The sequence below is a fragment of the Apodemus sylvaticus genome, chromosome 12 (assembly GCF_947179515.1).
Source record: "Apodemus sylvaticus chromosome 12, mApoSyl1.1, whole genome shotgun sequence".
NCBI classification, from domain to species: domain Eukaryota; kingdom Metazoa; phylum Chordata; class Mammalia; order Rodentia; family Muridae; genus Apodemus; species Apodemus sylvaticus.
In genome coordinates this window covers 36951464-37023552 of record NC_067483.1, presented here as the reverse complement: position 1 = coordinate 37023552, position 72089 = coordinate 36951464, and the positions used below count along the sequence as shown (strand labels likewise).

The 72089-nt window shown below is 41.6% G+C and overlaps 1 protein-coding gene across 11 annotated transcripts; it reads left to right on the top strand.

Annotated features, from left to right (window-relative positions):
* Nucleotides 1–38566: 38566 nt before the first annotated feature.
* Cd55 (CD55 molecule (Cromer blood group)) lies at nucleotides 38567–63099 on the top strand. Of its 11 annotated transcripts, XM_052199973.1 has the most exons (10): nucleotides 38567–38757; nucleotides 39336–39521; nucleotides 41515–41706; nucleotides 43054–43153; nucleotides 44555–44640; nucleotides 48689–48880; nucleotides 51382–51534; nucleotides 52741–52821; nucleotides 53560–53580; nucleotides 61788–63099. In XM_052199973.1, the coding sequence occupies exons 1-10, from the start codon at nucleotides 38646–38648 to the stop codon at nucleotides 61844–61846; spliced, it is 1182 nt and encodes a 393-aa protein (XP_052055933.1). In that variant the 5' UTR covers nucleotides 38567–38645; the 3' UTR covers nucleotides 61847–63099. The 11 variants fall into 11 exon arrangements, with proteins under 11 accessions (XP_052055933.1, XP_052055942.1, XP_052055941.1 ...); XM_052199982.1 differs by lacking the exons at nucleotides 38567–38757; nucleotides 39336–39521; nucleotides 41515–41706; ... (2 more) ...; nucleotides 48689–48880; nucleotides 51382–51534 and adding an exon at nucleotides 51541–51756 and having other exon boundaries at nucleotides 52048–52821; XM_052199981.1 differs by lacking the exons at nucleotides 38567–38757; nucleotides 39336–39521; nucleotides 41515–41706; ... (2 more) ...; nucleotides 48689–48880; nucleotides 51382–51534 and adding an exon at nucleotides 51541–51807 and having other exon boundaries at nucleotides 52048–52821.
* The last annotated feature ends 8990 nt before the right edge of the window (nucleotides 63100–72089 follow it).

The window sequence follows — 72089 nt, the reverse complement described above, 5'->3', positions numbered from 1 at the left end:
GGAAGCAGGGTTTAATTTTGGCTCCTGGTCAGGGGAATGAAGTCTATCAATCTGCAGGCAGGCGTAGTGTTGGGAGCAGCTCCATCTAACCAGGAAACAGAGGAAGGAGAAGAGTGTATCTTCAAGGACTTTCTCCCCTCCCTCATTTTGGTCATTCCAGGGCCTCAGATGATCTAATGGTGCCACCCACATTCAAGGGTGGGGGTTTCCTTCCTCAGTTAAAGTTTCTTAAAAGACACTCATAGACACACCCAAAGGTGTGTCCCATGGATTTTTATGTGATTTTTTTTAACCCCAAAAATTGACAATGGAAATTAACTATCATATTAAAAATCTAAACCAATACCTTCCCATACGCACCAGGTTAACCATAAATGGAATATTGCAGTCTTGGGTTAAGACCTACCTTACATGCTCACTCTCTGCCACGCCGTTGTTTTCTTCCGAATTGCTATAGAATTTTTGTACCTGTTTCATGAAGCCATTTTGCCTTGAGTTAACACCTTTATAGCTGGGTCTTAACCAAATGCTACTTCAGGATACCAAATGGGTTTTTCTTGGCCCTAGAACCTATACCAAGGCTTCTGTTCAAGGTCACACTTTGATTAACCCATTAACATTAACTCAGTCAAATATCACTGAGTTCGACTATGTGGATTATCTTCCAGTGCTGAGGATGTAAAGCAAATAAAGTAGATAAAACTTCTACTCTTCATAGAGCTAAAATTCTCAGAGGGGGTGGTTAGACAATAAATAGAACAGTAAAGACTTTTGCTTTGATGAGGAGATGTACAAATTTTGACATACTTAACCCGATTCAAAATAATCAAAGGTGACTGCTACATGGAAGTGATAACTCCCACTTAAAAGCATCATCATCATCATCATCATCATCATCCACAACAACAACAAACCAAAAAATAGATACTGGTATATTTAAGGAGCTGAAAGAACTTCAGAAGTACAAATTGACTGAAAAAGAATGCTTTAAACATATATCATCTTTGTCTCTCTAGAGGGAAATTTGAATCCACAGGGACAAGACACAAAAAGGAGAAACCTTAACTCTCTCTCATTGAATTTAAGAGACACTCCACAGGAGGAATGCTATGCCTGGTACTACTGTAATGTAGTCCTCATTAAAAACTTACATCCAGGGAGATCATAGGCCCTAGGGGGAGCTAAGTGCTGTTGTTTAGCTAACAGAACTTCAAGATAAATTTTGAATATTTATGTCCAACCCAGTGGTCACACAGATGGCCTTGACTATGTGTCACAAAATGAGAGAGAAACCAGGAGTCCTGTAAAAGGGGTTGAGGGTATAGAAGAGGTTGATCAGGATGCAGGGAGGTCACAGAAGTGGGAACATAGGGAGGATCAAATACATCATCTAAACAGAAGGGAAAATGCCCTAATTATGGCAAGAAGACATTTGGAAACTGGAGATACTAAGGGAAAATAAGACCTATAGTCCTTCTGTTTATAACTGCATAAGCTTAGCATAGTTATATAAGATAATCTTTAGAGGTTCCATAGCCTCTTGCCCTTCTTCCCTATTCCCTCTTCCTTGTTAAAAACCTCTAGATCACATTCCTAAAGCTAGCCTCCAAGGTCTATCCTTTATTTGTCCACTTCCTCCTTCTGAGGCTGACTACCAAGGTCCAGCTATTAAAGCCCAGCACTCAAAAGCCCATTTTGGGTCACCTAATTAACACGACCAATCAAAATATACCACTACATCCTAGTCCATTCTAACACAAACTTCTCCTTTTTCTCTTATTAAAAACTACACCTGCAGGCTGAGTATTGACTGTTCTTCCAGAGGTCCTAAGTTCAATTCCCAGCAATCACATGGTGGCTCACAACCATCTGTAATGGGATCCAATACCCTCCTCTGGTGTGTCTGAGGACAGCAACAGTGTACTCACATACATAAAATAAAAATCTTTAAAAAAAACAAACCCAAGAAAACAAAATTTATGCCTGCAAGGTCTTTGCCTGAGTCAGAAAGCAGTCACTTTAACCTTTCTTCCCTGCTTAATAAAAGATTGTTCTGTGAAGCAGGTGTGTGGGTGCAGTTTGTGCCTAATCCTGTGTCTAGGAGGAAACCCTCTCTCTCTGTGTGTGGGGTTATCCTTCATGTCTATACTTATAAAAATGTATAGACTGTGTGCAACTTCACACCCTGTTTTCAGGATCCTGTATAAGAACATCACAATGGTCCTGAGCCACTTGGCTACCCAACACCAGATAAATCCTGTCCAATAGACCTTGCCGTGATGTCAATCCTGTCCACGCTCTTTACTCTGTAGTCACCATATAGATTACTCTGCAGTTGAAGCATGACAAACGCAAATGAGGAACTGAATTTTAAACCTGAACTTTCATTGATTTTAAAGTTAATTTATACAGCTATATATTGCCAGCAGTTAACATTCAGGCTCTAGATTGTGACAAATGAATATTGCCAAAACAAAGCCAGAATATCTTTTCATTTCTGTTTTGTTTTGTGACTATATATGGCTTGGATCCTAGTAGGTTGAAGCCTTCTGTTTGACTCTACTTTAAGGATCTATTTTTACTGAATCAGTACGGAATGTATTGGTTTCAGAGGAATGGTAAATAGAATCAGACGACTTCTTCCCACTGCATAGCTGCCTTTCCCATCCCTTCTAAAGGAAGCCCTGCCTATGCCAAATCCCCCTATAAAGAGATCTTCAGTCTCCAGAGTTTAAGGTTTCATTCCAAGCACTTTATTTTTCTTAATGCAAGGACAAACCTCAAGGCAACCAATACTAGATATCTCCATTAGATCAAATGCTTTCTTCTATGTGGTCCTCTTATTAACTCTGTCTCTTTTATCTCTCTTCTCTCTTCGTTGTATTATTTATGTAACTGATAAAGAAGAGCAGGAAGTGAATACTCTGGAAGACAAATGGACTATACCTCTTCTACTGAGGAGACAAACTGAAGCACAGGCTGTATTTTCTACAACACCCAGCATGGTTCTTCCTATGATGTACTTTGTACTCTGGGGTGGCTCAGGAAATACTAGTTTATTTGAAAATATCTTATAGAGATTCCTTAGATACCTTAAAAGTTAAGTTTGTAATTAAAAAAAAATGGAGTGAAGCAAATTCTTACCCAATAAACCCACTGTCAGAAAGTTATAGGGGACTCAGGAGTAAGACCCGATTGTATTAATCATAGATCAGTAAAACAGACATGGTGGTTGGATTTCTATATCTCATCCATCTTGTGTTGGTATTCCTACTAATCCTTCCACCTGAAACTTTGTGTCCATTGACCAATACCTCCATTTCCCCTAGCCTGGGTATTTGACTATTAACATCCTAGAATGTTTCATGGTATCCACTACATTTTATTTATCAGTTTGCACATCAATAAACATTCTGTGTATTTCCATGTCTTAGTTATTGTCAGTGATACACTCATCAATGACCGTGAGATAATGGGTAGCTCTTAGAGATACTGATTATAATTCCTTTAAAGAAACACCCCCAAGTGGGTAAGTCTGATTACATGGAAATTCTAATTTTAATTTTTGAAGGACTTTTATTGGTTTCCTTACTGGTTGTATCAATTCATGTTTCCAGTAATAGTGTTCAGAGGGTATTTTTTTCCTCCATCTTTAGCAACATTTATCATTTGGTTTTATGCTCTAAAACCAGTCTTTTGATCCAAGTGAGGTTTTAATCTTATGATGGTTTTTATTTGCTCTTCTCTTATGACCCATGCTCTCCAGGTCCGCCCCATATACCTCTCCATTTGCATATCTTCTTTGGGGAAATGTTTATTTCTTCTGTGGTGTCTGAAATAAGAATGAGCGCCCATAGGCTCATGTACTTGAGTGCTCAGTCACCAGGGAGTGGCTGTTTGAGAAAGATTGAGAGGTCAAAGTTGTCCCTCCATGGAGGCCCAGAGAGGCTAGTTTGTGAAGCTGTGGAGGTGAAGCCTTGGTTGTGTTAGAGACTCCAAGATGTCAGAGGTGCTAGAGTCACCTCACAGCTCACAGAGTGCTGGGACACCTGCTGAGGAGAGTTTCAAACCCAGTGTGAAACCAGCCCAAGAAAGAAGTATGTTGAGGTCAAAAAGTTGAAAGGAGTTGTAGGACTGAAGAGCCAACATTTGACATGGAGATGCAGAATTTAGAGTTTTCCCTGCTGGGAAATGATCCGCACAGGCTCATATTCAAGAATGCGTAGTCCCCAGGGAGTGGCACTGTTTGGGAAAGGTTAGGAGGCTTGGCCTTGTTGGGGGAGATGTGTTCTTGTTGGTGGAATTGTGTCACTGGGGGTGAGCTTAGAGTTTTCAAAAGCTCATGCCATGGCTCTCTCTCTCTCTCTCTCTCTCTCTCTCTCTCTCTCTCTCTGTCACACACACACACACACACACACACACACACACTCTGCCTGCAGGATGTAGCTCTCAGCCATTTATAGTGCCATGTGTGCCACCGCGCTACCTCCACGATGATAATTGGCTAAATCTGTCAAACTTTAAATAAGCGTTGCTTTGGCCATGGTGTCTCTTCACAGCAATAGAATGGTAACAAAGAATTCCCTTTGCAATTTTTTAACTGGATTATTAATCTAATGTTTTGTTTTGCTGCACGGATCTGTGGCAGTTCCTTCGAGACTTTGGATATGCGCATCTCATTAAATAAATGTTTTGCTGATATTAGTAGTTTCTCCCACTTTATAGGCTGTTTTGTGTTTTGTTGCTGTTGCTATCTTAAAATATGCATTGGATTTTACATATTTGAAGTCTCGGCTGCCTATTTTTCTTCATCACTTGTGCTTTTGGAATCGTGTGCAGGAAATCATGGTGAATGCTCTAGACCTTCCTCAGTGATTTCTCTAATCCATTTTGTTGATTTTTTTCTTATGTGAGGTAAGATAAAGATCGCACAATTAAATAATTCAAATATTGGGGAAGTGCACATGACATTTATCTTTTCTTTATTTACAGTAGTGACAAACAAAACAACCCAACTGTTCAACTATAGAAAGATACAGGTACCACTGACCAGAAAGATATAGACAATTTTATGACTAAGTTAAAACTTTTCATGTGTTAGAAAATTCACAGTATAATATTGAGTAAAAGGGAAAGGAAAAACATTGAGAGAGAAGACAGCAGAACACTGAGTATTAATTAAAAGTGATTTTCAAACCCTCTACTATCCTTACCTATTTATGGGATCTCATAAAATTACAAAGATTCTGTAAGGCAAAGGACACCGTTAAAAGGACAAAACGGCAACAAACAAATTGGGAAAAGATCTTAACCAACCCTACATCCGATAGAGGGCTAATATCCAATATATACAAAAAACTCAAGAAGTTAGACCCCAGGGAAACCAAATAACCTTATTAAAAAATGGGGTACAGACCTAAACAAAGAATTTCCACCTGAAGAAATTCAGATGGCTGAGAAGCACCTTAAGAAATGCTCAACATCATTAGCCATTAGGGAAATGCAGATCAAAACAACCCTGAGATTTCACCTCACACCAGTCAGAATGGCTAAGGTTAAAAACTCAGGAGACAGCGGGTGTTGGCGAGGATGTGGAGAAAGAGGAACACTCCTTCACTGCTGGTGGGATTGTAAGATGGTACAACTACTATGGAAATTAGTCTGGCGGTTCCTAAGAAAACTGGGCATGACACTTCCGGAGGACCCAGCTATACCTCTTCAGGGCATATAGCCAGAGGACTCCCCAGCATGCAATAAGGACACATGCTCCACTCTGTTCATAGCAGCCTTATTTATAATAGCCAGAAGCTGGAAAGAACCCAGATATCCCTCAGTGGAGGAATGGATACAGAAAATGTGGTATATATACACAGTGGAGTACTATTCAGCAATTAAAAACAATGAATTCATGAGTTTTTTAGGCAAATGGATGGAACTGGAAAATATCATCGTAAGTGAGGTAACCCAATCACAAAAGAATACACATGGAATGCAGTCATTGATAAGTGGATATTAATTAGCCCTGAAGCTCTGAATACTGAAGATACAATTAGCATATCAAATGATTCCCATGAAGAAGGAAGAAGAGGGCCCTAATCCTGGAAAGGTTTGATCCAGCATAGTAGGGGAGTACCAGGACAGAGAAAAGGGAGGGGGAAAGACAGGAGAATGGATGGAGAGAAGAGGACTTATGGAACATATGGGGGAGGGGACTGGGAAAGGGGAAGGCTTCTAGAATGTAAACAAAGAATATAGAAAATAAATTTAAAAAATTAAAAAATTTATTTGTTTAATAAAAAATAAAATTAAATATATTTAATACCAGGAGTATGATATCCAGACTATTATATAATATATGTAATTTTGAGTTTACCCCTTGATTGAATGTAATTCTCAAGGAGACTGATAGGTATTCCCCATGTATGAAATGAGACAGTTCAGAACAAATTAAAGTTTAAAGGCAGGTTTATTGCAGGCAGCTCTTGGGTGAGCTCACCAATCATGCAGCAGGAGGGGGTCAGAGAAGTTACCAGGCAGAGGGAGACAGAGGGGAAGAGAAAAAGAAAGTGCATGCACTGAGAGAGATGAAGGAGATAGATAGATAGATAGATAGATAGATAGATAGATAGAGACAGACAGAGAGAGAACTAAAATGTCTGAATTATATAATGAAGAGCTCGTGGGTGACAGGAAGCCCAGGCCCTGGGTTGGAGAGTTCAGCACAGAGGACTGGTATATCAGCCATGCCCTGAAACAGGTAGGAACTGAGGGATGCTGGGAGAACCTGGAGGCCAGGTCCACTTTGGGATGTTAAATAGACACCTCAGCCATTTGTCCCAGGTCTGAAACCCAATAGAAGACATAGGACACAGGATAAAAATCAAACTTCTAGAATGCCAAGCACTTGTAGATTAATTTGGTTTTACTCCCTGCCCCCCGCCCTTTTAAATCCAAGCATCTTGGTTTTGATGAAGTAGCTGAAACATCAATATTTGGGGCCACTCGAGTGAAAATCAGGCGGGCCAGGTTCCAGAGGGAAGAGTGCCCAAAGAGATCTCATAAAAATCTATCTTAGCTTTATAAGCATAAAAAAAGGTTTGCAAAAGAATTGTTATTTGCACTCAGGAAAATTAGAGGTACTATAAATAATGGAACTGGGCTATGAATCAGTTTACGTCATGACAAGAACATCTGTAAGTCATGGGTTTTCATGCGGAGCTATGCGAAGACAGGATTGTTTATCTGCCCAGATGTTAAACACGGTCAGTATTTGTGTCAGAGAAAAAAAGAACATCACATGGTAGAAAATGGGGTTTGGGAGGCCCAGATGCAGGGCCGTATGAGGTGCTGTAGAGTTTGGGGGTGTTCAGATGCAACGATTCAATATGTGTTGCCCCAGCACTCTGACCACGCCTTTGGAACCTGAATGGGAGAAAGCCTAAACTTCATGGCACAAAGCTTTGCCCAGAACAGACAATCAGCAGGCACTAAGGGGCTTAAAGGCTTAGGGGGCTTGTATTTCACCAGGCCCAGAGTTCTTTAGGATGTCATTTCCAGCTGCCTTTGCCTTTCCTAACAAGCTGCAGTGTAACCAAGAGTGGCTCAGAAGAAGTTAAAAAGTATAGAAAAATCTGAGAAAGGTATAAACAGTCTTTTCCTAGAGGATTTGGCATTTAAAACTGAGGCTGCGTTTAATGCCAGGTATCCTTGGTGGCCAGTGACTGCGAACCCTTGGTAGATGCAGAGAGCTGGGTTCAAGGGCTCCCCAAGGGCACGGCCTGTAGGTTTCCATTCATTAAGGAATCAAGCCTTGGGAACCAGTCCCCTGCCTGCATTGCCCGAGAGAGAGAGAGAGAGAGAGAGGAGAGAGAGAGAGAGAGAGAGAGAGAGAAGAGGCAGAAGATGGGCAAAGAAGATATTTGCACAGTTTGTTGCATTTAAGGGACCTAACTTAAAAAACACAAAACAAAAATGAAATCTCTTTGGTGCGTTAAGTGAGGAGTCTGAGAACATAATTAAGGTTTGTCAGAGGAACAGGAGTTAAGATGGAATGAAATTCTGTGCAGTGTTCTTAGTGTGAACCGCAGTTTCTCAGCTCTCTGGGCTTTTTTTTGGGGGGGGGGCTCTTCCTGCATCCATCTCTGGTGTCTCTTAGGTTACTATCAGGAGTAACATTTCAAAATCACTTTTACATGGAAAAACAAGAGTTTAGATGCCAGAGCAAGGTGAACATGATCTCCACTGTGTCATAGAATTCTTGCTGGGAGGCAGCTGTCTGTCCTCTGGGCCTGGGTTTCCCTAGATGGACCAGTATTGCTCACTGCTGAGGACCTTTGAGCATGAGAGCCCAGTAGCTGGTCTATAGGAGCCACGTAAGGTGTTTGAGCTATCATGCACCTCACAAACGGTTACGCTTCCACTTTTCAATAGCTACTTAACACAGACCCTTACCTTCACAATCAAATTAAGACTGAAGGTAGAGAAACAGTGAAAACGGAAACATGTGGGCCATTCAAGAGCAAAACAAAGACAGGCAGAAATATTGATAAATAGCATTGTGATAAATCAATAAATGAAGTGGTCACAGGTGGAAGATACTCTGCTCTAACCCACCCTTACCACAGGTCTGTGATGGAGGCACAGACTGGGGGTGAGGGGTGCATGCCATTGGCCCCAGCACTGGGGAGGCAGAGGCAGATGTGTCTCTATGAGTTCAAGGCCATTCTTGTCTACAGAGCTACTTCTAGGCCAGCCAAAGAAACCCCGTCTCGAACAACCCAAATAAACTAACAAGTAAATGAAAGAATGAATCAATGAATGAACAAGAAGGAAACTTCCAGGTCTTCCAGGCTGTATTTATATGTGAAGGGGGCTTAAGCAAAACCCACGGTGTTTCTCATCTGAAGTCACGGCACCAAATGAAGGGTCTTAAAAAGAGAGGATGGGGGTTAAGGGAGTGTGGCAGGGCAGTGTGGGGGAAGGGGGTGCCCAGGCAGGCCCTTGTCCAGGCACCTCTTCTCCCTGAGGGACCACATGCACACAGACATGGTATAGAATAGAGTTTATTCAGGGTAGGGGATGGGAGTTAGTGGTAGAGAAACGCAGAGAGAAAGGCAGAGAGAGAGAGAGAGAGAGAGAGAGTAGTGGAGGCCAGCCATGACCACGTGGAGAGAGGGGGGAGGAGAGCCCAAGGGGCAGAGAGGTGAAAGTGAGATGAGAGAGAGAGAGAGAGAGAGAGGGAGGGGAGGGGCAAGTAGCACCTTTTATAGTGGGCCAGATCTATGGGGCGGGGCATACCTGGCTATTGCCAGGTAGTCATGGGGGTGGAGCTTAGACGGAATACCAACAATATGTTTTTTGGTTCTCCTAAAGCCAGGAGAGTGAAAAATACGAAATCTGATTTTACAACTCCAACTCTTTGATTCTGCAAGGATTTTGTATAGGTTAGTGCTTTGAAGCAAAGAGAATCTTGCTTCAAGGCAAAAGGGCATTTTAGATGTAGGGACACACCCTCCTTCCTTTCCCATAAAACTGCAGCGCCCCAGCTCTGGTGGTACTTGTTAAATCTTGCTCACATCTTAATGAATCCCACATTCACAGGCCCGGGTTCTCCCACTCCGTTATCCATGAACCTGGCCCCTCCATCCTTGTTGACTATTTTATTTTAGTTGTTTACTCTTAAAACAAAATATTTCTTTATTTAACAGGTAAATATTTCACCTTGGCACTCCACATTATGTCAAAGACAAATTAGACACACAAGAAGTGCAAATTCCTGGCGGGTTGCCAGGTTTCTATATTTGTAGGCACGCCAGTGTGAACTCTATGGTTGAATTCTTTACGCTCCAGTTTGAGCTGAAGTCCAAAGTGGCCTGGATCCCCAGAGACCTCGGGCCTTAATTTGTTCCAGGAGATAATACCATAGCAGTAACATGTTTGCCTGGTTACAAGGACTTCCTGAGAGGCCAGCAAGGTTTTGCAGGCACTGAATTTAAAATAACCTAGTATCTCTGCAATTTGATGGCTTTTAAAAAAAATGCATGTAGTAATCTTCTATTATGTAGATAAGAAGAAATATCTATTTGACCTCCTTTTCAATCTCCCAGATAAATTATATTTGGGCCAAAAATAAAGTAATTGCTTTCAGGATACAAAGTCATTGTTTAAAATTTACTGGCTAATTATACTTTATTATAAACATGTGGCAAGTATAGTTTATTCATATTGTTCTCACTTGGCACTCAAAATATAGTTTTATAAAGAAGGAATGCCACATGATGCATTCCTCTGGATGATGGGAACATTATAAATTATAATAGGTCCAGAAACATAAGAGAGAGAGAGAGAGAGAGAGAGAGAGAGAGAGAGAGAGAGAGAGAGAGAGAGAAGCTTTGAAGATGTGTTTGAGAGCTGTTTTTTTAATTTAAAAACCTTGAAATCTGACCAAGCAACTGTAACTTCATATGTCAAATACAGATATTATAACACACTGGAAGCATTATTGTGAATGCTTATTGTAAATGTCAGGCAGAATTGCACATGAATATGCCAAAAACAGTACTTGCCACATGCTAGGTACTCGATGTGTTTGAAGATGGTTAAAACCAACCTTACTAGATTTACAAAAGCGTGTGGAGGAATGCCCAGGTGGGTGTCTTGGAGAACGAAAGTGTCAAAAATAAAAAAAAAAGAAACAAAAACCCCCCAAATCCAAAAAACAGCAACAAACAACAGCAACAAACCCAAAAAGCAGCGATCACAAAGATCTGCAGTGGAGGTAAAGGAAGCTACAAACAGTTCAGGAAAATGAAGTCTGGAAGAGAAAAGCACTTGTAGGTGTGGTGGTGGGGAGTGAATCCTAATGAGGTATTCTAAGGAGTCTGTAAATCTATTATTGGTACAAACAAATAAACTGCCACTTATAAAAGGACACCTGTGTGATCCTGGATGCAAGCCTCTCTTCATAGAGATTCGGTGTCTGCCTCTTAGACGGGTGGACTTGAGTCGCTCCTCCCAGCTGCCCTGCACTGCTTGTCTGCACAGATCTTAGAAGGACACACTGGGAGTTTCTGATGTTAAAGTTGGGGCAGGCAGTTGAAGATCAACATCTTTAAGTCCCATCATTATGTTCGATACTAGTGCTGAGTCCTATCCCTTCTAAGTAGACATGGAAAAGAATTGTCTCTCAACAATGGTATGCTTCTTAAATATGATGAGTTTATGTGTTGGCAGCACATACAGAATGGGGATATCGGTATAAATTTGATTCCTGTGGTTAAAATCGATATTAATATGGTATTAACTTTGAAGTTTGGGATAAACGTCGAAGAACATAGCCCTCTATGGGAATGATAGATACGAACGACGGGCCCTATTTATTCCGAAAATCAGTGGTCCAAGAACTTCAGGACCAGAATAAATGGACGTTGCAGAAGCCTGTCCTTGAACTCCATAAGGAACAAAGAAGCTAAAGGAGATGGAGTCAGGAACTGTCTGCCCTTTTAAGGAAAGAGGAGCACATTTGACACCTGACACGGACAAAGGTGTCACTTTGAGGCTGTCTGCATTTCACTTTTCTCCAGTGTCTCAAGGAACCCTGACATTTTATGATTTCTCAACCTTTGCACTAGATCTTGAGCTAGAAAAACACAAAATATAAACAGGGTCTCATCCCTGTTGAACCTCATCCCATGATCCCTCCCTCCCCCTTTCTGGCCTTGCTTCTCTATCATTGGTCATTTTTCTCCCCTGTCGTTTTTCTTCATGTTCGTACTACCCGTGAACCTGGCCTTCATCACACGGCCAGAACAACCACAAAGGTGGAACGGGGCTCTCTTCAGTTGATGTGAATCTTTACACTGCACAGGTTTGAAAAAGCAGGGCTCTGATATATCAGGATGGATTTGCATGATAACATTCCCCATAGAAAGCTCCGTGTGCCCTATATTTCAACTCATCTTCGAAAAGCTCCTCAAAGGTAATGTCTTTATGAGGAGGAGGAGCCAGTAGAGGCGTGGCCTCCTTGGAGCAGGCTCTAAAGAAGGATGGGCAGCCAGGGGTGGGGGTTGAGGGAAGGATATACAGAAGCAGCTTTTGGGTGTTGAGGGAAAAAAATCCCTCCTTCTCTTAAAATAACAGAGAACTGAACCTCTAGAGGTTTGTGTGTGTTGGAGGGCGGATACTTGCCTTACACCTGACCATCAGAACTAAAAGTCCCCTACCGAGGGGTCAGGGAAGGTGTTTAGATGAATTGTGGAGCATTTATTTGATCTTATTCTTTTCTCCACCAAATCATCCGAAGATTTTGAAGTGGGAACCATGAGGCTCATCCAGTGCTGTGTGCAGTCAGGAAGGTATAGTGGAAGGACAAGACGGGGCAGTTGTGGGCATTAAGAATGAGGAAGGAGAAACAAGACTTGATGTCAATCAAGAAAGGAAGGCAGACAGGAAGAGCGGCGATCTAAAGTAGGCAGCCTTGAATTAATTGCAGGTCTTAGCAAAGGCAACCAATAAGGAACTAGAGTAATTGGTTAAAGGTTGTCTGGAACTAATGTTATCAGGTCTGAAACCAGTTTGGATGATGACCAGTTCCAGGGTGTGTCACAGGAATGAGTGGAGGGATGGGGACAAGAAACGACGTCACTGGTGGTGACTCAGACAAGGGCAAATAATGTCTAAAACATCAAACATGGATATGAGCCATTCTGCAGACATGAGTGGACGGTGGATAAAAATGAATGCTGAGGGAGTTTCACATTCTTCAGTGAAGAGCAGTGGTGTGGAGATCAGGCGTTGACAAAGGTTGTAGGATGTTAGTTATTGCTTAATGTTGCTCTAGGAGAGCAAGAAATGTTTTATGAGAGGGTGGAGGGGGGATGATTTTAAATCGATAGGGAACAAACATGAAGGTTTTATGTACTAACAGATCATAGAATTAGTGAAGCCGGGTTGTTATTCTTAATTATTTAAATAAAAATTTTAAGTGGAAAATGAGTTTGCATTGTATAAAATGGTAGGTAGATTTTTCTCTCATTTCACATGTTTTTTTTAAAAGACATTCTTTCTGCCCTTGAATTTATATTAATTGTAGGTTTTCAATTGTTCTGCTGTGTGCCTGTATAGGAATATAATATATTTACTATTATAATGCCTCTTATATAATACCCAGACCTTGTGACTCAGAGTTCCTAGGAAAGTTGAGAGCCATTTAATCATTGATTTAAAGCTATGATTGATGGTAATTAACACGAGTGTTAATTGTCCAAGGTGCAGAGAGTGAGAGACCGTGGAGTTCACTTCCCTCAAGGCTCAGGGATCTAAGCAGAAGAGGAAGCAGGAAGACTGTAAAATCCAAGATGACTCCAAGGAAATGAAGTCCTCTAGATACAGCAGGACTGTTGCTCATCTGAGCTCACAGATCCTGTGACAGCTTGGACAACCTTCGTGGGTTTAAACCAGACAAAATCCCAGCAGCGAGAGGATCAAGGGAGAGCAAAGTCCTTCCCTAACCAGGAAGTGAGCTCTGTGCAGTTGATGGACAGTAGGAGAGGGAGGAGCAGGGTTCTTCAGTGGAGTGACACTGAGTATGTTAGCCACACTCCAAGGCAGGCGCCATGCCCAGCAATAGTGGCCAACCCCGAAAAAGAACTCCATGTTTTTGTTTATATGTGCTTGCTTTGTTTCTAAGACAAAGAAGAGACATGAAGTTGGGTGCATAGGGATGAGGGAGGATTTGGGAGGAGTCAGGGGAGGAGGTGCATAGGGATGAGGGGGGATCTGGGAGGAGTCAGGGGAGGAGAAAGAATATGATAAAAAAAAAAGTATGAAATAGTACCAAAAAAAAGGCCTTGTGCTTTTTTGTTTTGTGACGTTATTATTATAGAGCCATGAGTACATGTCCCCAAGGTCAAGGCTGGGAAGGAAAGAGCGTCTTTAAGCTAAATCTCTGTCTAGGCAGCTTTTAATCTGCCCATTCTTGTGTTTATTGAGTATGTCTTGTATGTCATACATTACATTAGCTTTAGGGATTTAAAAACAATGAATCCGTAATCTTTGTACTTGAAAGGCTATGGACCAATGGCAAAATCAAATACAACCCATTGTTGGACACTGTAATAGAACACTGGGCATTGCACGGAAGGCCCAGAAGCTGTCATTGTTAGTTCTAGTCAGCTTGGCACAAACCTAGACATATCTGGGAAGAAAGAATTTAAGTTCAGGAAGGGCCTCCATAAGATTGGCCTGTGGGCACATCTGTGGGGTATCTTATTAATTTCTTATTAATTTCTAATTGATGGAGGAGGCCCCAGTCCATGGTGGGCGATACTATCTCTGAGAAGGTGGATCTTGGCTGTATTAGAAAAATACTTGACCCTGAGCCTGGATGCAAGCCAGTAAGCAGCGTTCCTCTTTGGTCTTTGCTTTAGTTCTCATCTCTAGGTCCTCGAGTTCCTGCTGTCCTTAACCTAGAAGCTAAAATAAATCCTTTCCACCCACAAGAAACTTTTGTTTAGCTTTTTTTTTTTTTTTTTAATCACAGTAACAAGGCAGCTTTGCTGTGATGCCAGGACATATCAGGACAAAGATAATTCAGGACAGAAGACTTCACGGAAATGACAATGGCTAATTTACTTATAAGAGAAGTCAAGCAGCTATATGTCAGAAAGGCAGTGTGGATACGGGGCAAAGGAACTGAGGGGAAGAAAGTAAAGAAATTTTTTTTTTGTTTTTTTGTTTTTTTTTCTGGAGACAGCATATATGACAGGGACTGTCTGCGGCAGGCTGGGATGGAGACATCTCAGGAGCCTGCAGGCAGCTCTTTGTAAAAAAGTTGTTCCCATTTCTGGACAATGGCTGTATAGATTTCATTTGTGGGTGACTGCTTTTCAGTTGGCGTTGGTGTACATAATTATTCTATTGTATCTGGCTTTCCTGTTTCTTTTTCCTTCTGCTCTGGTGAATTCTGTGAAACTAGATGTTCCCTGATGTAATGATTCTTTTTTTTTCTTAGTTAAGATTTCTTTTTGTTCTTTTTTAAAAAAAAATTTTAAGACACATATGAACTCTAACTCAGTAATAGTAAGTGATTTCAATACCCTACTTTCTCCAATAAGCAGGTCATCTAGGGAAAAAAGTAATAAACAGAGAAACATCATAGTGAAATGATGTCACACATCAAATGATCCCAACTATATAATATTCCACCGAAACATCAAAAACATTCGTTCTTAGAATGTAAACATGAATGTATGTATGTAGAATGAATACAAGCCCAGGCTTTTGTCAAGAGAATAGAATGTTCCTCAAAACTGACAGCAAGACCCCATTGCTGAAGACAACACCCACCCAACTCACATAACACGGAGAGGGCAAGCTGCTACCTACATAGAACCTTCATTCCTATGTGTAGTGTCTTTGGTATGGGTAGGTACTCTGCAAACTACCAAAAAGGAACCTTAAGCACCAACCCAGCCATAAAACCTTTGAGCTACAATCTGTTCTGCATGAAAAATTTGCTAGGACAATGGTGGTGAAAAACTTGTGGGAGTAACCAACGTCTGACTTGATGGAACCCATATCTGACAGTATCTGGGTGACTGCCTTAGTTAGGGTTTTACTGTTGTGAGCAGACACCATGACCAAGGCAAATCTTACAAAGGACAACATTTAATTGGGGCTGGTTTACAAGTTCAGAGGTTCGGTCCATTATCATCAAGGCAGGAACATGGCAGCATCCAGGCAGTCATGGTGCAGGAGGAGCTGAGAGTTCTACAGCTTCATCAGAATTAATTATTAGCAAAGAAAATAAATCAAAAATATATTTGAGTATTTCTCCTACTATTTCAGCAAAGCCACGCAAGCTGTGGTTACCAGGTAGTGAATTAGTAAAGTTAAATAAAATATGCCTTCAAAACTAACAAATAAAATAGAGAAGCCCATGTAACATTTTGTAAAACAGAGCATGTACTTAGACACAAAAAAAATCTCAAAGAATAAATAATAATTGAAATAACTGTGCTGCTTATCTGACAATGCAATAAAGCCTGAAATCAACAGAAAAGACTCTCTAGAAATTATATGTACATTTGGAGAATAAACACCAGACTACTGAACGGTGGGTTAGACCAAAAAAAAAAAAAGTCAAAATGGATATAAAAGTAAAGGAAGATGAAAACACAAGACACTCAAGCTTCTGGGAAACATTAGTAGCAGTCATGAGACGGACATCTACAGCTCTAAGTGCATGCATAAAGCATTAGGAAGAGCACAAATAAGGACTTGAAGATGCAGCTTAGAAAAAGGACTTGAAAAAGCACTCAGAACAACATCAACAAATTAAACCAAAGTCCAGGAGATGGGAAGAAATCATAAAAGTCAGGGTAGAAATTAATGAAATAGAAGCAAACAAACAATATAGAGAAGCAACAAATCTGATAGCTGGTCCTTTGGAAAGATAGTCAACAGACCCTTAGCTGAATAAGGGAAGGAAACCCAAATTACTAACATCAGAAACGAGGGAAACATTGCAAATACACTCCAAAGCAATTCTGAATGTTTTAATGGAATATTAAAAAAAAAAAAAAAACAACAACAAACACCAAAAAAACTCTACTCCATTAAGTTAGAAAACTTAAAAGAAATAGGTGAATTTACAGATTCATCAGGTTACCAAAATTCAATCAAGGAGAGATCAGTCACCTAAACACACCACTACCACCATCATTACCCACCACCACACCCACACCACCACCACCACCACCACCACAACCACCACCACCACATACCAGCACCATCACTATCATCACCACACCCACACCACTACCACCATCACTACAACAACCACCACCCACCAGCACCATCACGACCAGCACCACCTACAACAAAGATTGAAACAGCAATAATAAACCTTCTGATTAAAAAGTCCAGGCTGGTGTGAATTCACAGCAGAATTCTATTATACTTTCAAAGAAGAACTACCACCACTACTCCTTAAATTACTCAAAAATAAAGAAAACAAACAGAACATTTTTAATGCCATTCTGTAAAAGCCACTGCTACTCTAATACAAAAAGTAGGTAAAATAGCATAAAAGGAAAACTATAGGCCAATATTCCTGATGCATGTGGATGCAAAAGTCATCAATAACATATTTGCTAACTGTGGTAGTTTGAATGAAAATGGCCCTATAGGCTCATTGGGATTGGCACTATTAGGAAGTATGTTCTTTTTTTTTTTTATTGAATATCTTCTTCATTTACATTGCCAATGGTAAAACATTTCCTGATTTCCCCCTCCCCAAAGACCCTCAACCCCTCCTTCCACCCCTGCCTCCACATATATGCCCCTCCACTCAACCCATTCCCACCTCCCCCCTCGATTTCCCTTTGTTGGGGCACCTATTGAGTTTTTACCTGACCAAGGACCACTCCTCCCATTGATGCCGGACAAGGCATTTCTCTGCCACATTTTTGACTGGAACCATGTGAACCCCTTGGTTAATGGTTTGATGGTTTAGTCCCTGGGAGTCCTGGGGCATTTGGGTGTCTGAAATCATTGTTCTTCCCATGGGGCTGTAAACCCTTTCAGCTCCTCCGGACCACCCTCCAGGTCCTCTATTGGGGACCCCATGCCCAGTCCAATGGATGGCTACTAGCATCTGCCTCTGTATTTGTAAGGCTCTGGCAGGGCTCCTCCGGAGACAACCATGGCATGCTCCTTTTGGTACACTTCTTGTCAACCATAGTAGTGTTGGGGTTTGGTGACTGTTTATAGGGTGAATCCCCAGGTAGGGCAGTCTCTGGGTGGCCTTTACTTCAGCTCATAGCTCTGAGTGCCTCCAAAAAGAGAATGGTGAGAGCTTACACTAACAGCTTGACAGTGAACTTGAAAGCTTTAGAACAAAAAGAAGCAAATACACCCAAGAGGTATAGACAGCAGGAAATAACCAAACTCAGGGCCAAAATCAACCAAACAGAAACAAAAAGAACTATACAAAGAATCAACAAAACAAGGAAGTGTGTTCTTATTGGAGTAGGAATGGCTTTGTTTGAGGAAGCATCTTACTGTGGGCAGGCTTTGAGCTGTGAGAAGATCAAGCCATGCCCTATGTGTCTCTTCCTGTGGCCAGGGGATCCAGAAATAGAACTCTCAGCTATCTCTCCAGCACCATGTCTGCCTGCATGCCACCATGCTTTCTACCATGATGATACTGGACTAAACCTCTGAACTGTAAGCCATTCCCACTTACATGTTTTCCTTTTTAAAGGTTACCACCATCATGGTGTCTCTTCACAGCAATAGAATCGTAACAAAGACACTAACTATATATAGACACATATCAAAGAATCACTTACCGTAATCAAATTGGTTTCAGCCATAAATGTGGTGATAGTCCATCATAAGCCAGTCAATAAACATAATGTATCTGTGAACTTAAAGGCAAAATCTCATGGTCATTTCAATAGATCCAGAGAATGTCTTTGGCAAAACCCAACATGCCTTCATCATAAAAGTCCTAGGGAAACCGACTCAGCATAATTAAGCATATATATGACAAAGCCACAGCTAACATCATCCTACGTGGAGAGAAACCTCAAAGCAACCTATTCTAGTCAAGACCCATACAGGGCTGTTCAGTATCTCCACACCTTTTCAACATAGTGATTGAAGCCCTAGATAGAGCAACAGGGCAGGAGAAGGAAATGAAAGGAATGCAGGCATGAAAAAAGTCAAATTATCCATACTTGATGATGGCACCTTATCCAAAGGGTTCCATAAACCCTCTTCTAGAAATTATCAACACTTTCAGCAAAGTGGCAGGGTACAAATTATCTTACAATTTTTTTCTATAAAACAATGACCAACAGGTTGAGAACCAGATGAAGGAAGTACCCGCCCTCCCCCCTTTGTAAATATTGCCTCAAAAAAGCTAATCTATTTAGGAACAAACCGAACCAAGGAGGTGAAAGACCTCTACACAGAAGACTTCAAAAAACTGAAGAAGACCCCAGAAGATAGAAAGTGATTTCAAGCTCATCGACTGATAAAATTAATATTGTCAAAATAACCATCCTACTAAAAATCATTTTTAAATTCAATGTAATTCCAATCAAAATACCTATGGCATTCTTCTTAAAAATAATAATTTTAAAGAAACCCTTAAAATTCATGGTGATGTACCAAAGATGCCACATAGCCAAAGCCATGCCCGAGCAAAAAGACCAATGCTGGAGGGAGGGATTGTCCTGACAGATTTAAAGCTCTATTATAGCACTGTAGTAATAAAAACAGCAGGGCCCTGGCACAAAATGCAACAAAATAGAAAACTCAAATATTAGTGTACATATTATAGCCATCAATTGACAAAGATGCCAAAATTACACACTTAACAAACAGTACTAGAACTGGGCAGTGGTGGCGCACGCTTTTAATCCCAGTCCTTGGGAGGCAGAGGCAGGTGGATTTCTGAGTTAGAGACCAGCCTGGTCTATAGAGTGAGTTCCAGGACAGCCAGGGCTACACAGAGAAACCCTGTCTCAAAAAACCAAAAACAACCAAACAAAAAGCAAAAACCAAAACCAGAACCAAAACTTAAAAAACTAAACAGTAGTGGGAAAGCTGGATGTCCATATATGGAAAAATGAAATTAGAGGCATGTCCACCACCCTGCACAGAAATCAACTGCAACTGGATGGGTGAGGTCAGTATGCAGCCCGAGAGTCTGAAGCTGCTGGATGGAAATGTAAGGACATCCTACAGCATGCAGGCACAGCGATGGACTGTCTGAGTAGGGCCATTTGCTCAGGGACCAAGACCAGCAACTGACAACGACTTCATAAAACTTAAACTTTCTATGCAGCAAAGGAGAGGAAGCCACAGCATGGGAGAAAGCCTTTGCTAGCTACTTATCCAATAAGGGGTTAATGTCTCCATAGAAATAGCTCAAAAAAACTAAGAATCAGGAAAACAAATGGCCCAATTTAAAAATGGGCCATGGATTTGAACAGAGGGTTCTCAAAAAGAAGAAATAAAAATGGTAAAGAAATAGCTTTAAGAGGGTTCGGCACCCTTAGCCATCAGGGACATGGCAGTTAAAATGGCCTCAACAATTCATCTTCTCCTAGTCAGAACGACTGGGATCAAGAAAGAAACTGATTACAAATGCTGGCGAGCATGGGGGCGAGTGGAGCCCTTATTCACTGCTGGTGGGATTGCAAACAGGTGCAGCCACTCTAGAAACCATTATGGGGTTATCTCAAAACGTTACAAATAGATCTATCAGAAGACTCAGCCATACGTCTCTTGAGCATATACTCAAAGGATTCAACATCCTACTATAGAGCCATTTGCTCAACCATGCTCTTTTTGGCTCTATTCGCAGTAGCTAGGAGACGGAAACTCAGAGGTCCTTCAGCGGATGAATAGACAATCAAACATCTGCAGATAGACGGTTGGAACTGGAAAACAATATGTGGTGCAAAGTAACCCATATTCAGAAAGTTAAATGCTTGTGTGTTTTGTCCAATTAGTGGATCCAAGTCTGAACTTTTAGATTTGAGCACGTGATTGGAAGTAAACACAGAAGCCAGGCAAGTCAAAAGGGACCAAGAGGAAAGGACAATAAGGAGCCCTAGAGAGGAGGGCAGTAGGACATGGGTGGTTTAAAGGTGGGAAAGAGAAAAATGGAAGCTTTGACCGGGGAGAGAAGAAGTGGCAGGGAAAGGACAGAAAGATAACATGAAGGGTATTTGAAAATGCTTCTAGGAAACACACTATTTTATAATCTCACTTTAATATATATATGTGTGTGTGTATATACATGTTATATATATATATATAAATATGTATATATTATATTACATATCATATTATCTATTATATCATATATAATATTATATTAGCTATATTATATATGTATACATACATACATATATATATATATATATATATATACATAGTTACATACATGGGGTATAACACTCCTCCCTCAAAGAACCATAGACAATCTATCAAGAGCTTCAGTGCCAAACATGGGAAATCTTCCTCTGATTTGGTCAAGGGGGTCCATGAGACTCCCAAAACAATATAGGCTATTGCCCTAGTCTTCGGGTGCCTCCCAGAACTTGAAGGTAATATCCTATTGCTGAAGACACCACATGGTTTGGATCCAGGGCTTGGAGGAGCTGAAACTGACCTGAAGTCTCCTTCCTGATACTAGCTCTCACAGTAGCAGTAGGTGCTACACAAGGTACCAAAGGAGAAACGCAATCAAGTCACACCTGATAGTAGGTGTTAGGAGGGCTAAGAACCATGACAATGCCCAGCATGGTTGCCAGTGGAACAATAGTGGCATCTATCTTGGGGTTCACCAACATTACTGGACTTACTCCTACGCAATAGGAGGGAATTCAATGCTTGCTACTGTAAATCTGACCAACTAACTATCCATAGCTGAAGTAGTCATAGACTCTAGAAGAAAGCCAACTGCTGGTGTTTTTCTAAAGCAACATAATTTTTAACTGTATTCTACATATTCTTATCCTCACAGATAAATTAGCTCTTACCCCTTACATTAAAAACGTGCTTCAGTTTACAGTAGACAGAAGCTATTATAGAAATCCACACTGGTCAAAATATAGAGAAGATGGGGTGTCTGGCTCCAGTTGATACATATGTAATACATTCTTACACTTAATGCTTGGAAAACATTACAGAAGACTGTTAGAGCCAGTGGACTGGGACTCTTGCTGCTAAATAATGTCTTCTAAACATGGCAGGCATGCTGCATCCATCTGTGTTTCTAAAGAAAAGTAGAATATAGTTAAAAATTATAATGGTTTAGGAGAATACAGTTATAGGCTTTTCATTAGAGTCAATAACTTCTCCAGTCATGAAATCTCAACAGTATCTTTAGCTAAATAAAACTTGCATAAGGACAATACCAGTTGACATACCAATGTGGATGGGAAATTTTTCAAAAGGCTCCACCCTAGATGAAGAGTTATAAGCAATTAATTGCTTCAGAGAAGGAGAATCACTTTCCTTCAGGAACAAGCTCTGTGATAGGTTATCCAATCCGAAGTGGTCAGCTCTCAACACATGTACATACAAGCAGTACTAATTTGACCTGGTAAAAATTTGCACGTGTACACATGTGTAACAATAATAATTAAAGAAAAAGGGGTCAGACATTTTAGAGAGGTTGGGGACACAGGAAGATTTGAAGAGGAAAGAGTCAGGGATAGAAATGACTGTAATTACAGTACCCAAGAATGAGATAGTAAATAAATGGGGACAAAGTGTGTTGGAGATGAGGAGAAAGGAGATCAATTCCAAGATCCTGAAGTCCACCCCAAATTTACATGATGTCCTGTGATGTAACTCCTGTGATGTACTGTGTAAAAACACAGTAGAGAAAACAGCAAGTTAGAGGTCAGAAGAACATGCCTCCTTTGCAGGATGTACCTGAGGGAGCATTGGGACTGCTCACTGGTAGCCTTTGGCAAAGAGTTGGCCTTTGAGTCTGAAAATCAACAGACTTCAATTGAAGTACAAAATGGCATCAGTACCTGCTGAGATCACAGGAGTAGAATACCTGGAGGGAAAGAAAGTGGAGCACGTATGCTCAGCCTACGAGGACCAAAACAGATGAACTTCTGATCATGTACAATGCACATTCTTCAAATTTCATTCTTCAAAAACTTAAAAGGCAGCACCACCACATGACCCAGTTATTCCCTCTTGGGCATATATACAGAGACTTCCAAATCCTACCACAGGGATACTTGTACATCCATAGTTGTTGCTTCTCTGCTTACACTAGCAAGAAAATGAACCAAATGCCTATTAACAAATGGATAAAGAAAATGTAGTGCATATGTATATGTGTATGTGTATATGTATATACTAAACATAATATTGCTGGGCTATAAGGAATGGGGAATATTTGCAGAGAAATGGATGGACTTAGGAAAATATTAAGCAAGATCATCCAAACTCAGAAGGAAAGAAAACAGGAACATTCACATGTCATTTATAAATATATAAATATCTGTGTGTGTACATGATATAACATTTAGGCAGGAGAATAAGAAAAGGTGGCATTAGGCTAAAAGAAGGGACGGAATGCAGGCAAAGAGCCACGAGTCACAAGAGGAGATAAAATCTTTCTGGTTTCAACTGTGTGCTATTTGTCTGTCTTTTTCTTTTTGAAAAAAAAATCCCTTTTTTGCATGGGCAAGTGCATTAAAGTGGAATAGTCAACGCTTCAGAATGGCAGTTCTAACTGTAGAGAAGTTCTTAGAGATGACAGAGCTTGGGGTTGGCCAAGTGTTTGCTTGAGTGGCTTCCTTAATCTAGGTGTGTTGATTTCTCTCTTCTTTTTAGTTCATTATAAATAATTTTGTAAGTAAAACAATTCCTGTTTTTTGGAAACCACCTTTGTGGAAAGGAGTAGGTGTTGTTTCCTTATCTGTACAAACAGATCCAGACTGAGTGTCACCAGAGTGTTGGGTTACACTCCATCAACTTGGGTGAGAATAACAGGAAGTAACAGTGATCATTAGGAGGAAATGGCCCTAAGCCCCTTCAGATGCCTGTTAGCTGGGAAAGATACACCCAGTGTTGCCAAATCTTCAATATTTTAAGAGGACTCACAAGCATGTTGTTTGATAGGGAATTTTATTGTCACAAAATCCCTGTGCATGAATTCAGTTAGTCAGCAACATTTATTGAGCATATACTATATACAGGGCACTGATCTAGGAGTCTGGGATTTTGCATTTAATATAAGAGACAGAAAAATTTTCTGTGTATGAAGTTCATATTAGATTGTGGAACTATGCACAATTAACAAATTATTAAAAGTTATGTGTTGTGGCAAGCAATGATAGAATATAAAGGGAGGTACTAGACCTATAATTATGGGGTATATTTCTATATCAAACACAAAGGCATAAAAGGGCCTTACTTAAGTATTTAAGTAAAAGGCCTTTGGGGATGTAAAGAAAGCATTAGACATCTGTTTTAAACAGTAGTCATGGTCTCTAAGTGGGACTTGTCTGTTTGTGATTTTGTTCTGTGAGCTCAAAGGCCAGGATAGGGAAACCAGGGTAGGGAAACTAGGCAGGGGAGCCTGGGAAGGAAGATGAGGGCAGAGAAGAAAGGGGGGAAGAGACCTGGGGCCTGGCCAGCGACTGTGACTGTGACTGGAGTGAGTTTATGTCCTGAAATGTAAGGAGGCCAGGATGCATTTGGAGCTGCCTAGTGACCTGTCCTCAGGAATGTGAAAGTGAGGGGAGTGGCAGAGACGCCTTCCGGAAGTTCTCCTCAGTTGCTAGGAAGGAAGGAAGGCTGCTTGCCTAAGACTGGCATATGTGAAAGGGGAATCCTGGCTAATTGGAGCTGTAACTTGAAAGTATAATATTTGTCAAATTTCTAGGTGGCGTATGAGTCAAAGAAGACGCCTCACAGCTTGATCTAAACCGAATGGAGAATGGAACACCACTCACTAAATGGGGAAACTGGTGTAGGAAGCAACGGTGATGAACTGGACCTCTCTCTTTTTTCTTTCTCTCTCTTTCTAGCATTAAAACATCTTTCAGCTCTCCAACTCCAGTTGTCATCTAAGCAACCAGGTCTTATATATTCAGGAAAGTGATGCAGACTAAATATGTGATTTGAGAATTCAAAGTATTTGATGCCATATGAATGTATAAGACTAGACATCATCAAAGTAACAGGTGTTGGGGTAAGGGGATAAAACGAGGGAGAGAGAAGTCAACATTTTGTTTGGAATTCATGGAGACAAATAGGAGGCAATAAACTAGGCTAGGAAGGCGCAGACAGTGAGCTAGACTCAGCCTGAAAACATGGTGCTCATAAGAAGGAAGTATATTAAGGTAAAGGGTAGCAGTGGGACCTGCTGCCAGGCTCAAGAAATGAGGTCATTTGTAACACAAGCATCATTAGCGGCCTCCATCAGAGCAGCTGCAGTGCATGATGGAACCAGACTGGACTAACTTTAAGATGCAGAGGAAAGTGGGGCATGGTGACAATTGTCTGCAATCTCGGCACTGTAGTGGGTAGTTTCTACTAACCCTGGTTTCCTGGGATCTGTGGATGAAAGACACACACACACACACACACACACATTAGCTTTTTTTTTTTTTTTTTTTTTTTTTTTTTGCCCTGTTCCCCTTCTCCCGCTTGTTCCCCGCCCTGCTCACTCTGGACTGGTTCGCCCAGCCTGTAGGTTCTTTGCTTCTCATTATGGATGGTTGTGAGCCACCAACTATGTGGTTTGAACTCATGACCTCTAGAAGAGCATTCGGTGCTCTTAACCGCTGAGTCATCTCACCAGCCTACATTAGCTTATTTTTAATGTGCCTTTTAGCTCAATGACAGGGATCCTCTAAGCTTCTTGAAGCTAATGTGCTCTTACCTCCACTCCCAACTCAACACCTCTAACTCTAACCTCAGTTTAGTTTCCTGGCTACCTTCTCCTTGCTCAGCACCCTAAATCTGCCCTCAGCTTAGTGACTAATCTCCAGACTGCTACCCCAGACCTAGTCAGGGAAGCACCAATGGCCACTCCACCCAAGATCTCACATGGTTAGTGGTTCTCTCTCCCTCCCAAGCATGGTGAATCCCTTTTCCTCTTCCTTTGTTTCTCACCCTGCCTGAGGGAACCTGAAAGTCCTGCCTCTTCCACCCAGCCTTTGGCTGCTAGCATCTTTATAGATTGATCTGATCCACCCAAACTCACACTACAGTGTGAAAATGCAATGTAAAGAGTTCTCGTGTGGATGATACATGCCAGGCCAATTTACCTTTACCTTTACCTTTTTTTTTCCATCCCAAACCCAAACTCTGGGGAACAGAACCTTTAGGGTGAGTTCACATGCAGCATCAGAACCACCCCCTACAGAGCTCTTGAGAAGTTGAGGCAGGAAGATTATAAGTTCAGGTCCAACTTGGACTACCCCTCCCCTTTTCTTTTAAAATTACTTTTTTTTTTTTTTTTTTTTGATTTGGTTTTTTCGAGACAGGGTTTCTCTGTATAGCCCTGGCTATCTTGGAACTCACTCTGTAGACTAGGCTGGCCTTGAACTCAGAAATCCGCCTGCCTAAAGCAGAAAAACTAGATCCAGTATTCTAACCAAAAAGAAGGTCTTTGTATTTTTTATATTAAGGATTGGAGAATTAAAAGCTTGTATTCACCTGAAAGAGATGTTGGAATAAACCACACATCTGAGGCGAGTAGGTGAGAAAATGTCCTGGAGTAGGAGACGTGGGGTGGTGTGTGTGTGTATGTGTGTAGTTCAGACAATTACTCCTCACTGTTAGAACACAGCCTTATTACCTATAGGTCTTATCCTGTATCCTGAATCAGGCCATTCCTCCTTGCCGGTCTCTGGGACAGAGAATTAAGGAGCAACCTGTCCTGTGACTTGACAGCTCTCTTCCATGCTGCCCATCACATATGTGATGTGAAAACCTGACCACCCCTAAAACGTAAGAAAACTTCAGACCTTTCATTTGCTCTGGCATTTGGTCTGAGGCCTCTCAGGAAGAGTGAGTGCTTGGACCTTTGGTCCACAGATGAGAGATGCTTTTGGAAGCTGCTCCTCTGCACCCACCTCCATCCCTCTGCTGGCAGCTCAGCCCTAACTCCCATTCTTGATGAAACCCCTCTCCAAACTTTAAGAGAAGCTTCCCTTTCTCTTCAAAGCTCTATCATCTATAAAGATCTTGTATATTATCACTGTCTAATGCTCTTTCTCTAACTTTAAGACCAAATCATGATCACAAGCCCTTTTTTTTTTTTTGGATTTGGTTTTTTTTTTTTTCTGAGACAGGGATTCTGTTATAGCCCTGGCTGTCCTGGAAGTCACTCTGTAGACCAGGCTGGCCTACGAGGCCCTTTCATTGCAATAAACCTCGTGCAAGGGAACTGCCAGCTTCCTTTGTGGATCAGCAGTGGAGGAAATCTTGTTATTGTCCAAATTCATATTCATAGTGCCACTTGAACCTCCACATAGAGCCTCTGTGGAGTCTTCATAGCAGGAAAGCCTTCCTTAGCAACACTAAAACACCACTAAAGCTCAGATTTTCTTCATAGTAAATGTTAGCAGACTACAAGACGCCACTCCTAACTGATGGGCCAGGGGGCTTTCAGTAGAACATGTGTCTTGGCAATGGGCAGTAGAGTTTGGGTTTGGGATGAAAAAAAAAAAAAAGGTAAAGGTAAAGGTAAAGGTAAATTGGCCTGGCATGTATCATCCACACGAGAACTCTTTACATTGTATTTTCACACTGTAGTGTGAGTCTGGGCGGATCAGCTAGTTACCTCATTTCTGCTTCAACAATAATACAATTGCTATATGTCGAAGAAACTGACCATAGGCTGGAGAAATGGTTCAGCAGCTAAGAGCACTGACTGCTCTTCCAGAGGTCCTGAGTTCAATTCCCAGCAACCACATGGTGGCTTACAACCATCTGTAACGGGATCTGATATCCTTTTCTGGTGTGTCTGAAGATAGCGACAGTGTATTTATATACATAAAATAAATAAACTAAGAAAAAGAAATCTGATTAACCTGTCAAATTATAGACTGGTATCATCTCAAAATAATTCTGATTTGGGGGTCCTTTTGGAAAACAAGATTCTAGTTAATATTTTAAGTGGTGAAGACTTTCTTCTTATCTAGGACTTCAACCAGAAGCCTGTACACTGGACCTCTGTCCTCTGTGCAACGATGGCTCCTCCGGGCTGCTTTAGTGAGGTGTTAGGAACATATATGAAACTATTTTGTGTGACTTGGAGTAACACAATGCTTGTTAGTCACAAGGCAGCTCCAATATGAGCCCAAGGTGGTCTTTGATATGCTAATGAACCACCTGGGGCAAGATGTTATTGAGCCAGCAGGAAGTTGTGAATGAAGACAGGTGGCACAAAGCTTACAGAAAACAAAAATTGGAAATGCACAGGGGACCCTAAAACACAAGACCATACCATACATCCCAAGATGTGACCTCTCAAGCCTCTGTGCTGATACCTGTCTACGAGAGGCCTTGGAGACTGGCCACCTTGTGAATCTGGCCTCAGTGACCTTGCGTTTCTGGTGCCATTGCCCTGTCCACACAGCAGCACTTGTCTCTGGCTGACACTCTAGGACCTTCTGGGATCCCCAACAGTGCCACCCTCCCAGTCTGCCGCCGCTGAAGAACCTCGAGGTAGATGAAGATTGAACCTGCAAGCTCTTGAATCTCTCTTACCAGAGAAGATTCCCCAGAGGATCCGTGTAGCATTCTCTGCTTGAAACCGTTCCCTGCTTGGTGAGATGTCTGTTTACATAATATTACTGTAGCTTTTGTAAGAATGTGATATTGAAAGGAATGTTTGGGAAACCAAACCAAGCATTTTCAGGAGGGCAATTCTCATGGGTCCAACACCTCACAGACCAGTTCCTGTGCTTTCCACAGGATGAAAGAAATTCCTTGATTCCACAATCTTGCTACTTTACCTATGTGGGGAGCTAGTCATACTGCCTGAGGACCGTCTTCTGGTACAAAGTAGAGGGATGACCAACAGTGACTAAATTAACAAATACAATTATTTTTATCAGGGCCGTTACCATGCCCTTCAGGACCTAGACCTTTAGTTAGCATTTTCCAAGTCATTAAGAAATGTCAGCAGTACCTGTGTATTTTCCTTCATAATTCTCAAGTTAATTGGCTCTCAGAAGACACACACTGACAACTTTTAAGGTGGCATTTTGGGTAAGAAGAACCATCTCTCCAGCCATTGAAATGGAAGAGCTGAGTCACCGTTTGCTTTGCATTCTGTACATTTCCATCATAAGGACAAGAAGACTTTTCTTTCAAGCTATGACTTCATTTTTTAAGTTTTCACTGACACAGCCAATTTTAAGTTCCTAGCCAGATACTCAATAAATGCTGGTTTATAAAGGAATCTGTCCTCAAGGTGACAATCCAGAGTCTTCTGTGAGATGGTTAAGCAATGAACACATCCACTTCTAGTTTATATATAATTAAATGGATATTCATGTATATCTGTGCTTTTTAAAAATGCCTCTCACTAAAAAGACAGGAAATGGATGGTTAAAGGCAGGGAAACAGAGGAGGGTAAGCTCAGCAGAGACGCCAATGAGTGGTTGAATGGGGCACTGAACTGGGGCAGAATGGAAAACTACAACGTTACTGTCTGCAGCCAACCTTTCTACACTCGATCTTAGCCAAAAGGCCAAGAAACGATGCAGCCAACCTTTCAAGAGGAGGATTTAAGAACCTCTGCAAAGATGATGAGGGATTGAACAGAAATAAAGACCAACTAAAACTCTAAACAGAGTGCATAAATCTAGAGGACTTTCCTGAGATGCAGTGTGTGGGGGTGACTTTCCTCTGTCAGACACCACGACCAAGGCAACTCTTATAAGACAACATTTAATTGGGGCTGGCTTACAGGTTCAGAGGTTCAGTCCATTATCAAGGTGGGAGCATGGGAGCTGGTCCAGGCAGGCGTGGTTCAGGAGGAGCTGAGAGTTCTACATCTTCATCTGAAGGTTGCTAGGAGAAGACTGACTTCCAGGAAGCTAGGAGGAGTGACTTAAAGCCCACACCCACAGTGACATACTTCCTCCAACAAGGTCATACCATCTAAGAGTGCCACTCCCTAAGCCAAGCATATTCAAACCACCACTCTCTCCTAGCTTAAAGGGTGTAGGGAGCATTAAAGAGGGGAGCCAGGAGATTCTGACACTGGAAAACAGAGGGTAAAAGAAAAGAAGGAGGAGTGGTAGATGTTGAACGCTAAGGTCTTGATCCTCTTTGCCTAGGATCCAGGATGGTTGGTATATACTTATTCTCTGTTCGCTTAGACAAGACTTGTTGTTGTTGTTTCTAGAGACGTGTGTCTAAGTTAAAAGGCTTTTAGTGGTCATATACACAGTTGAGTTTCTGACCCTAATAGGCCTCCACTTAGGCTTCATTTGGAAGCCAGTCTTAACCACATCGAGCTTTCCGTCAGCTTTCTGGATAGTCAATCTCTAACAGAAAGCCAAGTCATGGAGCCTACAACACCCGGAGAAGGTTCCAACTTGAAAAACAAAGGTCCAGGTTAAATGCAGACAAAAAGAAATCCAGAAGACAGAGGATACAAAAAGAAAAAGAAGAAGAAGAAAAAAGAACACTTCTAAAACAAAAGTTGACATAATTAATTAGATGTAAAACAAGACATTTTATATATTCTGAGGGTAAATGCAAGTGCTGCATTTCCCATCGGGAGCTGGGCAGGGTAACATGTGCTCCTTTTGTAACAATCATTGTGTAAGAGAAGGGTAAGGCGTGGGGAGACAGGAGACACTAGTTATAGAAGAGCTACAGTTCCTGTCCTAAGCCCTTAAAGGTTCCATAGCATCTTCCTACACCATCTTCCTGGGAACCAAGCCTAACACATGAAACTTGGGTCTAGGAGTGGCATGTAAACTACATCCAAACCACAATACAGAGTTAACATTACCAGAGCAGATGTGCTAAATTAGGAAGGAGGAAAGTGGTTTCAGCTGTGCTATTCTTGACAGAATGACACAGTGTATGTAACAACCGTTTATAAAGATAGCAGGGCTGTGATGGCTAAGCAGGACAATGTCTCAGACTAGAAGGCACAGAGTATGTGCCCCTGATGGTGTTTCTTTCTTCTCTTCTTGCCTTGTATAAGACTACTTGACACAGAATGTAGATCTGCTTCTTCAGTTGCAAGACCATAAATTAAGGCAAATACATTACAGATGGGATGCAGGGACTTTGGGCAAGAGTTCAACAATCTAACAAATTGGAATATTTGATCCAAATAATCATCTTTGCCAGAGAATGAATTCTACTGGGGTGGAGGCAGAATGAGTGCAATTGCATTAGATCAGCACAGCTCGCATCCCTTTTGAAAATCTGACATTTTTAATAGGTTTATTTAGTCTATGTCTTGACAGATCATGTGACCATGGGCAGGCCCCACATGATATCTGCAATGTTTTTTTCATATCAGACACTGCCATTAATTACTGCCAAGTATTTACTGTAAGCTGAGCAAAGTACCAAATGTTTGATGAGTCTTATTTCTTTTATTCCTCACAGCATTACAAGATCGGTAATATTTTATTTCTATATTCTTTGTTTACATTCCAAATGATTTCCCCTTTCCCAGTTTTCCCCTACCCATATATCCCATAAGCCTTCTTCTCTCCACCCAGTCTCCAGTCACCTCCCTCCTTTTTCTCTGTCCTGGTACTCCCCTACCATGCTAGATTAAGCCTTTCCAGGATCAGGGCCCTCTCCTACTTCTTCATGGGAGTCATTTGGTATACTAATTGTGCCTTGGGTATTCAGAGCTTCTGGGCTAATTAATATCCACTTATCAGATATTGCATTCCATGTGTATTCTTTTGTGATTGCGTTACCTCACTTAGGATGATAGTTTCTAGTTCTAACATTTGCCTAAAAATTTCATGAATTCATTGTTTTTAATTTCTGAGTAGTATTCCATTGTGTAAATATACCACATTTTCTGTATCCATTCCTCCATTGAGGGACATCTGGGTTCTTTCCAGCTTCTGGCTATTATAAATAAGGCTGCTATGAACATAATGGAACATGTGTCCTTATTGCATGCTGGGGAATCCTCTGGGTATGTGCCCAGGAGAGGTATAGTAGGGTCCTCCTGAAGTGGCATGTCCAGTTTTCTGAGGAACCTCCAGACTGATTTCCATAGTGGTCGTACCATCTTACAATCCCACCAGCAGTAGAGGAGTGTTCCTCTTTCTCCACATCCTTGTCAGCACCTGCTGTCTCCTGAATTTTTGATCTTAGCCATTCTGACTGATGTGAGGTGAAATCTCAGGGTTGTTTTGATTTGCATTTCCCTAATGACTAATGATGTTGAGCATTTCTTAAGGTGCTTCTCCGCCACAAGATCAGCAATATGACCACATCTATTTTATACCCTGAGTTTGTTTTATAGAGTGGCTGACAGTGGGGCATATAGAAGGCAAAGAAGCAACAGTGTTAATGTTTGAGCCTGTGTACGTCTAAATCTCAAACTAGTCCACTCTGTCCTTGTACCGCGTCATCTTTTATCATGGAAACATGTGCACACACACACAAACATGGGCTCTCAACCTCCTAATCTCGTATCCTCAAACTTTCTTATTCTTTTTCTTCCTGTACTTTGGCAGCAACAATTCACTGGAGTCTCATAAACCCAGGCCCTGTCGAAGAAACATTTGCTCATGTGAGGCTAACATTACACTCGCATTTGGCTGAAGGATCTTCCCTCACACACGCCAGAAGCAGGCTGAGGTCATTCTGCCAGGTGGACATGCCCCATATTATTGTCTACTCTAAGCAATGCATACTGAACTTAAGCCCAGTGAGAAATAAACAAAACAATAGACAAATCAACCCTGATTACTGCTGCACACTGCCTCCTTAATTACTGAATTCTTGGTAAATAAAACTCATCTGTTGAAGAATGGATAATGGAATGGCGTCTTATTTACCCAATGGCATAGCATTCATCTGATAAGTAAAATAAAATTATGAAATTTGCAGGAAAATGGTTGGCGCTAGAAACAATCACCCTGAGGGAGGAATGCAGACCAAGAAATACAAACACTGCATTTCTCTTAAATGCCAGTGTTAGCTTTAGTAATGTGTGCTTCATTCAGAATACCCACAGGGGTTAGGTGGCTAATAAGGAACCAGGAAGGAAGAAGAGGTTTTCCAAGAAAGGGATAAACAGGAAATCATAATAGGAGGATTAAGTGGTGTGTGTGTGTGTATGTGTGTATTTAAGGTCAAGGAGGAAATATGAGGAGAGACAACTAACACCAAAGACCTTTTGAAAACCTGTATAGAAACTTAGTACTGTAGAAGTTTCCTATAATATATACATATATAAATGGAATTTATTTGGAGTTACCATGTAATGGGGGAAGACAGTGTCCCCCAGATATCATACGCTACCAAATAAAAACCCCATTACTAGGCATGGGCTACATCTTTTGAATTGTTGCACAAAGGATGCCATAGAGTCCCTCAAATACTACAGGCCATTGATGCTATTGGGTTGTAAGACCCTATTCCTGATACTACGTTCATGGTGACATTGAGCTGGTCCTCAGTTAGAAGCCTCACCTCTACTGACTACCATTCACAGTGTTGAAAGCTACTGCACACACTACTGCAGAAGAAAAGCAGTCATTGATTTCATCCAACTATGAACTGCCTTTGAGTTACAATAGCAACCTGTGTATAAGATAGACCACTGGGCAAAAGTACCCCAGTGTTACAGGAGTATGAGGTAAAGAACCAGAAACTAGCCAGGTCATGGACCATAGGGGACACTCTAAGTATAACGCTAAATCAATGGTTCTTAACTATCCTAACTCTATAACGCCTTAAACACAGTTCTTCATGTTGTGGTGATCCTCCACCATAAAATTATTTTTGTTGCTACTTTGTTACTACAACTCCGTTCCTACTATGAATTGCAATGTAAACGCATGGTATGAAGGATAGATGGTATACAACCCCTGTGAAATGGTCATTGGACACCAAAGAGGGTCAGGACCCACAGGTTGAGAACCTCTGCACTCAATTAATGTAGCAATGAAATGAATCCTAACAACACAGAGCTATATCCACAGATCGGTAAATTGCTGTATCCTCCGTTGGACAAGCTTCTTGAAGCAGACAGTAATGTACACAGAGACCCACAACTGGACCACATGCATCCAGTGAGAGACTTTGGAGTTCTCTGCCTGAAGTAGGATATCTGTACCACACCCTCCAGGCTCAGGCACCTATGTGGTAGAGGAGGCAGTAAGACTGTAAGAACCAGAGGTAGGCAACACCAAGGAAATGACATTTTTCTAGATACTACAGGGCTGATGCACACAGGAGTTCACATAGATTGTGATATCTCACACAAGACCTGCACAAGCCCAAAGTGGACAAAAATCCCAGCAGGAAGGAGGCAGAGGGGGCACATCAATCAGGAAGTTATTTGCAATTGGTTGTGCTGGAGGGAAAGGGAAAATCCGTTTTCCTGAATGCTCAGGAATAATTGGACAACACAATGGACTCCACGTTTGTGTGAGTGTGTGCGTACACACGAATGCACAAATACACGTGTGTACACACACGTTTTTTGTCTTGATTTCATTCATTCTCTGGGGATTTGAGAGGAGTTGGGGAAAGAATATGAACAAAATATATTGTATGAAAATTTTAAAAGGAATTAAAAACTCCTTTGTAAGAAACAGGGTGAGCTATGTGCTAGAGGCACCCACTTTGCAATTGGCACCCACTTGCAAAGGAAAAATTAGTTTTCACCACAGGAATCTCATTGGGTAAATTAATCACACTTAAGAGTAGGCTCTATGCCCAGCAGTATATTTTCAACATAGAATGAACTCAATGGCATTTTTGTAGATTTTATTTTTTGTCTCATATTGCTTTTGTTTGGACTTGTTTTCTTCTTGTCTTATCAGTCTTTTGCTCGTAGACTATGGTTTCCAACTTTGGGGGTGAGCTGTGCTTTTCAATTTTTTTATTCTTTTTGTTGTTTTTGTTTGCCTGTTTGTTTTCTAAAGAGAGAGAAAGGGTGTGGAGTTGGGTGGGTAGGGAGGATCTGGGAGGAGATGCAGAAGGTGAAAACAGGATCAGAAGATGTGTGAGATTTTTCTCAATAAACAAGGTGCTCATCTGTTTTCATTAACTTTTAGAAAATAGTCTCATTCAATCTGCAGGGCAGAACTGCTTAGATTTGCAACTCCAGGACAAACAAAACCAAACTCCCTCAGCCCAAAGGTTTTGTTTTGTTTTTGTGGGCTGTTTCAAGGCACTCAAGGGACTCTTGTAGGTGGCTAGGAATGCAAATAGATTGTTCCTGGGAGGGGGAACAGACAGACCTTGTAGAGCTTAAAAAATCCTCTTCCTGTCTTGACCTTGTCAGCTGGGAGACTTCCTGGAACAGAGAGCGGAGGTGGAACAGCCTGGGACCTTCCGTCTCTAAGCTGGTTATGTGTTTCAAGTTCCTTAACTTCCCTGAATTCCAATGGCCTCCCCTGCAAGAAGGATGACTCTATGTGGCTGACGATTTTGGAGCCTTGTCCTTCAGAAGCTCTTCCGTTTTTACACCTTCTCACCCGTACAGTTCATTCAAAGGCAGGGCTTCAAGATTTGTTTGCTCTCTCCTTGTTTCCGGCCACCCTCTCCCCACCTCCCTCTTAAGCCAGGTTCCTCCCAGGCTCCAGTCCAATCTCCTACATTTCAGTCTCAATGCTGTCTATTTCCACTTAGGCTTGCTGCTACTGCATTTAATACTTAGCAGAAAGCCAGTGGTTATTTTGTCCCTAAATTGCCTCCTGGTTTCACTTTACACATGCTCAAAGTTCAGAGTCACCTTTAAGATTATTTTGCTTCTATTCAGTTGTCAAATGCGGTGAACTCCTCCTTCAGAATATCTTTGGTCTGAGCAAGAAAGGAAATCCAAGGGTTAATAATAATAATTGTGTTAGGTTTTCTCTTTTTAAGAGTAATAGATTTATTTCCTTAATATATATATATTTTTATTTATTATTATTATTATTATTATTATTATGTTTCCTAACCTAATTACATAAATGTGTCATTTGGGAATGGGAGATCTCTATAGGGACCCAAAACTGTTATGTGACATTTTCAAATCAATGTGGAACCAGATGCAGAATGAACACATAGCAAGCCTCCAGAGTGCAGAATAAAAACAATGAATTAATGTTCACACCAGAAGGTCCTAGGTTTCCAAGCCTCTCTTTGATAATTCACTGTGCTCTGGGTAGAACAAATCTTTGATGATTGTTCCTTACAAAGAATAGGCTGGGGAGATAGCTTAGTTGGTAAATGCTTGCTGTTCAAGCAAGAGGACCTGAGGTCCATTTCAGGACTCATGAAACATTACCGTGTGTGCTAGTGTGCACCTGAAATCCCCTAGCGCCAGGGAGGCAGAGACAGGCGCCTCCCTGGCCAGCCAGCCTGCCACAGTCACTGAATCCCAGGCCCTTCCAGGGAGAGACCTTGTTTCAAAGGAGGTGGGCAAGAGTTCCTGAGGATGACATCTGAGACTATTCTCTGTCCTACACACACACACACACACACACACACACACACACACACACACACAGGCACAAATTCAGGCACATACACACAAAAGTCTTAGACTCAAGCTAGATTTGCTAAGCTGGTCACTTCTTAATTTTGGTAGAAATAACTATCTTGTCCTCTCATCTGCGAAATGTGGATAGCTTTTCCACCTCATGAAGAAATTGTGCTGGTAAATGGTGCGTGCATAAAGCAACTGGAATACGGAAAGTCTGGGTCAGCATGTAAAATAGAATACTCATAAGTTATCAGTTTGAAGGTTCTGTTTTTTTTTTTCTTAGTAAAGCTCATATTTTAAGGCATGCCTTTTTAAAAATTAAGTAAATGCATCATATGATATTTTAAATTATTTCCCTCCAGAGTATTGCAGTTTTTTTGGGTGGTAACAAGCATTACTTAAGGGTCCACCCATTATTTCTTAAACTCATTTCTTTGGAAAGAAAAACTTTTTACTGAAAATAAAATACATTAGAAAGTGAAAGCTTAGAGTAATTGGTGTTCCTTAACTGGGCAATAAGATAGTTTTTGACACTTTGCTGAATGTACTGTTCTATCTAGCTACAAAGCTAAGATATTCATTTGACACACATAGAGAGATCTCCTTCAGTGGTTTATGAACGCTCCCTGTCTGGTTTTGAGTCAGCTACCTACAGCATGGCAGAAAAAGTAGTTGATGAGGTCACAGAGAGCTCTCAGGGCATAAATGAAGGCCAGGTGACACCACTTCTGTCACTGCTGGGCCCTGACATGCTTGTGTCACATAAGGAAGAGTCAAGTTGTTAACAACTATGAGAAGAAATACATTTGATAGTTTTAAAACACTCTGCCTTTGTAGGACTTTTAAACTCCAGTATGTTTTTGAGAAATGGCCCCAATCTAGGCCAACCTAACTTGGAGCTTTAAAACCAAGGCTAGTCTTGAACCCCAAACCACTTGCTCCACCTCCAAGTTTCCAGGCATGAGTCACTAGGGTATGAAGTAAACTCCAGAATGTTTAAATCCTGTTAGATTTCAAAGAACACCTAGAAAGAAACCTTTTCCTGTAATCTCCGCAACAGGAAAACAAGGTGCTTGGCTAACTAAGTCAGCATGAATCAGAGGAAAACACTGTCGTAAAAACCAGCTTACTCTTCAAAAACTCACCCTAACCAATAAGGAACCACAAGAAAATGTTAGGAATGATTATCAGTATAAGGTGTGACAAACACTCCTACAGCTACTCTACCATTGAAGGTTGAGTTTCCGGTGAGGGATTTTTACCAGTCAGGTAAAGCAGCTATGGGAATAGGGAGTTCAGGGTAGGACTCTGCTAACCAGACCCGGACACCCAAAGGGAAGCACTTAGAGAGGACCTGCGGCCACTTACCTCTGCTTCCCCCTGCCCGCCCCCTGGGGTGGGGGTTTGTGGGAGACACACTGCAATACTTGGCTCTTGGATATCACTTGGGTCTGCGGCTTCTTAATTCGGGGTGCACAGTGACAAACCAAAATCAAATCATCCTAATTCTTAGTTCTGGCCTCAAGAGATGTTCAGCTTGTCCTGGGCACAGCTTCACCTTCCGGATTTTTTAAATGCTCCGGTGTGAGTCCCATGTGTGGATCGCTTTGCTATTCATTGGCTATTCTTCACACCACGAAGTAAATCTTTTTAAGCTCTACTACTTAGTCCTGAATTTTATTTTATAGCAGGACTAAAACAACCCCAAAGTCGAATTCTGGTGATATCCTTGGGACATAACTAGAACCAAGGGCTAAGAAGGCGTCTCCTCACCCAGACAAGGTCTGAAAAAAACCTCAGCCAAGCTCCCTAGACCTCGGCGTGGTGTTGTTTGCAGCCTTCCTGTTGATTCTGGCAGGCTGATCTCCAGCTCCCTGTTAGCATACACTTGCTTTCTTGGATCCTATCCTATTTTCCGTTTTGACACCATGGTGAGACCTAGGAGACAACACACTTGGTCGCCGGCTCCCACCCTCCCATCTGACATCTTCCAGCTGAAGCCACGGGGGTTCAGGGTGTTTCCCTATTTCTCAGCTCCCACTGGCTCAGGAATTCCACCGCGCCTACCGCTCGCTTGGCGAGCACTCAGCAGAGCGGAATTGGAGTGTGGGAAGCTGTCTCCTGGAGCAGAGTGCAGACAGAATGCTGACACAGAGTCCTGGGGAACGAAGCGTCCTCCTTTAGAAGGCACTCCCCCCAAACCCCACTCACGCCCGACTTAAGTCACAGAAGGCCCACCTTACAGCTGGGTCCCCAGGGTGAAGCTAGAGGCCGGGGCCCGCCCTCATTAAAGAGGGAACGCCCTCTGCACGCCGCTGCCCCACCCAGGGTGACGAGAGCCCCGCCCCGCCCCGCCTCAGCTGCTCAATTAACCGCGGCTCAAAACAGCTCCAGCCGCAGCCGGGCACCGTCTCTACTACCTGGGGCTATGATCCGCGCGCGGGCGCCGGGGGCTGGGCCATCACCGCCGCGGCCGCCGCCGCTGCTGCTGTCGCTGTCGCTGCTGCTGCTGCTGCTGCTGCAATCCCCGACTGTACGCGGTGAGTGGCCACGCGCGGGGCGCGAGCTGCGACGGCCGGCTGGCTGCCCGCCAGGAGGGCGCATGCTCAGCGGGCATTGTTCCCTGTAACTGGGGGGCTCCGCTGCTAGGTGCCGGCGGCCTGCGGGAGGGGTGGGTGTGCTGGGCCGGGTTATCTGGTCTGTGACTGGATCCCCTCCGCGATCGGAGACCGTGGGAACACCAAAAGGGAGGGTAGAGTGCGAATGTCCAGCCCTGCTCCTGGCTTTGATGGCTGGCCACCTGCGCCGGTGAAAGACCAGTCACGAGCAGCGACCGGCGCCACACGCTGGGGTGGGTGCCTTATCTCGCGCCTCGCTGCAGTGACGGCGAGGATATTAAGTAGATTCTGAACCACTCTGGGGGAATGGGGGTGGGAATTTACTCCCCACTTAGTTTTTGCCTTGTGTTCACGAGAGCCCAGGCATTGCAAGTTCCCGTAGGGCAGGTTCAGCACCGGGAGAAAATTAAGAGCGAGCCATTGCTACTTCTCTTATTCCAAGCCCGGGGTAAGAAAGTTACTTGCCAGCTTCTGTTTTACACCTGCTCTTATCTTCCTAGGAGACTGCGGCCCACCTCCAGACATCCCTAATGCCACACCAAACTTGGGGAAACACCCCAAGTTTACCGAGCAAACCAAAGTGACATATTCATGTAAAGATGGCTTTAAACAAATTCCAAACAAGTCAAACATAATAGTCTGTCTTGAAACTGGCGACTGGTCTAGCTACGAAACATTCTGTAATAGTAAGTTCTTCCTTCCTTTTTCCGAAAGGTTTTGGGAATGTGTATCTCGTCGAGGTTATTTTTACGCCTCTTTGGAGTGACTGGTAATTGATAGTTTTCTAGCATTATTAAACCCTAGGGTATACATGTTGGCAGTTTACACTTGAGCTAATTGAAGGCAGTACTTCCTATAGCAAGTCCTGCTTCTTCATTAAGAGTTTTTCTTTCTATTGTACAGGCTAATAGAGAAAATAAATGATAGGTACTGTTCAGGGAGTAAATTATATGTGAATATATTTGGCAATTATCCTGAGACACACACCCTGGTGATCTGTCTTCTTCAACTTTATTTTGTTAAGTAACAGATACAACTCTTGGGAGACATTTTAAGGTCTTACTTCAAAAAAAAATCTGTTGTACATATAGTCCTGGGTTATCTTTAAGATGCAGTTTTAGGTGGTTCTGGCATATCATCTGAACATAATACTAGATGGTGTGTCTACCCACTGGGGTTCTTCTATATGTAACCCATTGCTTTGTTTTTTTATTATAAACCTCTATAGCATGTTATTCTATTAACTACTTTTGGCAGTTAGAACACATTAGTCAGAGCCTAATAGTAATGCCTCTCAAGGCTTAAGGCATTACTGTCTGCCTTATACGCTTCATATACATTGTACACCATGGCTGTGCTAATTTTCTTTAAAGAAAATAATTAACATTAGTTTACTGTATGTTGCTCAGTCAGGCAGGCCTCAACTCTTGGGATCAAAATTTTCCTTTTTCAGCCTCCCAAGTAGCTGGAATTATAAGCCATGATACCTGCTTTTCTTTCTTTCTTCCTTCCTTCCTTCCTTCTTTCCTTCCTTCCTTTCTTTCTTTTTACAAATTATTATTAAAATTTTTTTTAGAAATCATTATTTCTGACAAAAATAACAAGTATAGTGTGATAAACACACAAGCTGGCAGCATACAGACTTATCAAATGTGATACACACAATCATGTGATTGTATGAGCTATACCCTCATGATTTTCGTGCACTGTGCCTGGTTGCTACCCTCAGCACCAGTGCAAACATGTTCATGAGGAATTGCATTAGGATGGCTGTGATGTTGCTAAGCAACGGGAATATCTCAGCTCCATGGCATACCTGCAGGTACCACATTTGTCCATGTGGCCCATCATGGATCAGAATATTGTTATATGGTGAATGATTGACTATTCAAAAGTAAAGATAAAAGTGAGGCTTGATTGCTGCCTTTGAATGGCCTGAACTAGGGTCTCTATGGTAAATCCAGAATGATTCAAAATCAACTTTTGAAAGCACACTAGAACCGGGCTTTATATTTTTCAACCCCCTGTATGAGGCAAAAATTAAGCCATAAGCTCTCGCCATTTGTTTTAAGAGTTTGTAACTCTTCCACAGTATTGCTCCATCGAATACTTCAAGCAACCTCATGAGTTATGTAAGCGGGGACTCTTCCCTCAATTTCAGAGTTATATCTTCTACCAGAAGATGAATCAGTAGGCAAGACCTGTGCCTCTCGTGCCAGAGAGCCTGGCTTCAAGCTCCGGCCGCTGAGCGAATGAACCACCATTTCTTGCTGTGCTCTTTGCCTCTCTAGAGCCCAGTTACCCAGCTGTGCATACTTGGCGCATACTTTATGAACACAGTGGGTTCATCTGACTCGTTAACAGGGGCCGTGTGAGGTTAAATGAGCAAGTGTGTGTAAAATATTTAGAAATAGTAAATTCCATTATTATCGACATTGGTATGTGAAAACCTCACAGACACCTAGTAATTGAAAAATGAAGGTATGCATGTGATTACACTGGGTAGACTACAAATACCGCAGATGTATTTATTTAAAAATGAATATATAAAGACACAGGGATCAGTACAAAATAAGTAGTTGATGGAAAGGGGGCGGTTTAACTACTAGCTGTTAGAGTACACGGATTATAAAATAAGTTGACATTCCTCTTTCTCTGTTGCCATGTTAACTCTTTTAGAAACATGTAGTGCTCCACCAAGGGTAAGTTTTGCATCCCTCAAAAAAGAGTATCGCGACATGAATTTTTTCCCGATCGGTACCACCGTGCAATATGAGTGTCGGCCAGGATTTCGAAAACAATCTTCACTCTCAGGAAAATCAACTTGCCTTGAAGAATTAGTATGGTCTCCATTTGCTGAATTTTGTAAAAGTGAGTATAACTTGAAGAAGTAATTCCGGTCACCTGTATTTGGGGAAATATCGTGTCTTCCATTTGTGCTGGAAAACTAATGTATGTATAGTGTTTCTTCAAAGATTCATGAGTCATTTTTTTAATTAGACAAATATTTACATAATAGGCGTACTTACTGACAGAACTCGAGTTTACTAAATTTAAGGTTACCTAAAATGATGACACACTTCTCAAGCACCTTGCTTTTTCGAAGCAGCAAAACATGAATGTAAAATTAAAGAAATGTAAAAGTTAGAATTATCAGTGGCTCAGAGGATGAATTTGTGTATAGGTGCCTGATATTTAGTTTTTTTTCCTGCTGTTCTAAGATATAATTAACCAGTAAAAATCATGTAAATCAAAGTACACATTATTTTGTAATGAAATTCCATTTGTTACCTGTGTGTGTTTTTCATGCATGCATGACTGTGCATGCATGAGCTGATGTGCATTGTGTTGCGAGGATTATAGGATAACCCTGGGTGCCACACCCTGGGTGCCTTTCTTTGGTCTGGAACTTCCATAGAGTTCTCATAGAGTAAGTCCTCTGTCTCTGCCATATTGGTATCACTGGGAGTGTAGGTGTGCCACTGTGCCCAACTGTTTACATGGAGTCTGGAGACCCAAACTCTGGTTTTCACACCTGCAATAAGCAAGCATTTTATAAGCCAAGACATTTCTCCAGGCCCTTACTATTATTACTCGTGTATTTGTGTTTCTGTGTACACATGCACTTGTAGACCCGTGCATACGAAGGCCAAGGAACAATCTTGGTATCATTCATTCTTCAGGCTCTGTTCACCTTACATTTGGACAGTATCTATCACTGACCTGGGGCCTCCCAAGGAGGTTCTGCTGCCTGGTGTGTGAGCCCCAGGGCTCTGCCTGCCTCTGCCCGCTCAGTCCTGGGATGAGACGAGCTTGACATTATTCTGTGGGTCCTGGGGATCAGAGTCAGGTCCTTGCCCTTACGTGGACCTTCACCAGCCCAGCTTTCTAGCTCCCTCCTCCATTTAAATTTTATCTAGGTTAAAATAAAAGTGATGTGTTCATCATCGTAATTTCATACATCCTCATCACTTGGGTCTCTTTTACTCTCCTCTCCACTGTCTTACCCATCACATTCCAGGTCCCAGGTCCTCTTTCCTTCTGTTCTCATGTTACACGTGGACCATTCTGTTTCCTCCTTTCCTCACCCCTTAAGACTTCTTTCTTCTTCATACACATTCAGTGTAATGCATGTATACCAGTGTATGTATCATTGCTGTCAAAATCTGTTTTAACATTCAGTACAGTTAGACAATTTTTTTTGATATTCTTTTTTAGAAAAAGCATGCCCTAATCCTAAAGAACTGAAAAATGGTCACATCAACATATCAACTGACATATTATTCGGTTCAGAAATAGGCTTCTCATGCGACCCAGGGTAAGTTTCATTGCTCTAAGACTCTATATTCAATGAACAGACCAAAGAAATCAGGAGTTCAATGAATACTGATAGATTTGTGGCCTGCTGTCACAGGTTGGTAACTTCTAAAACAGTCCTTCATCGTGAGCGTGAGGGTGAGCGTGAGGGTGAGTGTGAGGGTGAGTGTGAGTAATATGCAGTGGTGCACATGTGTGTAAATGTCAAAATGACATTGGTTTCTATACGCCCCTTGTTCTGCAAAGACTCAGTGAAGCAGTATAGAGCAAAATCAGAACAGGGAAGTGGGAAGGGTTGGGTGGGAAAACAGGGGGAGGGAAGGGGACTGATGGGACTTTCGGGGAGTGGGGGTCCAGAAAAGGGGAAATCATTTGAAATGTAAATAAATATATCAATAAATTAAAAAAAAACCCAAACATGTAAATACCTCTCCCCAAAGAACCTTTGTCGGGAGCTCTTTGTGGTGATGTGTTACAAGCAAACTTAGTAGTTACAAGTAAGCATTGTAATGTAGACCAGGGAAAGATTTTTATGCTTCTAATTTCTCTAGATTATTAGATTCCAATCCATATGCAGTTCTAAATGTGATTAGTGTAGAGATTTCTGATGTATGTTGATGATACAAAACTAACAATTCTTAAAGTGTTAGAAATCAAGCTAACTTTAAACTGATGTAAATATTAATTTGCCTCTCAGTTTTACTATATGCAAATCAACTGTTACATCATGGGCTAAGAAAAACGTCTAGTGTGGAAATGCCCTCCTAACAGAAGGTTCCCAGGGCTTCTTTAGTTCTCCATGTAGAACGAGGAAGTTCTTGAAGTGTCATCAGGGACTCACACAGTTCGTTCATATTCTTTCTATGTTCTGAGTTCAGTCGCCACCCCTCCCCCCTTGTGACAGAGAGATAGGCAGCAGTGCTAAGTGGATCTAAGTGGATCTAAGTGGATCTAGTGGCTTCCAAGAGCCTGGGGATTGGGAAGGAGCAGGTGGAGAGCCAGAGGAGGGATTAGAAAAGGGGGGAGGAGGGTTGAGCTCGCTCCAAACACCTTATAGATGTGTGGAAAGTTCTCAAAACGTTTTTCTAAAAACCAAGGGAAGCAAGATGCCCTTCTTTTAGAATTTAGAGTGAAAGATTTCATCACACATGATTTTAGAAGGTTTTTGTCATGTATGTATTTTTATTGCTGCAAGCAAAAGAAGCATTTTACATGTCTGGAAGTCTTACCATTTCAGTGTCATCTCTGTGAACTAAATTTTTTTTTATTTTTTTAATTTTCATCTAGATGGTTATCAAAACTGTTTCATTTTCTGGTGGAATAACTTTTAAGTTATGAAGTTCTGGAGACTTTAAAACACTTGTGTCTGTGGATATAACAGCCTTCCTTCCCCTCTCCTTAGGTTCAAGCTAATTGGTGTAACCTCTACTTTCTGTTCTCTTATGGGAAATACTGTTGACTGGGACGATGCATTCCCAGTGTGCGCAGGTATGTTTCCTTTTTAAAGTACTCAAGTTGTGGGGCCCCAGGATCAACAAAATCAATTACTTCTCATTAAGAACTATCCACATCTATATTTGAGGTGCCCCTACTTTTCACACTGTTTCTACTAATGATAGACTTCTTAATTTATCAGCTGTGGGAGGACTCTTAAAACTGGCTCTAAGCAGTAATAGCCTTAACCATAGCATAATTTAATTAAGAATCAACTATATTATACTTGGTCATTTTCTGTCTAACCATTGTTTCTAATAGTCAAAGAAGCAGATTTCACAAGTTTTTGGAAGGAAGTATTCCTCAGGGTCTGAATAATCGGTTCCGCATGCTAAACCTGTCACCGGAAGGCATTTAATACAGGTCTCTTACTGCAAATTGGTTCTTTCTCTAAGAGCCAGTGTTGCCTACCTCCCGCTTTTTAAGAGTATAGTTATCAGTTGAGATAAAAGGTTTTAAGGTATGCTATGTTTTAATTAATAGGGAAATAAGGTTGCATGATAAAGAGACCATTCTTATGCTTGAGACTACGCTTCTAAAGAGAAAAATACAGTGAAAAATAATATTGTAAATAAATACTTATAGCTTCATGTAGGTCCACTAGAGGCATGGTTTCCTTTGCAAGCAGAGAGGTGAAAAGTGCATGTACTTTATTTGTTTGAGTCCTGGTCATAGATTCCTGGTCCTCGTGTATGCTAAGGCCACTGTGTCCTACTAAGTCCCAGACATTTTAAAATGTAGACTTTATTCCTTCCGTCTTTCATTCTTTCGATAATTAACTTACAACTTCCTCAAATGACTTCTAAAACCTTAATGTCAAAATTAATGGTAAGTCCATTGTGTGTGTGTGTGTGTGTGTTACTATGAGGAAAAGAGTTGAAAAATCTGCACTTTGTGGACCCACACTCTGGTAGCCAATGTGTGGAATCAGTTGAAAACAAACAACTGATAAGAACCGAGCCCACTTGTGTCAGGCCCACCATGGGCCCTTCCTGCTAGGCCTTCCATTTCTGTTTTCTTCTTGGGACTATTTGAAAGGCTTTATCATTTCTACCCACTGTAAGGATTCTGTTCCCACTTGTAGTAAAAGTTCTTGTAAAGACACTGAAAGATGAAGCAAGAGGAGGAGCCAGAATACAGGGTTCCTTGGTCTGGGCAACCTGGCCTGAAGCCTGGGCAGGCAGTTTCCGTGTGAAGCCCGTGGATGGCTGCCCTTTGGTTCACAGAAGCGTACCCACCCCTCCACTCCCCCAGGAACGTATCCCAGTGCAGAAGTGTTTGCACAAAGCCTGTTTCCTGTTTGCGCCTTGCTCTAAGTCACAGCCCTGCTTTCCCTGTGCTCTGTGTGGTGAATACCACACACCGCTGTCCTCTTGGCTCTTACTCACCTCTCTTGTCAGCAGCTGCCGAGATCCGCATTCCTCAGTAAAGTCCCTTGAACCTGAGCAGTCCAGGTTATCACCTATTCCTGTAAATCCCCACTTTGAGAGTCGTACTTTTTATTTCCACATTAAACTACATTTTGTTTTGAAATCACAAAAAGCAAAAGTGGAAAGTGAATTCTTCTCCCCGCCCCCCCCAACATAATATTTTTATAAATTATCTGGGAATTTATACAATGCTTCCTGATCACACTCACTTCCCCTTCTTCCCAGATCCACCCTCCCACCCCTGCATCCCTCCCTGTCTTCCCACCCTCACCACAAATAAAACCCCCAAATCCAAAAACAAACAAACAAAAAACCCCAAAAGACAAACAAAACAAAACAAAACAAAAACACACACCAAGTGCAGTGTGTGTGCATATACCCACTGGAGCATGGGCGAAGTCTCAGTGGCCAGCCCCTTAAAGAACACCGAGTCCTCAGAAGTGTAGCTCTTCACAGTTGATGGACAGTGGATTGTTAACCAGAGTGCATCCCTGGGGTTGGAGCACTGGTCTCTAGTGTGGCTGTGATTACAGAGGAGAAAGACCCAGGAGGAATGAGGGACACATTCAAGCATGGTCTTTAGTTACACAGTCTTAGTTAGGGTTTTACTGCTGTGAACGGATACCATGACCAAGGCAACTCTTATAAGGACAACATTTAATGGGACTGGCTCACAGGTTCAGGGGTTCAGTCCATTATCATCAAGGCAGGAACATGGCAGCATCCAGACAGGCATGGTGTAGGCAGAGCTGAGAGTTCTACATCTTCATCTGAAGGCTGCTAGCAGAATATTAGCTTCCAGGCAGCTAGGATAAGGGTCTTAATGCTTACACCCACAGTGACACACCTATTCCAACAGGGACACAACTTCTAATAGTGCCACGCCCTGGGTCAAAACCATCACACACACCAACACAGGTGGTTCTTGACCTCTGAATTAGGCCTCCCTGTCAGGAGGATCCACTTTGGCCTTTCTTTCTGTTGTTACATTGTTACTAGTTTTTAATTAATTTCAGCTGACTGATGGTAACTACTTACTTTTAATCAACACTTCTCTACTGTGAACGTCTTGCCAGACCCCCATTCTTGTTTTAACTTCTTACATTTAATCTCTGTTTTGTTGTTGTTGTTGTTCTTGTTGTTGTTAGTATTACTACTAGTTCCACATACATTTTAGACTAAAGAAAAAACAATCTGTGACCTGTCTCCCCCTTCTGTGTTACTTCTAACGTAGTTTACTATTCTCAGTGTGGAGCATTATACTCAGGGCTACCCCTAACATTTTTAAGGCCAAAGTTTAACTATAAATAATAGCCCCTGGCCCAAAGACTAATGCCCCTTTCCTATACTACTGTGAGCATTCTTTAACACAGGTAAGTATGCAGCCCAACCTACACGTTCAAGCTATGTCTACCATGACACTTAGCACTGATCTCATTGTCCTTTGGATTAGAAGTGTGTACTAGCAACAGCGACTGCCCTGAAGAATATGGTCTCTGTGTCTGTCTGTCTGTCCGTCTGTCTGTCTCCTTCAACTTACTCTCTCTCTTTCTCTCTCCCTCTTTTCTCCCTCTCTGTATGTATGTATGATGTTACAGATGTGTGTATATGATACTCACATGTGCACACGTATGCATGCATGGTACAGAGGATGACCTCAGGAGTTGCTAACTTTGGATTTTGGTGACAGTGTCTAAAGCGACCCATGGTGGCTTGATTTGAGTAGGCTGGCCATCCATCAGCCCTGGGGATCTGCTTGTCCCTGCCTCCCCATCTTTCCCAGGCGCACACAACCAAGCCCAACTTTTTAATATGTGCTTTTGGGGAATGCTTATACAGCAAGTACTTCTCTGCCCAGGCTATCACCCAGCCCCTATCTCCTGGTTTTTGATTGTTCCAAACTGCTTGGCCTGATTGTCTATACCTGGGTTGGCCTAGAAGTTCCTTCAAATTCTTTGTTTGATTGTTTTCCCTGTCAAGAATCACGTCCCTTAGTCCTTCAGGAGGATTTGCTAGACTGGTTAACATCTGTCCTCTCTCTTTCTCTGTGTGTGTTTCTATGGTAGCCTTCACATTGTATTTGAACTGGACAAGTGGCTTGTTCTTGCTTAGTTTAAAGCGTATGAATTTGCTGGTATTCTATGCCTGTGTATGTACATTTGAGGTTGTTTAATTTGATGTGCATGTGTAATTATATTGTTTTCTTGATTAGCTTAATGGTGCTAAAGAACATGCAACCCATTAATCTTGTTGTTAGCATAACTGTTAGAATGAGATCTTTTTTTTTTTTTAATAGCATGACCATTATAACATGGCTTGGACTTTATATTTTTAATTCAGCTGATAGTACGTTCTGTCCTGTGCCTCAGTGAGTCAATCTCTCCTAAAACACCTTACCCTGGAGGGGAAAATGGAGACCTGTGCCATGCCCCACAGGTTAACAACCGTTGTAATAGGCACTGTCGCTATCCATTTTTTCAGAAAGGCTGAACTCAGAAAACTGATTGATTTTAATTGTCTTAAATTTTTTTTAACATGTTTTAGTATTATTTATAAAAAGTACAATATGAGTTTTTCTTTACTAAAAACAAATTACTTTGATTCTTTTTAAGAAATTTTTTGTCCAGATCCACCAAAAATCAGCAATGGAGAAATTCGAGGGGAAAGCAGCTCTTACCTGTATAGACAGTTGGTCACCTATTCATGCTCTAATGACTTCGTCCTGGTTGGCAATGCTTCCATTTATTGTACTGTGAACAAGGCCGATGAAGGAGAATGGAGTAGTCCACCACCCAAGTGCATAGGTAATCTGTTATCTTCTTCTTTGTGTATGCATGTTCTCATCTTGGATGTATTTATGCATACTGAAGTGTTTGGTTGGTTTTCAAGACACATAAAATCACAGGTTAAATGAAAAGATTTTCTGGTAAAAAATAGCAGTGTAAACTGGGCAGCCGTGGTGTACGCCTTTAATCCTAGCACTCAGGAGGCAGAGGAAGGTAGGTGGATCTTTGAGTTTAAGGCCTGTCTGGTCTATAGAGGGAGTTCTGGGGTAACTAAGGAAACACAGAGAAACCCTGTCTTAACAAACAAACAAACAAACAAACAAACAAACAAACAAAGTTAGCAATGGTCTTTCCTCAAAATAAATATCAGAAGAAGTTCAACACCATGTACTCTCTGAGACCAGCTTGTGACTCATTATTAACATTGCTGACATCTTGAGTAGGCTGGGGGTGGAGGGCTGTCTCATTTTTTGGTATTCTTCTTACTGTCTATAGCAGAGCTTTACGGTAAAGGACCATCTAGAGCGCAGGGCCTGTCCCTCACCTGGGTGTTTGCTCCCCAGCAGCTGAGACCAGAAGCCAAGTCACCTTACCCACCAAGCCCAGGAAGATTGGGAATACCTGGAAAGTTCTGGCAGAGCAGTTGATAGCTGCAGGGAGTTGGAGTGAAGTCCCAGGACTGGCCTGTTGTCCGTAGACCTATGCGCTGCTGCTGCCCTTCCTTGTCACACTGTCTTAAGTGATTCTGAGCCAGAACCCAAGTGCAAACACTGCTTGGCGAGCGCTCTGAACCTCATATATAGAAAACTGAATGACTTTTGATGTGCCCAAGGCCCTGTGCACAGACGGGCCCTGCTTTATTGAATAATCAATGCAGAACCCTTAGACACACGTGACCATAGAGGGCATTTGCTTTGGATGGACACCTGCTTCTGGTCCCTTGTTTAGTAGATTAATGTTGATATCAAAAAAACAGAAAGAAAAAAAAAAACCAGACCGATCTACAGTCACGGTTGGAGAATTCCACATACCTGATCCCATAGCTGAAAGAAAAAAGAAAAGAGAAAGGGGAAAAAACAAAACCCTTATTAAGATTAGAGAGTGATCACTAGTAGTTAGGGTTAAGCAGGTTTTCAGAGGAGAGCTGAACCCACCATGGCATGTGTTTCTTTTCAAGTCACATGTACCAAAGTGACCATCTGCTGCCCTTCTGCCTTGGTTCTCTCCTTCACAGCCTTCTTCCTGACTACCATGGAGTTTAGAGTAGGCATCAACAACAAAAGGGAAATTACCAGGAAATTTAAACGCAGCGGGAGTGTTTACAAACCCTTTGGATGTAAAATAAGAATTTAATGGAACAAAGAATAATTATTACGGCCCTGTGAGGGCCTTAGAATGAATAGCCTCTATAGGTGTCACCACCTCCAGTCATGCCCTCGCTGTTGTCTGTCTGTCTGCATGGCGGGTGCTGTGTTCTGTGGCAGGAATTTTGAATTGTTCCTTATAAGTAGCCTGTGACATAGACATTTTTTTTTAAAAGCAGGAAAACATACGTACACCATCTGAACGCTTAGAACACAGTGTCTGGTGGGCAGGGCGGGGCATTATTAGTGGATATAAGCCGTTGTTGCTTCAAGGACAGGCCACATGGAAAGGGACTTACCTAAACCATTCTCCACAAATGGATGCCAAACAACCGACACCAGGATTTTTTTTGTTGCTGTTTGTGTATTAACATTGGCACATTCTTATAGAACTTTAGAGGGAAGGGTAATGCGATGTTTCAGAGGGAGCATACGAAGTGTAGTGGCCTAATTAGCTTGCGTGTTTGTGTTCTTGTTGTTGGGATGAAGACAACAACAGTGTCGTCTTTATATAAAATCATTCTTCGAGTGAGTGGAAGAGACAATTTTTAAGGAGAAAATTGAGAGATGTGTCATATAATGGGATGCTACACTAACTTTTTTTCTTTACATAGAAAAACATATTCAATAATGTTGTAAATAATGCAATATTATATTAGTATAAGTCTAGTTTAGTCACAATGGGTATGATAGAACTCCTACTTTCATCTCATATACATATATATAAATATGTATATATGATTTTACATAGCTGTATAAAATCTAGGATTCACGACTGAGAGAAAACAAACTATTGGTCTTTCAGAGACTGATGTATTTTACCTAGTATCATGGTTTTCAGTCATCTCATGAGAAATGAGACTGGGGGAATGGACAGGAATAATGGGAGAGAGGGAGACGCTGGTGAGTGTTGTCAAACCACGTGGCATATTTATAGGACATGTTTATGAAACTCATTGCCGTGTAGAGTTAATATGCACTGATACAAAAACAATGCAGCAGACTGGGGACGTAATAACGGTTGGATTTCTAAAAGTCCTGACTAGGTGTGTATGGGGAAAGACAGAACAGTCACTGAGCAAGTAACAGCTAGGGAAGCCTTATGTGGTCAGCAAGATTTAGCTGATTTTTAATTTAACATTGTTTCCTTTATAGAGAAATCCAAGGTTACAACTAAGAAACCAGCAGTTCATGTCTCAAGTACAGAAGTCCCACCAACGCCTCAGACACATACCACAGTTGAGCATGTTCCAAGTACAATAGTCCCACCAACGCCTCAGAAACACAACACGGTTCATCATGTTCCAGGTACAAGAGTCCCACCAACGCCTCAGAAACATACCACAGTTAATGTTCCAAGTACAAGAGTCCCACCAACGTCTCAGAAACCCAGCATGGTTAATGTTCCAGATACAAGAGTCTCACCAAAACCTCAGAAACCTACCAAAGCAAATATTCCATCTACAGCAGGCCCAACACCTCAGAAAACCAATATTGCTATTGTCCCAGCTACAGAAATCCCACCAACACCTCAGAAAGCCAACACAGCAGATGTGCCAGCTACAGAAATCCCACCAACACCTCAGAAAGCCAACACAGCAGATGTGCCAGCTACAGAAATCCCACCAACACCTCAGAAAGCCAACACAGCAGATGTGCCAGCTACAGAAATCCCACCAACACCTCAGAAAGCCAACACAGCAGAAATCCCACCAACACCTCAGAAAGTCAACACAACAGATGTCCCAGCTACAGAAGTCTCACCAACACCTCAGACAACCAACACAGCAGATGTCCCAACTACAGAAATTCTACCGGTACCTCAGAAAGCCAACACAGCAGATGTCCCAACTACAGAAATCCCACCAACACCTCAGAAAGCGGACATAGCAGATGTCCCAACTACAGAAATCCCACCAACACCTCAGAAAGTCAATACAACAGATGTCCCAGCTACAGAAGTCTCACCAACACCTCAGATAACCAACACAGCAGATGTCCCAACTACAGAAATTCTACCAGTACCTCAGAAAGCCAACACAGCAGATGTCCCAACTACAGAAATCCCACCAACACCTCAGAAAGCCGACACAGCAGGAGTCCCAACTACAGAAATCCCACTAACACCTCAGATAACCAACATAGCAATTGTTCCAGCTACAGAAATCCCACCATCACCTCAGAAAGCCAACACAGCAGATGTCCTAGCTACAGAAGTCTCACGAACACCTCAGAAAACCAACACAGCAAAAAGTTCAGTCACAAAACCAGCACCAGCTCAGATGTCCCTCATATCAACTACTGAGTCTGCACAAACCCCACCAATAACACAGCATCTCACCACAGTTAATTCTTCTGCTGTACAAACTGCACAGCCAACCCAGAGATTTGCCACAGCAAAACCTTCATTGACACTGAAATCTCCAGCAACACAAAGGCCCACCATTTCACACTTCTCAATGACCAAGGGTCTCCATATTGTTACACAAAGATTCACTTCTGCTCATATTACAGCAACACAGCCTGTACCTGCTGTCAAGACAACGGTACGTTACCCAACAAGAACATCTAAAGATAAAGGAGAGCCTAACTCAGGTCAGTGAATTTTGTTCACATTTCCTGTGGACAGGTCTAATGTTGTGATGATAGAGACGTAACTAAGACTGCAGGGTCCAGCAGTTTCCAGCTGTTCCATAGACATGCTCTGACTCCCACTGAGCAATACAACAAAGATGGTGTTAGTCTCCTTAGAATCTGTGGAAAGGGTCTTCAATTTCTGATAGTTTTTGTTTGGGGGCTTTTTTTTTTCTTGTTTATCAGATAATCTCATTATGCAAACCAGGCTGGTCTTGAACTCTTGAATACCCACTGCCCCAGTTTCCCCAGTGCTAGGAATATAGGCCTGTGCCTCCATACTTGGTTTCACAGTTTTTGATCGTAGATCATATTGTCATTTGCTTTCTATTTAAACTTTTTAAAATTGTCTCTTGTCCTCAAGTCATATAACTAAATGCATGTGATATTTGCTTTGGTGTTTTAAGAGCTGTTACAGCTCAGTTGACATTGGTGACTCTATCCAGCAGATATTATTAGTGTTGATGCTGCTGAAGTAAAGAATGTATGATTGTATTCAAATATATATATATATATATATACACACACATATACACACATATCTCACGTATATTATAAAATTAGTTTACTTGTGAATACTTGAGTTGGTTTTGAGGTCTTATGTATAGTTGATTAATATATTAATTTGTTGGTAAATTAATGAAAAAGTTAAAATGTTGAGTTTTATAATTCTTTTCTCCCCCTCTTACTTTTTTTTAGGTGGTGACCATTTTATATATGGTAAGTTTGGCTCACAGGGAGTTAAAAGGAATTGCCATCCCTGTGGGAAGCGTAGTCCATATTTCTGGAAGAGAATCTTATCTTATAACTGTCTCAGGAAAACTATCAGAATGCAGTGTTTATGGGTGCCTAAGGGGAGACGGGTCAGTCCTCTCAATCGGCTTGTTCTGTGGACACCGTTAGGCGTCCAGTACGCTCCTTCATATTCTCGGCAGTGCTTCTGTTCTAAGGTAGTCTTAGGACAGCTTCAGGTCATTTGGCCAATCAGTCGGGTAGCGTTGAGTGCCCGCTGTGTCAATATGTCATTTTAGGGACAGAAGAAGCCCAGAAACAATGGTCAACATGGTTCTTATCCAAAGAGCTTTATAGTTAGGCAACTCTGACCAGTTTTAGGTCTCTGCATAGGCCAAATATGAGCAAGAGGCCCACTTTAGTTATATTTTTCCTTCGTCTTTAGTAATAATTTTACAAGTCTAATAATAATTTTACACAGAATTCTCTTAAAATGTATTCTCTGCATGCTAACGTGATCAGCGAAGGTAAAAAAAAAAAGTCTTGTATTGCGATTCCTTTTAGCATTTGGTCAGTAATTTTCTTTTGTACATTATATTTACTGTTACTCATATTAATGAGGTCAACAAACCCCTGAACAAAATGGTAAGAGACATCGTTAAATAGAAAAACGGCAAATCAGCATACCAGAGTCATGTGTGACTGTAACTACCCTTTCATGAAAAGATGTTTATTTTAAAATTTTGTACTTATCAATGAGACCTCCTTTTCCTACATGAATGTATTAGCTAAGGGACATGCCCTGAAAATAGGTGCTCAGTTTCTATTGTTAGTCTTACCGGTGTTTGTCATACTTAGTTTATGTCTAAGCTAAAGATTTACTTAGATCCTTACAGGGACGATTACTTTTGTACATTTTCTATTTTAAATAGAAATAAATATATTCTAAGCTAATGAAAAAAAAATCTCCTGATTGATTTGCCAAAGTGGTGAGTTTTAGCATCTGAGTTTCTGTTGTTTATTCAGTGATATTTAGTGCAGATTTGAGATACTATTTAATATTTTTTTTAAATAAATTTAGTTCTTATGGTGCTGGGGTGAAGCTATATCAGGCACAAGCTTGGCTGATGAATTCCATTCCTCCTGTTTTACATTTGAAATTCTTCAAGTGTGCGTACTTCTTTTCAGGATGAAGGATATATTTTAGGGTATATTATAATTTACCTGTGTTCTGACAGCTCATTCCCTCAGGCATATGATGAAAGTGTTATTTCTTAAGTATATCCTGCTAACTCACTTTAAAGATAAGACCTGTATTACAGGGAAAGTGTTTGTTGATCCATTTTTGTTTCTTAAGAGACAGCTAGGAGTTTTTTAATTTCACTTTCTAGTGAGTGCATGGAAAACTGGGCATCGCTGAAACTTTTATGCTTATAAATATGCTTATACTGCATCCTTATTCAGCCCCATTATTCTCACTTGGGAGAAAGTTTTTGTCTATTATATGGTAATATAATAGAAGTTTGCAATTTTTTCCATTTAATTCCCCTAAAAGAAGATAGAAATCATCAGATCTTAATTTGCATTATAAATGCCACTGGTGTCAAGCTCTGCCAGAATCCATTCCATACCCATCTCTTATTCTTACCTTCTCTCTGCCAAGATTCTATTAGGCATCTTTTCCCCTGATTAGTCACGCCACATGAAATATTAATTCCACTCATACACTGTACATCAGTCTATGTTTTCTATATACCTGTATTTTTTTGCATATATAAAAGTAACCTTTTTACTCTCTTGTGTTAGCTCTCTTTTGGCAATATTGAGGTCAGCATGGTTTTATTACTTTTTAAGTTGACATCATCTTGAAGAAAAAGAAAAAAAAAGAAATTGGGCTTAAGAATCAGTCAAACTTTGATTTCAATCTGACTTTTTTGTTTAGTGAATATTTAACCCAACAATTAAGCTAATCTCCTGGGTCCCAGTTTTCTTGTCTATGAGACAGAGTCTGTGTAAGCTTATATGTAACAAGGGGCATGAGCAATCCTAGCCAAAGTAGCAAGAGGTGAAGACATGAGACTCTATGGAGTCACGGTATGGGGTCCCAGTTCTTTCTCTGAGGGAGATTTATGCAGATGCCTTGAAGTCGTGGAGACCCGCCTGAACCTTGGGTTAAGAGTAAGGTTGTGTTACTGTGGCAATGCACAACAGTAATAAACGAAAAGAACATCAAGGCTCAACAAAGTCAAATAACCATTTTCCAAGAACCTCCTGTTTGCCTAGCCCTGTGCTTATTGATTGAAAGTGATCAACCGAGACAGAATATCCGTGCAGTGTTTTAAACAGTGCAGAGATACAGCTCTAACAGAGACTCTCACTGAGATATTCCTCCTATTGAAGAATGGCATTTTTTGAAAGTTACATAAGTCTCCTTGGGTTCCTTCAACTTTATGATTGGGGACATGTGAATTATTATTGTATCTGCACACACACACAGTTGCATGCTATCCTTGATCCTAAGTTGCTTAAGCCTTCAGCCAGTAGTTAACTTGTCTTTGAGCTTGTTGTTTTATAGATTACCAAGTGAATTTGAGATCATAAACAACTACATTTATGGATAAAGGCCTTGCTCGTAACTTGACAGTTGTGCTTTTATTAGTTTCCTGGCCAGGCGTTTAGTTTGAACTCTACAAACAGCCTTTCTTTAAAGCTTTCCCTTAAGACTCAAGTTATTTACCTACCAAAATGTGAGTGAAGTCCGAGGAGCCTTCTCACTCTGAGATGACATCTTTTGTCAGTCACCAGCTTCATCTGACTGAGAAGCAAAGCCCTTAAATTGGAACAAGGTGACATGTAAACACTGCGCATTTCTCCCGGCAATGTCAGGCCCTGCTGTCGGAGCACTGAGGTGGCTTAGGATATTTTGCTTGCTCTTCCTTCCTAGAAGACAAGTGAGTGACAGGCACTGTTGATGGCTGAGTCTCTGGCCTAAGGAAACCACATGCAGGATGTAATTCGTTTTTTCCTATTTACTTCTTGAACTTGCCTCCTAACGGTGAAACTACCGTGTGTGTGTGTGTGTGTGTGTGTGTGTGTGTGTGTGTGTGTGTAAGCTTCTGTGTTGCCAGTTTCCTCTCACAAGGCTTTGCTGCTGCTGCTGCTGACATAATTGACATCACAGGCCTGGTCAGTTTTCTGGCACTATGATTTTCTTCTTTTTTTTCCAGTAAGATTTGAATACTGTATTTCAATCATGTTCTTAGCTTTAGTCCTCTTTTAGACCGCTGTCTCCTTCCCTCTGTAATTACTTCCCTGAAGGGATGGCCCTCCCCCTCCCCACCCCTCCCTGCCAGTTTATTTAAAGACCACGATGGTTTTTCCAAGAAAAATGATAGTAAAGTCAAAGTTGCTCCTCACGATATGTGAGTGACTCACTCCCTTTTTACTGAATTTAATTTATGGCAATATATGTGTACTGAAGAGAAGCAAAGAAATCCAGGAAAAGTTGGCTCATAGCATGTTTATGATAATTGTCCATGAGTAAGGAGTTTCCCACATCTGGTTTAGGAAAAGGAGCTAAGCCAACCAGACCAGTTCTGAATTCCGCCTCCCTGGTTGGAATCCTACCCTGGGGAGGGGGTTTGGGGTAGGGGGAATCCTGTTTGCAGGCTGTGGCTTAGAGGGGTTTCACTTTTATCTTTAAGATGGTAAAAGACCAAACTGATGGTTGGGGTTTGAGTGAGGCTCAAGTAGATTGTCACCTGTAAAGAGAATAAAAAAGGGGGCTCAGCATAAACACCCAGCTGTTAAGACAGCGGAGGGTAAGTCAAGCCTTATTCGACATAGCTGATGTGCTTTGAATAGAACTAAATATAAATGTCCTGGTTGGCTCTCACATCCCCGTGGGCAGTCGGGGTGAAACTGATCCTATTTCATCGTGGCGGTTTAACTACTCAGAAATCAAATTGTGCACACCTGAGTTCCTTCAAAACGGACTTAATTCCTGCCTGTTTTAGTCAGTTAATTAATTAGAATAACTACCTTTTAATGCTATTATTAAATCACCCATTTTAATGTTAACTCAAATAAGTTTCCTTTTATCCTGTGTAGACCTTCCCCCCCAACCCCCCATTAAACTAGCAGCAGCATTTAAGTACGAATGCTTTCTCCTTCCTTTTGTTTGGCTTTACGTGGACGTGTGTGTGTGTGTGTGTGTGTGTGTGTGTGTGTGTGTGTGTATGTTTTGCATGTTTACCTGTCTCTGAGTGTGCACGGTGCCCAAAGACCAGAAAAGGGCATCAGGTTCTCTGGAACTAGAGTTACAAATAGTGAACTGCCTTGGCTGGGAATTAAACCCTGGTCCTCTGGAATAAAAGCTATCGGTCTTTCCTGGTGAGTCATTTCCAGTCCCTGTGCATACGTTATTAATGGCTTACAGATTCCAGTTTATCTGTAATTACTACACAGTGTCATAGAAAGAACTCATGAGGCATCTGTGGATTTTAGAGTCATCAGGGCTTCCTGGAACCAATCTCCCCCATTCCTTACTGGATATCAAGAGATGGCCGCTTTCAAAGAAGCAGTATTTTTTATTCTTCCAAAGTAGTGTATATAAAGTATACGAATATTATTTAAACCACTAAAGGATTCCCTCTTTTGTTTAAAAAAAATCCTCATCGACACGTCTTGGGACATTGTGGGGTGAACTGAGTGAGGTAAATCGTTTTTACAGGAATTTGTTTAATGCTAGGCCAACATTCTGGGCTTTATTCTGGCAAACGCAGTAAGATGTAAGTTTCGCAGAATGTGATCCGGAGCTTAGCAAAAGTGAACGTGACACTGGAAAAGGTAAAGCCAGATACCTCAGCCAGAATACTCTGAGAAAACATCACCTCTCCCTCCCGCATCCTGTGCTGTGTATGCCCCGGTTTTCTGTTTTTATTGATGTTGACTAATCTAGTTATAAACCATCCATTTATACAGAGTGGGGGCGGCTTCCCAGAGTGGGCGCTTGGGGCCTTGGAGGCGTGATGGGGTGTGAAGCACCCCTTGCTCTTCTTCAGTCTTTATGCACACTTTCCTAGTTGCTTGCCACCATGGCTTTATTAGGCTGGAAGCACTGGAGCCTTTAGGGAGTGTGTGTCCTAAATTATAGTGTGGTATTTTTTGCCTTAAAGCTACTTGCTTAGTTTCTGAAACAAGAGAAATTCGCGCACCCCCCTAAATGATGTTTTTTACTTGCGTATTTAAGTAATAGTCCACGTGGCCAAGGAGAGTTGCAAACACCTGGTAATTTTAATCTCAGCATGTGGATGGTTGAGACAAGAGGATCATGATTTGGGGCCAGCCTAGGCTATACAGCAAGGGCCTATCACAATGGAACAAAACAACATCAACAACAACAACAGAGTACCAGAAGATGAAAATCGAATCAGTTGGTAACCAGTGAATCTACTTACCTTATTTCAGAGCTTAGCTGTGGAGAGTAAGCCCTGACTTTGTGTGTTTACTCTCCCAATTTTATACTTACTTCATTAAAAAATGATAAGGGATAGATAGAGTTGATGAATGTGAGATGATTATGTAGCTCTGTCTAGCTCCATCTAATGTCTATCAGAGGGTCTGTTTAGTTCCCTAGAAACATTGGGTTTATACTGTAAGGTTGTGTTTAGGGAAGGCATCACAAGTAAATTCTTGGTTTTGTTATTCAATTGAAATTTAAGTGAGACCATCCTGTTAATATTTCCTCCTTGACTGTCCAGTGCTTATAATACAAAGGCACATTATCCCACTGCCGGGTTTCATAAGTTAAGTGTGACATGATGTCTTTGAAATTCTGATTAATTATGAAAGGTATGGATGATTTAGTAAGACCACATTTCCGTGTCTCACAAAATGTCTGTCGAGACAGTTGGCTTATGGCTTTTGCAGATGTGGGTAATAGCACCTTAAGTTTCAATTGTTGAATTAATGACTGACATACTGACTCTCTTGTTACTGTAATACACATCCTCAGTTACTTAAAAAAAGTTGTTTGAGAATTTCATAAATGAATGTTTTTTAAGGTTTATTTATCTTTATATGCATGAATGTTTTTTATGCATTTATATGTGTGTACCACCTGCGTGAAGTGCCTATATGGGCCAGAGGAGTCGGTAGATTTCATGGAACTAGAGTCAGAGCTGCTGTGTGTGAGGGGTGCTAGGAATTGAACCCCAGTCATCTGGAAGAGCAGGTGTTGTTCTTAAATCACTGAGCCATCTCTTTAGCTCATGAATATGTTTTGATCAGTGGCTCCAATTCCCTCCCCTCCAAGCTCCTCCTGTGCCCACACCACTGGATTTTTCCTCCAAATCTCATGGACTGTTTAAAAAAACCCACTGAGTCTGTCCACTTGCTACTACCAGTCTGGGTACCATAGGGCTGTCCATTGGAGCATGAACATCCTATTAGGGGCTGCATCCAAAGAAAAGTGACCCCTCCTCTCATAGCATCCACCACATCCATCACATTTCTCAGTGTCTTTGTCAGGAGGTCCTCAGCAAGGCTTTCCCCAGCAAACCCGGAATTTTTCACTGGCTTGATTTTGAGAGGTCTTGTGAATGCTTACTCTGAGTCTGCGTGTAACAGCTCTGTCATAATTAGAAGACACAGCTTCACAAACGTCCTCCACTAAGCCCTGGCTCTTACAGCCTTAATACCTCATCTTCTGAGATGATATGTGGCCATAGAGGAAGGGCCGTGGTAAGGATATCTCTTTTTCCTCTCGCCATCTGCACTTTGGCCAGTTGCAAGTCAGTGCTAATCATCATCTAGATGCATCTTGTAAGCATCTCTGAAGAGGACCAAGAGCTTTCCTGATCTAAGTGTCTAAAAATAGTCATTTAGGGGGCAGTTTAACACTATGCTCTGTCAGCAGAACAGTAGAAGTAAGATTTCCCTTCGGGCCTATGACTTATTCAGCCGTGGGTACTTGGACTAGTTAACAGTACCAGGCATGAGTTCTATCTCCAGGAAAGGCCTTAAATCCAACCAGCAGTTGGTTGTCTCCACTACATTCATGCCACTGTTGTCTCAGTGAGTACATCTTGCCAGCCTCGTCCTTACTGCAGCTGACGTGGTCCATAACTGGGGAAGATTGTTGATGATTTCTCATGAGTAGTGTGCGCAGCACCTTCAGGTACTGTGGATGGGTGTGGTCAGTCCCAACTTGGTTTCTCGTTGCCTTATGACTCGCCTATATGGTTCTTTCCAAAACAGGGTCTTACCATCAAGTTTAGGAGGGTAACCAAGAGTAATGACAATGGACTACATTGTTTTGGGGAGTCCATGGGACCCAACTGACCAACAAATTGAACCCAGACCTGACACGGGGCTTTTTGTTTGATAGCTCGTTTTGCCTCCTATAGGGTGAATCCATTGGAACTCATTTTATATATGTGTGTGTGTGTGTGTGTGTGTGTGTGTATTAGGAAGCCTCAACAATAGTAGGTTTTCATGTGACTGGAAGCCTCTCCTCTCCCTTAGTCTCCCACTTCCTTCCTACACTGCATTAATTTTTGAACTATTGTTTTATCTTGTTTGTACTCACTTTTATTATTATTATTGTTGTTGTTGTTGTTGTTATTATAATCTCACTTTAATTGCAATTATTGGGATGCCATAATGCTGCAAGTATTTGGGAAAGGGAGTGGTGATCCTCTGGGCTTAGTAAAAATGTTTTGGTTGCAACAGTTCCCTCCATAAATAGATTGGCTTATTTTTTTATGTGTTTCTCCTGGAAACACCCACATTAAGATACATTTTCATAACTATATTTGTGGATTGTAAACGCTATTTTTTATGTCTTTGTTTGAAAATAGCTTAATGCAACTGTCTTTGTGAACGTTCTTAAGTGTCTTAATCTCTTGAAACTTTACATGTAGCTGCTCAGGGGTCTTTCACTGACTCTTATTCTCAAAGTATCTTCAATGGGCTTGGCTGCTAAGAAGCAAAAAGCTGTCTTTCATCCTCTGTTTCCATGATTACTGAAGTATATTGAAGTAAGCTGAAGGCTGTCCGTGCTCTTTGACTTACATTTGTTTTGAGCTCCTAATTAGCCAGTTCTTCTAGTGTTTTAACCCCATTGTACCCCAAAAGTTAATGTTTATCATCAGTAAATCATTTTGATTTTAATTCTTTTCTTTAACTTTCAGGACATACATGTTTAATAACCTTGACAGTTTTGCATGCGATGCTATTACTCATTGGCTAGTTGACGTAGCCATCGAAGAGTTAAGAAGAAAGTATATACAACTACTGAGAATACTTCTAGTTTGTTAGACTGTCCAGGAAGAATGGATACAATAAATTTAATAGTGTTGTTTGTTCTGTATGCTGTCATCGTCTTCAAGGTGTGTTAGAAATGTTAACAAAGCAAGAAGAAAGGCGTTTGTCTGAAATGGTATTCTGGATGCATATAAATCTTCAAATATTTCAAAATATTTCAAAACCAGACAAATTCACAACATTGTATGGTCTCTTCTAAAAAGTGTGGGAAAGAATGGGGAGAAGGAAATCATGATTTCTTAGGCTAGATCTATCCTGTTAATCTAGCTTACAACGAAAATGGGAAGCTAAACATACTGATTAGATTGTAAAAGTAAAACCAAGTCCCCAAATGAAATTTCCTTTCTTGTAAGCAGAATCACCACAGAGGTGGAACATTCTAATTTAGCCCCTGACTTGAAGGTGTTTTCATTTCTACTCTCCATGAAAATGAGTTGGTAAAAGGTTGTAAAGGCAGAGCATGCTAACGAACCAGCAGCGGACTGGGAAAATAGCTCACTCAGTACAGTGCTTGCCCCGTGAGCCTAAATCCCTGGGCTCCTCCTTCAATATTTATAATCCCAGTACTTGGGAGGTGAAGGCAAGAAGATCAGAGGTTCAAGGTCATTCTGTGTTACCTAGAGAGTTTCAGGCCAGCCTGGGATACCTGAGACTCTGTAGTAACACACAAACGTCATCAATGGATGGATGGATATAGGTGGATAGATAGATAGATAGATAGATAGATAGATAGATAGATAGATAGATATGAAGAATGTTGAGCCTTTGGCTTAGTTGATGGCAAATGAAGAGGATATGATTGGAGACCACCTTTATTAATCTACCTTTGAACACACAGATCTGAATCAGGAATAGTTCACCGCTTTTAAGAAGGATACGCTGCAGTTTGCTCTCAGGGAAATCTTGTTTTCACCAGTAAAAATGCCTTAGGAAGTTGTCTTTACTGACTGGTTATTTGTATAATAGTGTCTGGTGGTATCGTATCATCTAGATATGAGCAGATTTTGTACTTCTGACGTGACATGTTTATAGCCAAATTGTAAATCATTTTCTTTTGTAATATTAAGATAAACCTATTTATATTTATTTATATCAGTGAACATTTTGGTTTTAAATGTATATCAAGGAGATATGTAATAAAAAGAATTTCCTTTGAATAGAAATAAATAAATATTCACACTGTTGTCTCCTGTAATATTTGAAATTTCTTAAATGTGAATATTTTATTTCTAGATAAGAGATTCCTTTTCATCTCAGTTAAGAAATAAGGATGTTATCTTTTGACTATCCATGTGAATCATTTCCAGTTCCTTTGAAATTGTACATGCTTGGGCATGTCATCTATTTTTCTGATATCGATTCACCAAAAAATAACCACATTAATGTGTAGGCTTGAAATTGTATTTTAAGTATGGATTTAATAATACATGCAGTGAGACTAACTGATTATTATTCCATTTCTTCATCTATTTTGTCAGTCTTGGTGTTGAAATAATTCAAAAAATCCACATGCAAAGAATTTAACAAGCAATTGGAGAAAATGGTGTATAATTTCTGGTAAACCACAGTCATTAGAATTAGTTTCTAATGGTAGGGACTTATATCTGCATGTGTTAAGTTTGCCTGATTCTTCCTAGAATGACAGAAATAACAGTGATTTGGTTATTCAGAAACTTTTCAGAGCGTCCACATATATACATATATACTACCTTACTCTAGTGCTGAGGTTAGGATAATCACAACGTAATGCCTGTTCTCAAGTCATTTGTCGTTCAACAGCATAGGACTATAAATTTACAGAGAGTAAAAATATAGCATTTGTGCAGAGCAGGATGAGTACTTAAGTTGTATTTTTGAAATTGGTGGATGCTGGGGAGGGATTCGAGATTGGATTCTGAGAGAGGACAGATCATGGCTGGACTGTGAATGGAGGCCTGGCGGGATGGGCTTAGAGGTAGACCATACACAGTGCCTTGTGTGTTTACTTTAGGGGTAAAGATTTTCAATTCTAACTTTTGCAGTTCCCCCTGATCAAGTTGAAAGTTAATAAGGGAAGGTTTGCAATCACAAATATTTCAGATATTGAGAGATACTAAACTTTGGTAATATACTCTTAGATTTTTTTTTCTTTTTTGAGGCAAGGTCTCAGTGTCAAAGTTACGATCCCTCTGCTTTTTCAGATAAATACTAGGATTAAAGGCATTCAAAATTCAGTCTGGCTTCAGCCATATTTGAATATCTATGAACAAATAAAAATTGAACATGATTATGTTGAAGCGCATCACACTCTTCTACAACTCAACCATTTTATTGAGCACCACAAGTCTTTAAAGATAAACGAAAACAGTGCAGAGCTGGATAACATGGTCTTGCTGAACTCTTGGCACCAGAAAGCCATAAATGATGCAGTCCATTCTCCTTAAGTTGCCTTAGGGGCTTCTATGTATCACCTTTGTGAATGAACAGTGTGTACAAAGTTGCTCATATTTCTATTAACTGTGTTACCTAATTTTTCCCCCTCAAGGATTTGTTGCTGTTCTTATAGTGATTGATAGCCTAATTTTAGTCAAAACTCTTTGGAACGTTTTAAATTCAAAGAGACGCTCTGACTTCCAAGGAAAGAAGAGTGAGGATGACTCAGAGTAAGAAGAGAGCAAGAATCCACTGTCCATCTTTTCAACCTGCTTGGGTGTGTGCTCTATGAATTAGATGACGGCTGCCCACATTGTGAGGTTGATCTTTATTTATACTCCTGATTCGAATGCTTATGTGGTCTAGAAAGATCCCAAGGCTCACCCAGAAATAATGTTTTACTAGCCGTCTGGGAAACCCTTTGTGAGTACGAGTTGGCATATGGAACTAATAATTACACACACACACACACACACACACACACACACACACACACACACACACACGTACCCAGGGGTGTGTGTGTGTGTGTGTGTGTGTGAGAGAGAGAGAGAGAGGGAGAGAGAGAGAGAGAGAGAGACAGACAGACAGAGAGACAGAGAAGAGAGAGACAGAGATCTGCCTTGAAAACTCCAGTTAAAATAAGGCCCTTAAGATTCTTATTTCCAAATACCTTTCTTCAGTGAATGAAATTAGGGTTCCTAAATACTGATTCCAAAATGGAAGCAGGAAGAATAAATGAGCACAAGAGATCTTCCAAGAACCAGAAATGAAGAGTTCAGGACAATTCTAGTGAGTATATGGAGGAGTTCTTATATAGTTAGAAAAATAAGCATTGGCAGAAAAACTGGAATCAGGATTTTGGGCAAGAACAGAAATGGATTCTGGATTTACCAGTGAAAGTCTGATGAGGCTCAGGGCATTGTGTAGCTTGTAATTTTCTATCCCAAGCTTAATTCTCGCACAGGACACTACTTAAAAGGAGTTTGTAATAGGAAAAACTTGATATTTACTGTTTAACCAATGATCATCATGTTACTAACAGTGGGAAAGCTTATAGTTCTTTATAACTGGGCTTGATTTCTATGGTACTGTCAAATATTTTGTAAGTGAAAAAATAAATAATAGATTCAAGTTATGAGGAGACTTCAGAAGGAAAAAAATAACTTGGGGAGATTCTACAAAATAGTGGAGCTGCACTTTCCCATTGTGATAGGTTCATAAAGGGATAAAATAAGCTAATTATTAAAAAGAAAAGGGGCCGGGCATGTGGCCCAGTTGCCAGTGACCCAGACCAGCCATGTCAGCATTCCGGACAGAGTCCTGAATGAGGGAAAGGTGGAAAAGAGAGAGGAAAGACCCCAAAGCTGGGGTAGGAAGCTGCAGGAGCTGGTGAGGCAGGCCAGAGTTTATTAAAGGCGAGGCTCTTTAACGGCAGCTCTCACATAGGGAAGCAGAAAGCAGATCAGGAAAGAACATTAGATAGCAGACACACAGGAACTCACGCTATCTCAAGTTCCCCTTTAGTGAGGTACATTCTGGGTCAACAAATAAAGCCGTTGACAAGTACACATCCGAAAATGTCACATGCAGATCCCCAGACTCCAGCCCTCTGGGCCCTGGTGCCAGGGCACAGCTGACCTTGTCTGGTGTGACCATGGCTAGAAGAGGGGTAAAATGCCCACACTCCATCATCAGGGCCTCTGGCAGAGTACTTGTTTAGTATGCGTGAATCCCTTGGTTTAATTCTTCATCCCATATGAATTGGGTGCAGTGGCGCATACACTCAGGAGGTGGAGGCAGGAGGATTAAGAAGTTTGAGATCATCAGATACACAGAGAGTTTGAGGCAAGCCTGGCGGTGGACCATCTACTCTCGCATCCCCGATGAGACAGCCACTACGTTTGTGCTGAGTACTCTCTCTGTTCAGTTTGCACAGCTAGAGAATTGGTTAATGACACAGCCCCATTATTAGCATTCATGAAGTCTATATAAGAAAATGACATAAATCATGATCAAGTGAGGTTCATGCAAGGAATGAAAAGTTACGTTTTAATCTAAAAATCATTCAGTGTAATTTACCACATTAATGAATAAAGAATTATACAATCATTTCAATAAACAAAAATCATCTCATGAAAGTCACTATTAATTCATGATAAAAATCCAAGTAAATGGGAAGCTTTCTTCTTTTAAAAATATTTTAATTAAACCTAAAAATCTCAAGGTATCAGTGCAGCTTATAATCAACACACACATTGCGGATGAGTCCTCACACCTGGGGGAAGAGGGGGCTCAGTCTTTGAACTCCCCACAGCATCTCAAATCAGGTAGGCTACTGAAGTTAGAAGCCTCATGCCCTACTCCCCTCATGGATACAGATTTAGCAATTTCTTCTAATTATTATTACCAATGTTAGTGATTCAGTTTTTTTTTTTTTTTTTTTTTAGAAATTCTGTCGATTTAAGTATCTCTCTCTCTCTCTCTCTCACACACACACACACACACTGTACATGCAACTTAATGAACACGGGATATCATTTTTATAAATTGTATTCCATTTTCATCCATGAGCATGAGCCACTTTCTGCCTCATACATGAGTCCTAACTCAGAGCTTAGATTTGTGTATGTAACAGGGAGTGCAGAGGCTACACAGGGCTGCTGCAGTTCGGGATGCCAGTAGGAGCCAGCGGATAGCAAAACCAGAGAGATGATGGCAGAGAAGGGGAATTGGTAGGGGAAAATTTAGGTAGAGATAGGTATGGGGGAAGGATAGACGTGAGGGAAAGGAGGGCCAGTCAAAACTAAGGAAGTGTGAAAACACAGAAACTTACTGTTTTGTAAGCTAATTAAAAACTTCGTTAAATAAAACATTTATAAGGGAGATATTCGGCATGACTGGGTGACTGCACCTGGAAGCCAAAAGTTATCAGACAAAGCCCCAGGTCCAGATGTGAGATACTTCCTTTGTTTGTTTGTTTGTTTGTTGTTGAGACAGGGTTTCTCTGTGTAGCCCTGGTTGTCCTGGATTTTACTATGTAGACCAGGCTGGCCTCAACCTCACAGAGATCCACCTGCCTCTGCCTCCTGGGTGCTGGGGTTAAAGGCACGTACCACCCCCACCTCCTAACCCCCCAGGCTGTGACCCACTTATGAGCTGTTCATAAGGCCCCAGAGGCATGCCCCAGAGTGTGTGCTTCTGCTACACTTTGTGAATGCATGCCAGAACTAGCTGATAAGATCCTATCACTGAAGAATCGCACATTTTGTTTGCAAGGTGCAGAGAAAGCAATGTGGAAGTGGGCTGGCAGCTCCCTCCATGCGGGGTTAGTATTCACAGTGCGGAAGATGCCATACAGGCTGCCTTGGAAACCTGTTAGTGTCTCATCGAGCTGTGAATCTTATAATCGACACCATCACGCTGCCAGGCAGGATGTACCTGTTTGTAGAATAGCGACACGCTCTATGGGGATAACCGATTGCTCTGTGATTGGATCTGAGGTCGCTCCGCAGAGGAAATTGATACTTTGTACTGTAAACTGGTGAAAAGCTCTTCTTGCCTGTGGAGGTCAGAGGCCTGGTAGGGAATTCACTACGTTGACACAGCGTTAAACTGCCTTATGGCACTCATAGTTATACCACGGACACGTGATAATTCTTAGCCTTAACCAGAGAAGACTCCTCACAGTGAAGGAAGAGACAAGCAGAGAGATTCAAGGTTGCTACTGGGCAGGGAGAACATGAAGGCTGCACATTAAATATGTGTACATATGTGTGCCTTTGTATCCCATGTACTTATGTGTGCATATGTAAGTGTGTGGGTGAGCGTGAACATATTTGTGTATTCTGTGCACAGAGTACTTATATAAACATGTGTGAATACATGAACTAATGGAAATGTTTGGGTATAAATGTACATGTATTTTTGTGTGTTTGTTTGCAGATGTGTGTGCACAAGCATGCTTGTCCATGTGTAGGGGTTCCTATGGATACAAATGTGTACACATACATGTGTGTACATTTGTGTTTCACATGTGTGAAAGTGTCCATTTTGTGTGTATGTGTGTGCATGTATATATGAATTTGCATAACTTTGTCTATGTGTAGTTAATTGCACACTTCATGGTTATGTATGAACATAGTTACATATGTATGTGGGCCCATGTACATACATGTACACATATTTGTTTGGGCTCTTTCTACTTCCATTCTTAGGCATGTTTTGCTTTTTTCTGTTTTAAGATTTATTTTTATCTTGTGTAATTTTATATGTGTGTGTGTGTGTGTATATATATATATATATATATATATATATATATATATATATATATATATATGTTTTTTTTTTTTTTGAGACAGGGTTTCTCTGTATAGCCCTGGCTGTCCTGGAACTCACTCTGTAGACCAGGCTGGCCTTGAACTCAGAAATCCGCCTGCCTCTGCCTCCCAGAGTGCTGGGATTACAGGCGTGCGCCACCACGCCCGGCTATATGTATATTTTTGTCTGCAAGTATGCCCGTGTCTCACCTGTATGCAGTACCAATGGAATTCAGAAGAGGGAATTGGATTTCTCAGAAACTTGAGTTGTGAGCTGCCATGTGGGTGCTGGGAATTGAACCCAGGGCCTCTGGAAGAGCAGGCAGTGCTCGTAACAGGTGAGCCATGTCTCCGGCTCACATAAACTGTCCCTGTTTCTATCCCATTCCTGTCCTAAGAGACCTGGCTTTTTCTTCATCCTCCTCGTAGCTGCCAGGATTTTGGACCTGCTGGTACTGTTGTCCATCTCAAGCTCTAATAAAAATTGTTCTCACCGCTTCTGAATGTGTTGTTAAATTCTTTCATTTTTAGGACTAAGAACCACAAAGGGAACCTCAGTTTCCCTAGGAACATGCAGGCCTGCCTGCGCAGTAAGTTCTTTATGTTGAGTCATCTCTGCTGCCTTTGATGGGATTTAAAATCCCTATGGAAACAAATCTCTAGTTTTGCCTGTGAGAGAGTTTTTAGATTAGGTCGTTGAGGGGACAAGACCCACCCCAAATGTGAACGTGGCCTGACTCCATTGTCTGGGGTCTTCCACACCACAGAAAGAAGACAGCAAGATGGCCATCATCCTGATGCCCTGCCATCATGGCTTCTCCTTGTGGGTGGACTTTACTCTCTTTACATTGTAAACCCAAGTAAACCCTTCCTCCCTGAAGTTGCCTCTTGTCAGGTACTTGGCCACAGCAACAAGAATAATAACTAATATTGAAAACTGGAACAGAGAAATGGAGCCATTGTTATAATAAAGCTGACCCTGGGGTTCATGGGCCTTTTGTTTTCTAAGAGCAATGTGGAAGATTGTGGAGCTAGAAAAGCCCTCAAATTCTGCCAACACCTTACGAGCTCAACACGGGCCACTTGCAGGGATAAACTCAGTGGTAAGGGGTGGAGATTGATAGATCCCTGTGAGTCACTGTCCAGATAGTCTAGCTGAACCAGTGAGCTCAAAACTAAGTTAAAGAACTGAGGAAGACATGCTGATGTCTGCCTCTGGCCTTTACCAAGTGCATCAGTGTGCATACTTTCACCTGTGTACAAAAAGTATGCACACACACACACACACACACACACACACACACACACACACACAGAGAGAGAGAGAGAGAGACTAGTCCATCACACAGGACTAGATTTTCTCAGAATTTCAAATTCCCTTTAAAGGCTCCCAGAATAAAGTACATCAAAAGCACAGATGTCACTAGTGGACATTAACACTATCCATTCAAAGAGTTAAGCACCTTTTTTGTTTCAAGAAAATGAAGCACTAACTTCCTACAGCACTGGCTTTGTCAAGGTTGGATCTTGGTGCTGGCTGAGAAGCTCAGGTGCGTGCCTGTGAGGTACCGCTCACCTTCCTACTCCCATGGACCCCTGTGTAAGAGCCTGGCAGAGCGTTGGCAGGGAAGAAATGGAATCTGAACCAGGGATGTGGAGGGGCCTCAGAGCAGTTCTTGTTTTGTTGCTCAACTGACCGCCTCATGGGCTATCCTTACAAGCGAGTCAAGGGTGAATATACGATCTGAATGTAGGGAGGGGCGAAAAGGGTAAAGTGGTTTTGCTGGGACGTTATCCATAGCTTTGGTCGGTCACCTGCCATCTTGCTCAAAGAGGCCAAGGTGTTAGGGGGAGTTCCCCAGAGAGATGGGCATGCAGACACAGGGCATAGCCAACTGAAAGTCTTTATTCTAGCCAACTGGAATCGCACCCACAAGTTCAGGGACCCAGGTGTGCCCCCAAGTGTTCAGGATACAGGAGTCTTGAAGGCAGAGACATCTTGCTCAGCAGTGGCAAGGGGAGGGGGTGGGGCTCTGCGGAGTGAGCAGTTGGAAGCAAAGAATTTTACCAGAAGCTAAGATAAGTGGTTATCTGGAGGAGGCTCCTCACAATCAGGCAGTTTAACAGAAGCTAAGATAAGTTAGCTAGGACATCTTGGCATCTAGTTCCTAGAAAAGATGGGTAATTTTCCATGGGATTCTCTCCATCAAGGAGATCAGATTCCAGTTAAACCTGGAAATGGCCTCAGCAAGAATACAAGATGGAGGAACCCCTGCAGTGCCTTGTCTTGTCGCAATGGAAGACACCAGAAGATAGACACTAAACAATATACATGCTATAGGATGCTATAGGATGACCTGGATCAGCAGGTTGTTCTTTAGTGACAGGATCTTGAGAGGGAGGAGCAGGGATTCTGGGAGGGACAACTGGGATCAGAAAATAAGGATGGGAAAGGTTGGGATCAGGAGGTCTTGCACAGGCTATGTCCTATGCCTAGCAAGTTTATTAAGAAGCACAACATCTTACCCACAGTTTGTGGGGGGAAATGGCACAAAGTCAGCTGAAAGCTATCACACAACAGGAGGAAGTCAGCAGGAAGAGCCACCCAGTACTCCCAGGGACAAAACCATCAACCAGAGAGTACACATGGTGTTACCCATGGCTCCAGACACATAGGCAGCAGAGGATGGCCTTGTTGGACATCAAAGGAGGAGAGGCCCTTGGTTTTGGAAAGGCTCTATGCTGAAGTGTAGGGGAATACCAGGTGGAAGGGGGTTGCTTGGGGAACAGGGGAGGGGAGATGGCTTATGGGACTTTGGGGGAGGGAGGAACCAGGAAAGGGGAAATTATTTGAAATGTAAATAAAGAATATAACTAATAAAAAATAGTAATAAAAAATGAAATGGTGCATGAAGGGAACATCAGGGCATGATAACCCCAGTCTCTTCAGGGGAAACCTCTCTCCCAGAACCCAAAAGCTGGACTTGAGGTTTTGGCTGCAGGCCCAGGCTGGACCTTGTCAGTTCCCCCTCCCCCACCCCCCAGGCAAGAACAGTTTTCTCTTTGTTCTTTCATCGGGGCCTCTGAGAAAGCCTTAGATCTGCCCTGCTCCCAACAATAGGGAGGAGGAGGGTCAACATGTCCTCAGTGACTCTGGGGGAAGTCATGTGGTCAGCGGCATCCTGACCCATCTTACCAGAAAGCACAAGTGAAGAAAGAGCCACAGGGTTCCTCCCAAGTCCCCAAGAGGATCCCCTAAATGACCCCACTGACCTTAGCCTGGAAAAGATTCATTTTAGCCATCTGCTTCATCTTTAAGGCCCCCAGGAAAGTATAGACCCCCCCCCAAATGATAAGCAGCAATCCAAAATGAAAACTGGATTAGACTTTAAAGGGAACAATAAGTTATATTCCGGCTTGAGCACAGGTTGCTGATGA

Excerpts from the sequence above, each read along its gene's own strand:
- Cd55 (XM_052199971.1), top strand. The coding sequence starts at position 51,621 with ATGGTTAATGTTCCAGATACAAGAGTCTCACCAAAACCTCAGAAACCT. Across the intron at positions 52,822-53,559 it reads TAAAGGAGAGCCTAACTCAG|GTGGTGACCATTTTATATAT; the intron begins GTCAGTGAATTT and ends ACTTTTTTTTAG. Across the intron at positions 53,581-61,787 it reads TGGTGACCATTTTATATATG|GACATACATGTTTAATAACC; the intron begins GTAAGTTTGGCT and ends TTTAACTTTCAG.